This window comes from Oryx dammah, unplaced genomic scaffold (assembly GCF_014754425.2).
Source record: "Oryx dammah isolate SB20612 unplaced genomic scaffold, SCBI_Odam_1.1 HiC_scaffold_2, whole genome shotgun sequence".
In the NCBI taxonomy this organism is placed as follows: Eukaryota; Metazoa; Chordata; class Mammalia; order Artiodactyla; family Bovidae; genus Oryx; species Oryx dammah.
The window spans coordinates 76,789,772-76,861,860 of NW_024070186.1; the positions used below are offsets into that span (position 1 = coordinate 76,789,772).

At 41.6% G+C, this 72,089-nt stretch overlaps 1 protein-coding gene across 1 annotated transcript; it reads left to right on the forward strand.

Moving 5' to 3' along the window:
- Nucleotides 1-15,588: 15,588 nt before the first annotated feature.
- On the forward strand, nucleotides 15,589-20,557 carry RTP4 (receptor transporter protein 4). Its single transcript, XM_040252994.1, has 2 exons — nucleotides 15,589-15,819; nucleotides 18,162-20,557. Exons 1-2 carry the CDS (start codon nucleotides 15,638-15,640, stop codon nucleotides 19,582-19,584), a joined length of 1,605 nt encoding a protein of 534 aa, XP_040108928.1. The 5' UTR covers nucleotides 15,589-15,637; the 3' UTR covers nucleotides 19,585-20,557.
- Nucleotides 20,558-72,089: the final 51,532 nt, after the last annotated feature.

The following is a 72,089-nucleotide window of genomic DNA, read 5'->3' on the forward strand; positions in this document are numbered from 1 at the left end:
TGTCTTTGCCTTCAAACGGTTTCTGTTAGTGAGACTAATGACAGGATAGACAGCAAATAATGTGGTGCTTTGACCAAAGAAATGCTCGGGGCACCAGCGAAACAGTCCTAAAGTTCTGCACTTACCAAGCCCAGCTGTAATTTGAGGGGAGAGGGAAAGAAAGGGGTCAGGATAGAGAGTGTAGATTAGGAAAGTCTTCACTGAGAAGAAGCACAGTTATTAATATAGGATCAGAACAAATGGCTTCCAGAATGGCCTGTTTAAGCCACATCACAACATAACTTCTCTAGAACTTAGGAGTTGAAGTGTGCACAGAGAGAATCATATAATGAAGATAAGGACAGTGTCTGAATGAAAGAGAAAAAAATGCAGGGTATCCATTATATTGGGCTTCTCAGGTGGCGCTGTGGTAAAGAACCCACCTGCCAATGCAGAAGACAGAAGAGATGTGGGTTCAGTCCCTGAACTGGGACGCTCCCCTGGAGGAAGTCATGGCAATCTTCTCCAGTATTCTTGCCTGGAGAATCCCAATGGACAGAGAAGCCTGGTGGGCTACAGTCCACAGGGTGGCAAAGAGTCGTATATGACTGAAGTGACTGAACACACACCCACCCATTATATTAATGAGCAAGCCTCAAAAATACCATCATATAGACTATTATTCAGCAAGAAAAAGGAATGAAGGACTGATACATGCTATAACGTGGATGGATCTTGAAAACATTATGCTGATTTATAAAATACCACAGTATCTCATGACTCCATTTATATGAAATGTCCAGAAAAGACAGCTTTATAGTGACATAAAGTAGACTGGTGTCTGCCTAGAGTGTGGGTGGGGTGGGTGGGGGTTGGAGGAAAATGAGGAGTGGTTCCTTATGGATACGAAGCTTCATTTTGGCTGATGAAAATGTTCTAAAATTGATTGTGATGATGGTTTAACAGCTCTGTGAATATACTTAAAACCTATGAATTGGTGCACTTTGGGTAAGTTGCATGCTATGTGAATTACATATTTAAAAAGCTGTCACAGATATAAAATAAAAAGTGGCTCAGTAGAAGAATAAGGAAAAGCTAGTGTGACTATATAGGGTGACTGTAAGTTCTACATAGGGTGTCAGGTGTAGTGACTGATTAGTCTCAAGAAGTGGTTCTCCACCCGGGCTGATTTTGCCCCTAGGGTACCTTTGGCAATGTCTGGAGACTTGCCTGGGGAGATGGTGTGACTATTATCTAGTGGGTAGAGGCCAGGGATGCTGCTAAATATCCTAGAATGCACAGGAAATTCTCCCACAATAAAGAATTATATAGCCCAAAATGTCAATAGTGCTGAGGTTGAGAACTCTGGTCTGAAAGAGGTAAGCAGAGTTCAGATCATGAAGGGTTATGGGGTCAAGTCATGGAGTTTGGCCCTCCTCTTAGGAGGAGTAAGGAACCACAGTATTTGGTGGGGAATTGGCATAGTGCGATCTGAATTTTAGACAGATCATTTTGGTGCAGTTTAGAAAATGGATTGACAACGGAGGAGGGATAGAGATACTGACTACCCAACTAGGATGACTGGAGAAGAAATGAAGGGCTTTGAAAGATGTTGACTTAGAAGGAACAACTGGTGGAGCATGATGACTCGTTTGACAGAGCTCAGAAACAGATGGAGAAGAGAGGGAGGTCGGCATCTAGATTTCCTACTTGTGCTAACAACTGGATGGCTGTAATGCCATTGACTGGAACAGGAAACCAAGGTAAAGGAGCTGGATTGTGAAATAAAATAATAAGTTATATTCTAGATGCATTGAAAGTCCTGTGCAAATAAAAGTAGAGATGTTCAGATGATAATAGAAGATAAAGTTATAAACGTGGGAGAGACTGGAACTGTAAATGGTCGTCAGGGTATATAAAGAATCCCCAGGATGACCAAATGAGATGAGATGAGAAGGCAGAACTCTGAAGGGGCACCAACAGGCACAGAAAAAAAAATTGCAAAGAAACTCAGAAAGTAGCCAGAAAGTTGAGGATAAAAACAAAACACCACAAAGCAGGAAGGTATGGTATCATAGAGATCAAAGGAAGATTGTTTCAAGGAGGCCAAGAGTATAAAATTTTGCATGGAGATCAAATAATATAAATACTAAGAATTACCCAACAAATTTAGCAATAGTAGTTTGAGGGAGACAAGAGTTAGACTGGTTTCAATGGTGTGTGGGGGACAGAGAAGTCTGGTGTGGTGGATTGAAGAGAAAGTGGGAGGTAAGGAAGCGGAGGCAGTGAGTATAAGTGACTTGGGTATGGTGAAGGGAGAGAGCTCACTGGTAGCTGGAAGAGAATGTGGGGTTCAGACTGAGGGCTTTTTCAGAAAAAAAAAAAAGACTTCAACACTTTAAATGCTGAATGAGGGGGTTGGTAGACAAAAAGTTTAACATATAGAATAGGAAATTAAAATGTCATTGCTTAGTTTAGGTTAAAGGACATCTTGCTATCAAAGCAGTAGAGAAGGACAAAAGATGGATGCAGATAAAATAAAGTTTATACTCTTGGTGGCAGAAAGTTGAGGATATTTTCATTTGAAGATTTCAACTTTCCCCGTGGATGAGGTAAGGCAATCTCCAGAGGGTAAGCCAGTGAAACAGCAGGGTTAGAGTTTTGTGGAGAGTGGACACAGTTTGCAATAGCTATAGTAGAGTGGAAGAGAAGGAAGCAGATTGATAATCTAGAACATGGCAAGGTCAAGTAGCATGGCCATGGGATTGGATGAATTAAATAAATAGAGGTGAAGGTGATTGAAAATGAATGGGGTCAGGAATTTAAGATGGAATTTCCTCATTGAAGCTGATTCGTCTTGGCAGAGTAAAAGTATATCATTCTTCTCAGGATATGTTCAGATTCTAAGTAATGTCTTGTTTTGTTTTTGGTTCTCAATTGGAACCAGATTCAATAGTGCTTGTTACACTCCAAATCTCTCTAGCACTTGTACTTAAGGAAATTGTGCAGAGAAGAATGGAAATATTTCAGAAGGCTAAAATGAATACGGTCCATGATGTGCTCAGTGACTTGCAGGTTGCTTTCTCTTGCCCCCTGTATAATTTTTAGTCATTCCAGGTAACATCTGTCTAGTGTATTTTCCCTTCCTCAAGGTAAATAGTCCCATTTACTTTGCCATTCTTGCCTCTTCTCAGATACTGACTTAACCCTGTATACTAGCTTTTTTCTCTTCCAGCACGTATATTCCAGATTTCCTCCTTAGCTAACTGGGAGTACCCCAGTTTTCTCTAAAGGAAAAAGCCCACCAGGAGATGGCACTTCTGAAGGATGGCACTCAAGGGACTACTCTACTGTACACCTGGGGCAGCAGCACTAACTCGGGACACTGGGGTACTCTTTTACATCCCCTAATGTAGATACAGAGATCTGATCTATCTACAGAATGCCAGATCTGGAACTGAGCTTGGAGACCATCTTGTCCAATGTTCTATTATGCAGAAGGGGAAGCTGAGGCAGGGTGTTGAGGCAATATGCCCAGATCATAGCAATCAGCTAGTGGCGCAGCCTGGATTCAAATCCAGATCCTCTAACTCCTAACTTGATCCAGGTCAGGAAGCAACAGTTAGAACTGGACATGGAACAACAGACTGGTTCCAAATAGAGAAAGGAGAACATCAAGCTGGATATTGTCACTCTGCTTATTTAGCTTATATACAAAGTACATCATGAGAAATGCTGGGCTGGATGAAGCACAAGCTGGAATCAAGATTACCCAGAGAAATATCAATATTTCAATTGAACTGAACTGATGTTTATCAAATTCCCTGGAATAATATCTCTTTTTCTTCTCTCTAAGTATCTATGCCAGAATAATTTTTCAGCTGAGTTCCACATATCAGTACTCTGAATATTCATTTCGCAAACCTCAGGAGCTTAACAAGAATGAAAAAAAATAGATTAAAAAGTTAATTCATTATTGGGTGACATGGATTGTAACAAATACAAAGTGTGAGAAAACACACAAGAAAGTAAAACTTCAGAATGTTTACAGCCTTATGACAACCATCAGGCCGTGACCAAAATTGGACATGACAGAGCATTATAAATCGTGGGACTATAAGGGAAGGGCAAGGAGAGAAAATAGTTCAACAGCGCTGATGCCTCAAGCAGCATTCATCACCTATAATCTCCCAGCCTCTCCATCTCTGGAGCAGGTCATATACAGGGCGGTTTTTGTTCTGAAGTAGCTGCCCTCGCTGCTCTCTCTCTTCAGACCTGACACCTGCAACTGATACCTTGTAATTAAAAGTGATCACAGGGCCAGACAGACTCCTCTTCATTGATTCAGGATTATAATGTATCTGGATTTTAAAAAATGAAATGGAAAAAAAAATGTCTGAAGAGTTGGCAATGAGAGCTATAGCTTTGACCTCTTTTTCTGAAACAACAATGGAAAACCTAATCTTCAATCTTGTAGCTGAGAATGAAGAGTACCCCAAGGACAGATACACAAAACAGCCTGTCACAATGAATTCCAGTGAAATCAATAACTTCAGTGGAAGACCCTAGGTTATATTGTAAAATTACTCCAGCATGAATCTCATGAACTATCCTGTAGGGTGGCAATGCTGAATCTTTGCAAAATACCTACATTGAGGTCACGATCAGGAGTCCTTTCATGAACTCATGAAACCACCCCTGGGTGAGTCTGTGGCTTTGAGTCTGCTTGTTTCCTGCTCCTGGGCTGGGGTCCTGGCTGCTCTTTGCACATGTTGAAAATTCTCACTGACGTCAGGAGAGGCCCTGGGGCTTTCACTGAGGCCCGAGCTACACTTCCATGGGCAGACCAAAGCTGCAGAGGTGAAAAGCCAGTTTGGCTTATTAGTGTGAACAGTAGCAGACTGTGTGGCGCCTTCTGCTTCTTCTTGCCGTGGTCCTAGATGGTCTGCCTTCATTTTTGTAGCTACTCGCCTGGATTCCAGTGTGTGTTGCCGTTAATTAAATTCGTACATTAGGACTGTGGCTGTCTCTTGGCCTCTATCCATCAGAGAGCAAGCAGCTTTCTGGTGCCGAGTCAGTTCAGCCGTAATAACTAATGAAGGCTGACCTTGCTTTCCAGAACAGCACAGTGGAAAAAAAGTACACAAGTGGGATTTAAAGTACCTTGATTCACTTCCTATTTCTGCCACTTGTGTGTTAGATCTTGGCTCAGCAGTAAAGAATCTACCTGCAATACGGGAGATGCGGGTTTGATCCCTGGGTGGGGAAGATCCCCTGGAGGAGAAAATGGCAACACACTAGAGTATTCTTGCCTGGGAAATTCCATGGACAGAGGAGCCTGACGGGCTATAGTTCATGGGGGTCACAAAGGAGTCAGACACGAGTTAGCAACTAAACAAAAGCAGCATGTTAGATCTTAGGATTTGCTCAAGCTTCCTGAGTCTCAGACTTTTAATTTATAGTGATTTTTATTCAGGAGTGTGTTTTGGTATCATTCTTGGAAATTTAAAAAAATATATGACCTCCTTATCCCCAGACATGCAGAATCAGAATTTCCAGAGGTCGGCCCGGACTTCCAGATTTTACAAAGCTCCGTTATATACATCTATTCTGAAACATCCCTTATTAAGAGTCATAAGCCATTGGGCTATTGCAAGAACAACAACAATATGGTGATAAACATATCTAAGATAAAGTGCTCTAAAATTTAGTTGTTCATTTTATCTTCTGCTTTTCTTCTCCACAACATTCAGATATTTTCTAGGTTCTTGGTCTTATATATCTCTCTCCTTTACATATAAAGGTCCTTATCTCTTTTTTACCCTTTATATATCCAGTTCAAAGGTTTTATTCCAACCAAGAGCTTCTTGTTTTTTAAAACACTATCTGATATTTTGTAGTTATGGTTCACATCTAAAACATATTAATACATATACCATTAAACCTAATGAAATGGGCATTATTATTTCCATTTGGTAGATGAAAACATTAAAGTTCAACGATCTTAAGTAACTCAATAAGTATTAGAGGTGGAATCTATACTGTTGTCTTCTAATTTTAAGTCCAGTGCCTTTCTCCCTGAGTCAGTCTAGAAATAGTCTCTGAATTTTCACTCTAATTCAAATGTTAACCAATACAAAGCAAGGAAGTAAAGAGTAGGCCTGAGAGGCCTTTTAAAATCTCTTCTGTGTCTTGGTGGTTTAATGATTCTAGTTGTATGTTTAGAAATCTTGATAGCTGAATTCTTTATTCCTCCCCCAGATATTATGAGATGAGTAGAGAATTAGTTTGACCTGTGTGAGACCTGGCTCCTCTCCTGGAAAACAGCACAGAGGTAGCCTCATCATAAGTGTATGCCAGACTTAGCATCCTCAGCGCTAAAGGTTTGGTGGGCTTTGTACTCATTCTTGAGCAGATAAGGAGAGGAATCATCTCATCCCCCACAGTGAAGGATGGAAGGACTGTTTGGATAGTTCTTGTCCCCCAGGTCAGCTAGGCTTTTGTAAAATCCAAGTGTGTCATGCTCCAGTGAAACAGTTTTCCTTAAAGGCAGACTTAAAGAACAGAGTTCTAGATGTTTTGAAAAATGCCTTTTTTTTCTCCTTCCCTGGCAGAAGCACAGGACACTACTGAGCAACTTCACTTTCTCTTTTCACTTTCATGCATTGGAGAAGGAAATGGCAACCCACTCCAGTGTTCTTGCCTGGAGAATCCCAGGGACAGGGGAGCCTGGTGGGTTGCCGTCTATGGGGTCGCACAGAGTCGGACACGACTGAAGCGACTTAGCAGCAGCATCAGCAGCAGTGAGTTTTTCCTGGAGGGAAAACTCACAAATGGCTGGGAACACTCCCACACCTTAGGCCTGGGCCCCCTGGATATTTTTAATTCCCATTCTTGGCTTCTAAGGCCCCAGTTCCTGCTGCTACTATTTCCTGTGGTGGCTTCTGCTTCTGAGCATTTGACAGCAAAAAGCTGTGATCCTCTGTATCCCCCCAACCTGTTCCTCCAGTTTTCAGAGAAGCGGTTTGCTCTCATGAATCTAAGAAGAGTTGTTGATGTTGTTTGTCCAGCTTTTTTCTTGTTGTAGGGATGGGAGTGGTGACTTCTAAGCTCCTTCGATGTCAGACTGGAAACTGCCTTTTCACACATGGGCAGGAAGTGAAGGAAAATTAAGTTGCTCTTTGTCTTCCCTGGGGTTATTCTGGAAGCACAGCCTGAGGTGAGAACTTGGTGCTGGTGGTTAATGAGGGGGTGATGCCTGGGGCAGGAGTGAGGAACTGTGTAAAGTGAGTCAGCTATGCAAGAAAAGCCCACCAGTGGGTGCAGCTTCCGCCTGCTGGCTTCCTGGCTTGGCCTGTGGTGGCTACGAAGTGGAACCTAGAGACCTTGCTCTACCACAACTTCACCACAGCTTTGGAACAGGGCCCAGATAGTTCTGGCTCTGGTTCTAAAACCACCTGTGCTGAAGAAGAGGCGGTGGTTGTCAAGAAGGGGAGTCCAGGGCTCGGTTTGTAGGTTAAGCAGCCTGGAGTTGGCCACCCTCCTGTCTGGGGCCAGCTCTCTTCAGGCTCATAGTTCTTTCTCCCCTAAAATACCCAAAAGCTTTTTTATCAAGGCAAGCCCCAGCTTCCTAGATGGACTGTGCAAGGCCTGACACCAAACAAGTTTTCACAGAAAACGTGAAACAAACTGCCTCTGAAAATTTGTTTTTGTTTCAGTTCTTTTGATTTTATACATCGCTTCTGGTTCTATCTAAAAACTTTTCTATTATCTTCTGAGTGTGATTTTTGCTGTCTGGAATGGTGTTCTCAGGAGGCTTAGCCCTAGGCCTGAGCAGCAGCAGGCTCTGGGCTTCCTGCTCCTTTCACAACTCGTATTTTACCTTTTACAAAAGAGTTGACAATCCAGACAGGGGCTGGACATGAATCCTGAGGTAGCCCTGGCCTCATCCAGGGAGGTTCACGGTACAGAGCGGGTTTGAGAGAGATAAGAAGATGTGATAGGACTATGTATCTTTGCCCAGACTGGGTTCCTAAGTGACTACCATGCTCTCGGAGTCCTTATACACACACTTTTTGTAGATTTTTTCACCCTGTACCACTACAAATAGATAGGTAGACCAAAGACGTTATGGTAACTTACAAAGAAACATGCAACATAGCAACAATAGAAAGCTAGAAAAGACTTCTATTTGTTTACTAAGTGCAAATAACTTAAAAAAAAATCATTGGAGTATAGTTGCTTTACAATGTTATATTAATTTCTGCTGCATAGCAAAGTGAACCAGCTACATATATACATATATCCCTTCTTTTTGGATTTTCTTCTGATTTAGGTTACTGTAGAGCACTGAGCAGAGTTCCCTGTGCTGTGCAGTAGCTTCTCATTAGTTATCCATTTTATACATTGTAGTGTATACGTGTCAGTTTCCTAATGAGTTTCCTATTTTTTAAACCTCATTCAATCTTCATAACAGTCCTGTTAGGTAGGTAGTGTTACTGTCCCTACTTTTTTGATGAAGAAACTGAGTCACAGAGAAGTTAAAGGGACTGGGCTTCCCAGGGTAAAGAACACCTGCCGAGGAGGCATGGCTTCAGTCCCCGAGTGGGGAATATCCCCTGGAAAAGGGCATGGCAATCCACTCTGGGCTGGCTCCAGATCTATGCTCTTAACTGGAAAGACAAACCGAGAAAAGTGAGACAGTGCAAAGTGAAGCTAGATGCTCTTTCACATACCTGTCTTTCCTGCTGGGCTATGCCCTGCCTGAGGTTAAGAACCAGCAGGTGATAGATATTTGATAAATGTATGATTTGAACTCTTCAAGACAACTGTCTAATTCTGCTGTTTCTTAACCTTGCTGGCTCCCTGTTGTGTTTGTCACCATTCATATGTGCAGTGCAGGGGCCATGATGAAGAGTAAAAACATCCCATCCCATTACATTCAAAGTAATGGGATCACAAAGAGTCAGACATAACTGAAATGACTTAGCACGCAGGCACATCCTAACCAGAGCGGCAGTCTTTCCTAGGACATTCCCAGGAGCCCCAGCTCAGAGGGAGCCAGCCTCAGAGGAGCAGCAGGAAGATCCCCACTCAGAGTCCCCCAGGGGGCTCCCTATACCTTCTGCCTGTCCTTCTACCACGAGCAACTCATTTTTTCTTCAGACAAGCCCCTTTTTTCATGAGACTTTGTGCGCCATCAGAGAAGCTTGAGTCCTGACTCTGCCACTTTATGAACAAGTCATCCTGGGGTCCAAGAGATGAAGATATTTGTCTGGCATCACCAGCACATCAGGGACTCCTAGTCCAGAATTCACCCGTCCATGCTCTGAAACACTGAGGCAGGAGAAATGGACTTAGGTTAGAAATCATTCAGCCTCACTATTCCCCAGATTGATCACCTTAAATGTCTTTCTGTATTTATGTTCCATATACCTATAGTGTTTATGCTAACTAATCAAAGAGACTTTTTTAAGTTACTACAAAATATTGAATATAGTTCCCTATGTGATACAGTAGGTCCTTGTTTATCTTATAGTAGTGTGTATATGTTAATCCCAAACTCCTAATTTATCCCTTCTCTCTCTTTTCCCTTTGGTAACCATAAGTTTGTTATCTATACCTGTGAGTCTGTTTCTGATTTATAAATAAGTTCACTTGTATATATATTTTTTTAGATTTCACAAATAAGTGAAATCATACAATATTTGTCTTTCTCTTTCAGACTTACTTCACTTAATCTCATAATCTCTAGGCCCATCGATGTTGCTACAAATGGCATTATTTCATTCTTTTTATGGCTAATATTCCATTGTGTGTGTGTGTGTATATATATATATATATATATATATACATACATATATCACATCTCCTTTATCCATTCATCTTTCAATGGATATTTAAGTTGCTTCCACGTAAAAAAGTGCTGCTATAAACATTGGGGTGTGTATATATTTTTGAATTAGAGTTTTCTCTGGAAAGAGATATTTAAAATGTAAAATTATCTCTACGTTAAGGAGTACCTTTCTTGTTTCTTGCTTCTCTCCTTTAACCAAGCCAATCCTTCCATCTCCATCTATTCCCAAGCTAGAGTAATTATTGAAATAAAGTATCTACCTCTGTCTTATCGACTACGCTAAAGCCTTTGGCTGTGTGGATCATAAGAAACTGTGGAAAGCTCTTAAAGAGATGGGAATACCAGACCATCTTACCTGCCTCCTGAGAAATCTGTATGCAGGTCAAGAAGCAACAGTTAGAACCCTGTATGGAACAATTGATTGGTTCAGGGTTGAGAAGGGAGTACGACAGGGTAGTCTGTTGTCGCCTTGTTTATTTAACTAATATGCTGAGCACATCATGAGAAATGCTGGGCTGGATGGGTTACAAGCTGGAATCAAGATAGGCGGGAGAAACATCAACAAGCTCAGATATGTGGATGATAAGACTGTAATGGCAGAAAGCTAAGAGGAAATAAAGAACCTCTTAATGAGGGTGAAGGAAGACAGTGAAAAAACCAAGTTAAAACTAAATACTAAAAAAATAAGATCAAGCCACCTGGTGCCATTAATTCATGGCAAATAGAAGGGGAAGATGTGGAAGCAGTGACAATTTTCCTCTTCTAGGGCTCTAAAATCACTATAGATGGTGACTGCAGCCATGAAATCAGAAAATGATTGCTTCTTGGCAGGAAAGTGATGACAAACCTAGACAGTGTGTTGAAAAGCAGAGATATCACTCTGCCAACAAAGGTCCATGTAGTCAAGGCTACGATCTTCCCAGTGGTCATACACAGTTGTGAAAGCTGGGCCATAAAGAAGGCAGAACACCAAAGAACTGATGCCTTCAAACTATGGTGCTGGAGAAGACTCCTGAGAGTCCCTTGGACAGCAAGGAGATAAAACCAGTTGATTAAAGGAACTCAACCCTGAATATTCATTGGAAGGACTGATGCTGAAGCTGAAGTTCCATTAATTTGGTTACCTGATGCAAACAGTCAACTCATTGAAAAAGTCAGTGAGGCTGGGAAAAATTGAGGGCAGAAAGGAGAAGAGGACATCAGAGGATGAGATGGCTGGATGGCATTATTGATGTAGTGGCCATAAACTTGGGCCAGCTTTGGGAGATGGTGAGGCACAGGGAGGCCTGGCATACTGCAGCCCATGGATCATAAAGAGTTGGACACAACTGGATGACTGAACAACAACAACATCAAATGGATTACTGCCATAGATAGGGCCTCCTTCTCCTCTCTGAGCCCCACCCACTCAATCCCTATCAATAATGTTCTTTTTTGCTCCACTTAAAATGTCCCAAAAAGAACACATCTCTTTGGGTCAAACTTTGTGCTAGACTTTGTGATAGATCATGTGATATTCTGAAAATGGGTACATGCCTAAGATTATGAAAACTGTACTTCCAGTTCAGTTCAGTTCAGTCGCCCAGTCGTGTCTGACTCTTTGCGACCCCATGAATTGCAGCACACCAGGCCTCCCTGTCCATCACCAACTCCCGGAGTTCACTCAAACTCACATCCATTGAGTCAGTGATGCCATCCTGCCATCTCATCCTATGTCATCCCCTTCTCCTCCTGCCCTCAATCCCTCCCAGCATCAGGGTCTTTTCCAATGAGTCAACTCTTCGCATGAGGTGACCAAAGTATTGGAGTTTCAGCTTTAACATCAGTCCTTCCAATGAACACCCAGGACTGATCTCCTTTAGGATGGACTGTACTTTAGTCCTAGTTTAATCCAATCTATCTTGGCCTCAACTTCTGCAACTTGTAAAATGAGGAAGCTAGACTATTGCAGAAATGGCAAAAAAAAAAAAAAATGTCATCTATATTCAGTTGGCAATGACTGCCTAAATCACTAATGAAAGAGTTTTTGAAGTTATGCCCAGACACAAGAGAAGGGTGCAGTCATTGATTAGCAATGTCTGTCTTGAATAAGAATAGGACAGTGACATCATGTGCCATCCAAGGATTAGGTGACCCTGAAGATTCATTTCAGCTCCAAACTGTTGAGTATCTAAATTTTCTTTTTCAAAACTGACCTGTGCTTTGTGTTCTTTGGGGATCCTTCCTCTTTTCTGACTGTCTCTCAGAAACTTTTTAGCCAATCTAGGATAAGGCACCAACAGTTGATGAAAACATTCAACTCACTACTATCAAGCCTGCGTGAGATGGGTAAGTTGTTTCAATATCTCGTCTCTCAATGACATGGGTGGGAAGGTCACAAGATGATGTGTGAGGTTTCTTCCAGCTATCAGTTCAGTTCAGTTCAGTTGCTCAGTCATGTCCAACTCTTTGCGACTCCATGGACTGCTGCACGCTAGGCCTCTCTGTCCATCACAAACTCCTGGAGTTTACTCAAAGTCATGTCCATTGAGTCAGTGATGCCATCCAACCATCTCATCCTCTGTCATCCCTTTCTCATCCCACCCTCAATCTTTCCCAGCATCAGGGTCTTTTCAAATAAGTCAGTTCTTCGCATCAGGTGGACAAAGTATCAGAGTTTCACCTTCAACATCAGTCCTTCCAAAGAATATTCAGGACTGATTTCCTTCAGGATGGACTGGTTGGATCTCCTTGTCATCCAAGGGACTCTCAAGAGTCTTCTCCAACATCACAGTTCAAAAGCATCAGTTCTTCAGTGAGCAGCTTTCTTTATAATCCAACTCTCACATCCATACATGACTACTGGAAAAACCACAGCTTTGACTAGATGGAACTTTGTTGGCAAAGTAATGGCTCTGCTTCTGAATATGCTGTCTAGGTTGGTCATAACTTTTCTTCCAAGGAGCAAGCGTCTTAATTTCATGGCTGCAGTCACTATCTGTAGTGACTTTGTAGCCCCACCACTGCCCCCCCCCCGCCCCCAAATAAAATCTGTCACTGTTTTCATTGTTTCTCCATCTATTTGCCATGAAGTGATGGGGCCAGATGCCATGATATTAGTTTTCTGAATGTTGTGTTTTAAGCCGACTGTAAGTTCCATGATTTGATAATACTGAAGTCACGATGTCTTGGCACAAAGAAATAGTGGTTTACAGTGGATCCATGGGGTTTTAAAAAGGTTGTGATTTCTTTCTCTTCTTTCTTTATTTTTCCTTCATGGTGGTGAGGAAGATAATGGGTTTCCTCCAGTTCTCAAGTCTCAGTTCATACCCCACGGCCTCCCCATGCTCTTCCTGTTCTTGGACCAGGCTGGGCTGGAGCAGTTGCGTATATCAAAGGAAACACATCAAACAGAGGCCAAGGGAAATGGCAGGGAGTGCAATGGACCAGTCAAGGCAACATCTGCGGGGAGAGGATCATTTGAGGAGTCAGGAGACAGGGATGCTCTGAAGATACAGGACAAAAAGAGTGGACTTGGGCTCAGAAAGTAGACGAGGAAGGGTGGGGAAAGGGCCTAGGCATGGTTGGACAAGTGAGCAGAGTTCAGAGCTAGAAAATGGGATGTCTGTGTTCTGGCCCTCTATTGGCGATAATTTTGTGCATAGCCTTGGGCAGGAGGATTCTTTCCTTTGTGTCTCTGTTTTTGGTTTTTATTTATCTACTTATTCATTTATTTTTGGCTGTGCTGGGTCTTTTTTTGCTGCGTGCAGGCTTTCTCTAGTTGTGATGAGCAGAAGCTTCTCTATAGTCATGCTGCACAGGCTTCTCATGTTGCAGAGCACCAGCTCTAGGGTGCATGGGCTCAGTAGCTGCAGCCCATGGGCTCAGTAGTTGTGATCACCGGCTCTAGAGTGTGGGCTTAGCTGTCCTGTAGCATGTGGAGTCTTCCTGGACCAGTGATTGAAGTCAAGTCCTTTGCACTGGCAGGTGGATTCCTAACCACTGACTACTAGGGAAGTCCTATGTCTCTGGTCTCTGTTTTTTTTTTTTTTTTAATGTATAATAATCAGAAGGAAAAGAGGACAAGCTGATTCCTAAGAGATTTCCAATTCTAATACTCCATGGGTTTAACCTGAAGTTCCTACAACTATCTGTGCAGACAAGAGTATCCTATATTGTTTCTGCAGACATAAGCACCCTCAATGTACAAAGTTATGAAAGTGGAAGAGTTTGTATAGAACAGAATATCCTGGGAGGGTAGGATAGGGGAAGAGGTTTCTGCCTTCCAAATAGAGCATGTTAAAATCTAGAAAGCTGAGAAGACTTAGGGTGATCCTGTCTGGGACTTCCAAGGGTTATAGTGGGATTTCCAAGGCCACAAGCATCCTGCTTATCTTATCTCCCGCATTTGAATTGCAATCAGAGGGACAGAGCTTACTTTCTGGGATCTCAGACTATTTTGAGTTAGAAGTGACTTTGTTGTTGTTGTTTAGTTGCTAACTCGTGTCTGACTCTTTGTGGCTGCATAGACTGTAGACTGCCAGGCTCCTTTGTCCAAGGGATTTCCCAGAATACTGAAGTGGGTTGCCATTTCCTTCTCCAGGGCATCTTCCCAACCCAGGGATCAAACCCATGTCTCCTGCATTAGCAGGCAGATTCTTTACCACAGAGCCACCAGGGAAACCCAGAAGTGACTTTGACTTTACAGGTCATCTATTCCCAATACTTCACCCCAGGAATGGGAACTCTATCATGACATCCAAAGATGGCTCCCACTCCTGCTTGTATATTGCTTGCATGATAATTTACACAATGAAAGGAGGAGTTAAGAAATCCTTTCATTTGTCCTACAGTCATGCTTCATGACCCAGGAAATCTCACTAGACCAAATCACTAAGTCAGGGTCTCAAGATGGTTCTTCCCACTGGTTCCAGGATGCCAACCTGGAATCCAAAACACCATCCTGAGCTCTCCTTGGGGAAGGAGGTGGCTGGAGACATCGCAGGTTAAGAGTCACACAAGAATGAGTTCAAGTCTCACTTATACTGTTTACTAGCTGGGTGGCTTTGAACAAGGTAACCCCCTAAACCCAGCTCTCTGTGCCACTCACCTGAAAGATACCAGGAATAATCCATCCCCCATTAAGGGACTATGGTGAGGACTCGTCAGGTACGTGAGAGACACCTTGGACACGTGCTCCCCTACATCGACCCCTACGCTCCAGTGCAGAGCACGAGGGCGTGAGCACCTGTTGGGTTAGGAACTGCTTCTTAGTTGACATTGCTTGTCCCCGTGCTGAGCATATTGCTCTGTGTGTGTGTGTGTGTGTGTGTGTGTGTGTGTGTGTGTGTGCTTAGTCACTCAGTTGTGCCTGCCTTTTTGTGACCCCATGAAATGTAGCACACCAGATTCCTTTGTCCATAGGGATTCTCCAGGCAAGAATACTGAAGTGGATTGCCATGGGATATTCCTAATCCAGGAATCGAGCTAGGGTCTCCTGCACTGCAGGTGAATTATTTCCCAGCTGAGCTACTAGAGAAGCCCGAGCATAGTGCTTTGCCTAGTGTAAAAACAAGAGAAAAAACCCACAAAACTAACTAATAGGTACCTCCAGAATCCAGACCAGAGTTTTGTACTCAGACATCCCTTAGCAAGACCTGTTCACAAACTAGCTAATCCCTGCTGCCCCCTGTCATCAGAACAAAAACTTGCTCTGTGTACTCAGACTGCCTGAAATGAAAGTCAGAAAAAAAATGCTGACGTGTGTTCAGAGAAACTGAAACTGTTTTTCCTTCTTGCTAGAAACTGAAAGTTACTGTCAACATGGACGCCAAGCCTCAGAGCAAGAGAATAGCTTTGGATATCAGGGAATGGGAGCAGACATTTCAAGAACTGATCTGTCAGGAAAAACCCCGGGCCAGATGGACCCTGAAGATGGATGGAAACCTTCGGCCAAACTGTGTGGGCCAGGGGTGGAGGCAATACCAGCAGAGAGGATTTGGCAGGTATGTGAGTCTGTCTAGCTATGGGCCTTTCTGGGCCAAGAGGGTCAGCTTGGCACTGATGAATTCTTTTACGAGCTTGTTAAAAAGAATATGTGTCACCAGGCTGTTAATCCTTTTGCAGTTACAGAGTTTTTTCGTATGGAAATGACATGGTTCTAAGCCTCTATTTTGGCTTAATGGTAGGAAATTTCCTCTAGTAAGGTTTCTTCCCTAAATATTTTTGGAAATCCCCAGGGGATGAAATAAATCTGCCCCCCACCCTCTCACCACCATTTATTCCAGACTGCCACTGTATAGAGACTTCTGCTATCTTTCTTCCCGCCTCAGTCCGGACTGGCTTCCACAGGCTGCAGCAGCTCTGCAAGCCTCGTCCTGGTCAGTACCAGCTTAGGACTGGGGCTTTCCTTTATAGCCCCAAGAACTGACTAAGGCCAGACTTTGAATATTGCTATTAATGGCTTTGAATATTACTTTACTGAAGACCTGAAGAGGGATTGGTGCTGCAAGAAATTAAAACCTGGTTCTTAATGTCCCTAAACACTGCCCCTCCCTTATTGACTGTCTCCCTCTTTTCCTTCCAGTGAGACTTCAAGTTTCAGGAATCAGCCTCCTTGCCCATGCAGGAGGGTGAGAAATGCTGATTTGGACAGTCAAGTCTATTTTTTTATATGGCATACAGGGACCTTCACTTCAACTGTTATATTTCTTCCTGGCCTGCTCCTAGCTCACCTCAGATGTCCTCTCTTCCCTTCCTTATGGGTTATTAGCCATGACACACATTTCAAGACTTCTATACCCTTGTCCATGATGTTCTGCCTATTCAGCAGGCCCTTTCCTTCCTGCCTCCCTATTTACTCCTCAAGGAATAACTCAAGTGCCCTGAAATTCCTAGACAGAGTAAGTGTTCCTTCTTCTCCATTCTCATAAGACAATGAATAGTTCTCTCTATATATATAATGTATATATACAATGTATATATGTATATATAATATAAACTATTGACTTGAGTCTATATATATATATGTTGGTAACATATTTATAAATAACTTGTTCATATTTTACATATTACAGAACACGTATATACTTATATATAAATTATTTTTAGCTGCAGACCCTATTGTTATATAAAGCCTCCTGGGGCTCTACAGAACACAGTTTCAAGCCATTGGCTAGAGCCCATGTGGCAGCTATTCTGCTCTGCTTGGAACCCAGTGTCCTAGGTAAAAGTCTCTCTTTGCACCAGCCAGAGCTCTTGGAGGGACTCATGATGTCTTTAATCACTGTGGCACTCTCCCAAATGAACAGGTGCTTCTCTTGTTCAGATGAATTGACCTGATAGTCATTCCAAGATGAGAAAAGCAACCTACCAACACAGTTTTAGAAAAATATTAACCAGTTTTTGAAAAATACTTTGTAGTTTACAAAATGCTTTCACATATTCTCATTTAGTCTCATGACAATCTAACTGTTGAATAGTTTTCCCTTTATGAATATAAAAAATGAGGCTTAGAGAAGTGCTTTTTAAATATAAACCATGGGCTTCCCAGATGGCTCAGTGGTAAAGAAGCTCCTGCCAAGCAGGAGGCACAGATTTGACCCTTGGGTTGTGAAGATCCCCTGGAGAAGGAAATGGCAACCCACTCCAGTATTCTTGCCTGGGAAATCCCATGGACAGAGCAGCCTGGTGGGTTACAGTCCATGGGCTTGCAAAGTAAGACACGGCCTAGCAACTAAATAACAACAACAGTGTAAATTACTGACTTGAGTCTCCAACTCAAGTATTGTGGTTTCAAGTCCTAAGTGAGGTAGAAAACAAACTCCATTGCTCAATAGAGGCGATGTGGTATAGTAGATAGAAAACAGCTTGGGATTGGAAGCATGGCTCTACCATTTAACTTTGCGAGTTCCTTAGGCAAGTCACGTATCATTTTATGATTCAGTTTCCTTATCTGGATATTGGGATCAATAATGCCTACCTAAGAGGGATGCTTTAAAGATCAAATGGGATAATACTGTAAGCATTGCTTCAGAATAGGTACTCTGTGAGTTCTCTGTGACCTTGTGAAGACCACATTTCACTGGCAAATGGCGGAAATGTTTTTCCCTCTGAGACATTCAGAAATGTTTTACTGGCAAAGAGGCAGACTTGGGACCACATCTGGTGGGAGTTCAGTGGGCCACAGGAAGAAGCTTTATTAGAAACACAGTCCCTCTCATTCTTGTCAAATTGTCAATATCACATGCACTTTTCCAAGTTGAAAGGGTTCTCAGAGACCAGGCCAGGCCCGTTTCCCTCAGGTCATCAGCAGCCGATGGTACAACGATCTTCTGTCTGTCTGCAGGTTCCAATGTTCCTCATGCCGGCGAAGCTGGGCTTCCGCCCAAGTGCAGATACTATGTCACATGTACCTGGAGAACCAGAAATCCACGGGCAAGGTGCTCATGCGGATCTTTGGACAGAGGTGCAAGAAGTGCTTCCAGTCTCAGTTTGAGAAGCCTGATTTCTCCCCGGAAAGCAGCGAGAGGATTCTGAAAAACCTGGTGCAGCGTGTTCTGGAGAAATTCTACAGAAATGGTATCAGGAAGGTTTCAGAAATACCTGTGAAGCTGGAAGTACCTTTGGATGGGTCCCATGACATGGCCAACTGTGAAGCATGCATTCTGGGCTACTGTGGACTGAACTTAGAAAACTGCATGACAGGGCCAGGAAAATCCTCTCTCTCCTACATGAAGACTGGGAGTTCCTCTCCTCACAATGGTGACGAGTGTGGCCAAAACCGATCTAGGAACCACTCAGCAGTGGGGAATGGGTATTCTGAAACCCGTATAGGCTCAGGGCCCAGCCATGTCACTGCTGGGATCCAAGTGCCTGGGACAGGCCCTCAGCCTAAACGGGAGATGGGCCAGCTGTTCACACCAGGGGCAGATCGACAGGTGGTACGGGCAACCGGCCCACAGCCCGTCCAAGTAGCAAGATCACTTCCCCCAGGGTGGACCGATCCACGGCCCATTCAAGCAGTAGGCCCACTACCTGCAGGGTGTGCATATTCACAGTCTACACTGGAAAGAGGACCACAGGCCCCCCGGATGACATACTCTCAGGCTATAAGGAGGTCAGGCCAGCAGTCAACACAGGAGGCACAAGCCACACAAGGGGCACAGCTTCAGGCCACAAAGATGACAGAACCACAACCCACCAGAGGGACAATCCCAAGGGCCACATCAAGGTCAGACAGTCAGGCTAAAGCGAGGGCAGGCCCCCCACCACAGGGGTCAAGCTCACAGCCCACACGAGAGGCAATCCCAAAGGCCACAGCAGGGTCAGACACTGAGGCTACAGGGAAGGCAGGCTCCCTACCACAGGGGTCAAGCTCACAGCCTGCACAGGAGGCAATCCCAAAGGCCACAGTAGGGTCAGACACTGAGGCTACAGGGAAGGCAGGCTCCCCACCACAGGGGTCAAGCTCACAGCCTGCACAGGAGGCAATCCCAAAGGCCACAGCAGGGTCAGACACTGAGGCTACAAGGAGGGCAGGTCCCCCAGTGGGGTCAAGTGCACAGCCCACACGGCCACATGTAGGACCTTGGTGTGGAAGTCAAGCTGCCTGGGGCAGGGAGGAGAGGTGGTCATCTGGAGGGTCTGCTTCAGACCGCTTTTTCAGATTACCTCCCTCAAATGATTTCCGTAACCAGGAGCAGCTCTTCCAGTGGGGCTATGTCTGTATTTTTGCTCTGTTTACCTTTCTGGTGTCTAAATACTTATGAATAGAATGATGGAAAAAAAAAAAAAAGAGCTGTCTTCTCTTGTCTTACTTCCATGGTAGTCAGTGAACTGGCTGCCATTTTAATATGACAAAATTTGCTCTGGGACCAATGCAGGGTCAAGTTTAGAGAATAACCAATGGTTCCTGGACCTCTTCTGCAGGTAGTTCAAAACATGACCCAGGGAATACAAATTGATTTAGGTACTGTAAAGAACACTATGGAGATTCCTTTTAGAAAACTAAGAATAAAGCTATCATATGACCCAGTAATCCCACTACTAGGCATATACCCTTAGGAAACCATAATTGAAAAACACACTTGTACCCCAATGTTCCTTGCAGCATTATTTACAATAGCTGGGACATGGAAGCAACCTAGATGTCCATCGGCAGATGAATGGATAAAGAAATTGTGGTACATATACACAATGGACTATTAGCTACAGAAAAGAATGCATTTGAATCAATTCTAATGAGGTGGATGAAAATAGAGCCTATTATACAGAGTGAAGTACGTCAGAAAGACAAATACTGTATATTAACACATACATACAGTATATATGGAATCTAGAAAGGTGGTACTGATGATCCTGTTTGCAGGGTAGCAAAAGAGACGCAGAAATAAAGGACAGACTTGGGTCACAGTTGGGGAGGGAGAGGGTGGGATGACTTAAGAGAGTAGTGCTGAAACACATACATTACCATATGCAAAACAGACAGTCAGTGGGAATTTGCTGGATGATGCAAGGAACCCAAACCAAGTGCTCTGTGACAACCTAGAGGGGTGGGATGGGGAGGGAGGTGAGAGGGGGTTTTAAGAGGGAGGGGACATATGTATACCTATGGCTGACTCATGTTTATGTATGGCAGAAATTATCACAATATTGTAATTATCCTCCAAATTAAAAAAATGACCTCACAGATAATGGAACCAATAATATTTGTTAAATCATTAAAAGATTTTTGCTGGTGCATTCACTCATTCATTGATATCAATATATATAGACCATATCTTGACTAGAACTGAGGGTCCTGAGTTTCATCAGAAAATTATTGTAGTACATTGAATAATGGTTCCCCCAAATGTCTATGTCCTAATCTCCAGAACCTGTAATATGTTACTTTACATGGCTAAAGGGACTTTTCAGATGTGATTAATTTTAAGGATCTTGAGATAAGGAGATTATTCTATATTATCCAGATGGGCCAAGTGTAATCGCATGGGTCCTAATAGGAGGGAGGCAGGAGGGTCAAGGGGCTTCCCAAGTGGTGCTAGTGGTAAAGAACCCACCTGCCAATGCAGGAGACATAAGAGATGCAGGTTCAATTCCTCTTGTCAGGAAGATCCCCTGAAGGAGGGCATGGCAACCCACTCCAATATTCTAGCCTGGAGAATACCATGGACAGAGAAGTCTGGTGGGATGTGGTCCACAGTGTCACAAAGGGTTGGACACAACTGAAGTGACTTAGCAGGTAGTACGCACGCACAAGTTGGTCAAAGTCAGAAAAAGGAAATGTAACTGTAGAACTAGAAGTTGAAGTGATGTGTTCTGAAGGTAGAGAAAGACATCACGAGCCAAGAAATGCATGCAGCCTTTAAAAGCTTATACAGGCAAAGAAATACATTTTCCTCTGGAGCATCCAGAAGGAGCCAGCTCAGCTGACATGTGACTTTAGTTAAGTGAGACTGATTTTAGACTTTTAACCTCCAAACCATAAGATAGTAAATTTGTGCTGTTTTTGAGACACTAAATTCATGGCAATTTGTTATTGCAGTAACAAGAAGTTGACATCACTGCAGGGATCAGGCAATTATGGTTTAGATATGATTTAGCTTTAACAACAACATCGAAGATCATAGATTAGAAATATTGTCATACTTATATCCTCTTGTTCTTTTTTCTCCTACTTAAACTAACTCGCATATTCCCATCCCATCCCATAGAGATTTTCTCAAGAGTCATCAAATCAAAAGGTATTGTTCAGAATGGAGATATTTGGGTGGGCTTAAGTAGTCTGGTGACCCTCAAGGAGGCTACCTTATCCTTCTCACCTTGGATGGGAAGCATGTAAGAACTTGCCAATCCTGAGATCTTGTGATGCATAGCTACATCTTTCTTTCTCTATTTCCATCTGCGTGTTAGGCATTTTTACATGGCTCTCACACTGCCATCTCTACATTCCCACTTTCAAAATCAAGCTCATCAGCATCTCTGTTTTCTTGTTCCAATTTGCCTCAGTCACTCAAGCTTACCACCTGAGAGTCATCTTTACCTTCTCCTCCCTGTCACCAATGCTTATTATCCCTTCTTTTATTAAGTTGCTCCCAGTTCTTCCACCATGTTTCCCTATCAACCCCTCTCCTCAACCAGGTCAGGGACTTGGATGAGTTACTGAGGGGATTTGGATTTTACCTCATAGGCAGTGGGGAGTCATTGCAAACATTTGAGAATATGGGCAATTAGAATAGAATAATATTTTAGAAATATTATATCTTTCTGGAAAATAATGGGATATAGGATAGAAACAGTGAGGAGTCTGGCTTGAAATACGAGAGTAATAACCCAGGACAGGTGGGTCATGGTGGAGAGGTCTGACAGAATGTGGTCCACTGGAGAAGGGAATGGCAAACCACTTCAGTATTCTTGCCTCGAGAACCCCATGAACAGTATGATAAGGCAAAATGATAGGATACTGAAAGAGGAACTCCCCAGGAAAGTAGGTGCTCAATATGCTACTGGAGATCAGTGGCGAACTAACTCCAGAAAGAATGAAAGGATGGAGCCAAAGCAAAAACAATACTCAGTTGTGGATGTAACTGGTGATAGAAGCAAGGTCTGATGTCTAAAGAGCAATATTGCATAGGAACCTGGATTGTCAGCTGCATGAATCAAGGCAAATTGGAAGTGGTCAAACAGGAGTGACTGTCGACATTCTAAGAATCCATGAACTAAAACGGACTGGAATGGGTGAATTTAATTCAGATGACCATTATATGTACTACTGTGGGCAGGAATCCCTTAGAAGAAATGGAGTAGCCATCATGGTCAACAAAAGAGTCCGAAATGCAGTTCAGTTCAGTTCAGTCACTCAGTCGTGTCCGACTGTTTGTGACCCCATGAATTGCAGCACGCCAGGCCTCCCTGTCCATCACCATTTTCCAGAGTTCACTCAAACTCATGTCCGTCGAGTCGGGGATGCCATCCAGCCATCTCATCCTCGGTCGTCCCCTTCTCCTCCTGCCCCCAATCCCTCCCAGCATCAGTGTCTTTTCCAACGAGTCAACTCTTGCATGGGGTGGCCAAAGTATTGGAGTTTCAGCTTTAGCATCAGTCCTTCCAAAGAACACCCAGGACTGGTCTCCTTTAGAATGGACTGGTGGGATCTCCTTGCAGTCCAAGGGACTCTCAAGAGTCTTCTCCAACACCACAGTTCAAAAGCATCAGTTCTTCAGCGTTCAGCTTTCTTCACAGTCCAACTCTCACATCCATATATGACCACTGGAAAAACCATAGCTTTGACTAGAAGGACCTTTTTATATAAAACTAAAACTTGATTTTTTTTTTCATCTACTTAAAGGACAAAGTTTTACTGGTCTGTTTCACTTACCTCTGAAGAGGTTGTGAAAGATTTTTCTTTACCTGTTAAATAATCTGCCTATAAAACGGAAGTTCTATGCTTTGTCAAAATAATTTCCTGTGCTTTGTCATTTTAATCAAGATTTTGATAACTTAAGAAAACTGAATCTTCTCAATATTAAAAGAGTGAAGTTTTGTTAACAACTATGTAACCACCTGTATTAGCCTTTGAAAAACTTTATTGTCACTTTATCAAATAGAAAATTAAGTATTGTTTATTAACAATTTGTGATCTTATTTAGTCAAGTGTCTGAACCTTTTGATATTTTTGACAAACTTCACCAAATTAAATTCTAAATTAAGTCTTTTTGATCTTGAACTAATTTTAGGACTTCTCACAGGGCCCCTGGAACATCTCAAAAGAGTTGTTCTCTCTCCGGTTTTTTTGATAAATTGAAGTATTATTGTTTTACAATGTTATGTTATTTTCTGGTGTATATCAAGTTGATTTAGTTGTATATACTTTTTCATATTCTTTTTCATTATAGTTTATTATAAGCTGTTGAATATAATTCCCTGTGCTAAACAGTAGGACCTTGTTCTTTATTTTGGATATAGTACTTTGTATCTGCTAATCCCAAATTTCTAATTTATCCCTCCCCTACCCCATCTCCCCTTTAGTAACCATAAATTTTCTTTCTACATCTATGAGTCTGTTTCTGTTTTGTATACAAATTCATTTATGTTATTTTTTAGATTCCACATACAAGTGCTATCATATGATATTTGTTCTCTCTCTTTACAGAGAGATGCTGAATTAATTAAATTGTTTGTTTGATATGTTGGATTATATGAGAAGCATTAGCAATTAAATGATACTAAATCTTCTTATATTATATTCATGTGGCTACACATTATTTATGTTTGTTCCAGAAATTATATAAAATCTGATATATCTTGATATGTTATTATTTTTAATTCTAATTATTATCTTGAAGTGTTGTGTGTCACAGAAATAAGCAAATTTCCTTATCAATTGCATTATAATGAACTCTCATGAGATCTTCAAACATGGCCGTTTTAAAATCTTTGTCATTTACAGATAGTTATTTTTTTACTTTCATGCTTTTGCAAATATGTTTCATCTTCAGAGCCGTTCATGGAAAGGACACAAATAAGTACTCTAGAATACAGTTTTCCAATAACTTTGATATCATAAAACTGAACTGAGTAGGAGTTTCCAGAATTAATAGAAAAGCTAGATTTAAGCAGAACAAGAATTAATAATGTGGGACTGAATGAACTGATGGGGATGACTATAATTTTTATGACTTTTTATTTGATTGTTGATTTTTAAAACTTTTACTTTTTCCAGATTTGAGGAAAACCTTCCCTATTTTCTCTTAAGCCATCAGCAAAGATGACATATTCATCTTTTTCTCCCTTCTTGATACCTCCAAAATTCAGAAATTCTCATTTTTTATTTTTATGCCAGTATATTCATTTGCATAAATTCAATAAGAATTTGTTTTTCTAACAGGACACAATTAGAAACCCTGGTTATATTATCAAGGCTTTGACTAGGATCTGAGAATGTGCATAGAATCAGATATAACCAGACAGCTTAAAGGGACTAAGGTTGACGTTATGAAGCCAATAAAACCCCTTGGAAATATTGGTCTGCCCTTGCTTACAACATTCCCAGCAACCGAATCAGGTGACTAAGGAAGGTCACTTCCTGAGAGGTGTGAGTGCCTCAGGATACTCTATGTACCCTGAAAAGAGAACTCACCCAAATCTGTAAGTGTTGCAGGAAATGTCTGATGGCAAGTTCTTGGTTTGGCTTTCTGGCCTCAAGAGGATTTTAAAAGTTCAGTCTATATAATATCATATAAGAAACGAATTGCCAGTCTAGGTTCGATGTAGGATACAGTACTTGGGGCTGGTGCACTGGGATGACCCAGAGAGATGGTATGGGGAGGGAGGTGGGAGGGGGGTTCAGGATGGGGAATACATGTACACGTGTGGCGGATTCATGTTGATGCATGGCAAAACCAATACAGTATTGTAAAGTAAAATAAAATTAAATTAAATTTAAAAAAGAAAGAAAAAAAAGAAAAAAGTTCAGTCTGAGATTTAAGAAAAGTTCCTCTAAGAAAAGAGTGTCTATGATCAAACACTATGCTTGCTGCTGCTGCTGCTAAGTCACTTCAGTCATGTCCGACTCTGTGCAAAGCCAGAGATGGCAGCCCACCAGGCTCACCTGTCCCTGGAATTCTCCAGGCAAGAACACTGGAGTGGGTTGCCATTTCCTTCTCCAATGCATGAAAGTGAAAAGTGAAAGTGAAGTCGCTTAGTCGTGTCCAACTCCCAGCGACCTCATAGACTGCAGCCCACCAGGCTCCTCCGTCCATGGGAATTGCCAGGCAAGAGTACTGGAGTGGGTTGCCATTGCCTTCTCCAACTATTCTTGCTATATTTACATAAATAATCAGGTCAATTTTTTGGAAGTAGATGTATTTTACAACTTGGACTTAATTTGGCTATCTTTTGTAGAAATGGGGGTGATTTTTGAGAGAAAAATTTTATTTCAGTAACACATCTTTGTGGATTTTAGATTCTAGTGCTGTTAATTGTCTTTGAGGTTTCTTATTTGCCTGTAAACTGGACTGAATCCTGAATTCTTCTAGTTTCCTCTAATGAAGTGAAGTGAAGTCACTCAGTCATGTCCGACTCTTTGCAACCCATGGACTGTAGCCCACCAAGCTCCTCTGTCCATGGGATTCTCCGGGCAAGAATACTGGAGTGGGTTGCCATTTCCTTCTTCAGGGGATCTTCCCCACCCAGGGATTGAACCCAGGTCTCCCACATTGCAGGTAGATGCTTTAACTTCTGCACCACTAGGGAAGTTTCCTCTAATATCTGGCTATAAATCTCCAAGCTAATGTCTCCAATCTCTTACCATTTTAACTTGGAATCATTAAAATCAGAAGCTACCCCATTCCTTGAAACCCTGCAAACTGAACATGAATGACTTTATATAAACTTTAGAGAGATCACCACAACAGTTTGTGTGTAAGAGATCTTTGTGTCTGTTGCTTTGTTGGCTACTCAGAAAGTTGACCTAAACATGTGACGACATCATTGTGAGACATTCAAGCTAAAAAAGATGCTTTGACCCCAACATCTGGAAACATTCTCTAGAAATCTTCTGGACTGACTGCTCTCAGAACCCAGACTGGGTTTTCAGTCTGCTGCAATCTTTAAACTTTGTTTTTCTTCTGTTTTTATAGAAATGCTGTATTAAATACCTGATTTCTCACACAATAAAGGCCTAATTTGGGTATCCCAAATACAAGACAGCCTCCTGAAGTAAGATACAACCATTTAACTGAATTGATCTATTCTCAAGACTGAGATTGGTTTAATGAGATATAAAGCAATGCATCAGTTTGGCTTCTGGATTGTGAAATTTCTTACTTGAAGTTTAAAAGGCTGGACTGAAGCAGAATTTGTCATCCTAAAACATGTCTCTTTAACATAAAGATTATTTTAAGCTTATTGTTGTTTAGTCGCTAAGTGATGTCCAACTCTTTGTAACCCCATGAACTGCAGCATGCCAGGCTCCTCTGTCCTCCACTATCTCCTAGAGTTTGCTCAAATTCATGTTCATTGAGTCTGTGATGCTATTTAACCATCTCATCCTCTGCTGCCCTCTTTGCCTTTTGCCTTCGGTCTTTCCTAGCATCAGGGTCTTTTCCAATGTGTCAGTTCTTCGCACCAGGTGGCCAGAATGTTGGAGCTTCAGCTTTCACATCAGTCCTTCCAATGAATATTCAGGGTTGATTTCCTTTAGGATTGACTGGTTTGATCTCCTTGCTGTCCAAGAGACTCTCAAGAGTCTTCACCAACACCACAGTTCAAAAGTGTCTATTCTTCATGGTTCAACCATCATTATTTTAGGCTGATAATTAAAAAAAAAAAAAAAACAGCAGACAGAGGTAAAACTCTGAGAACTGAGTAGAAGTATCTATTTTGTAAGGGATATTTCTATTTTTAAGGAAAATATCTCCATGTGTGAGAGTGTTTCCCTCTCTGTATCAGAAAGAGACGATGATTCTAAATCTCTGGAAACACTTTGCAATGACGAAGGAAAGAATGTGAATCTGCTGAACAACCTTGCTCTTGTTTACTATGCTTTTCCCAGTCACCTGCTATAGCTGACTCCCTACTCTCAACATCTTTAGTGTTTAGCTGAAGATAATATTTAACATGATGATTCTGACCATCTTAGGGGGTTACTCAGTTTCCCTGGGTCTTTCCCATGTATACATGGAGATACAGGTGGGTTATACATTTATTTGACATCCTCCTGCTAATCTGTCTTATAACAGTTTAATTATTAGGCCAACCAAGGAAACTAGGAGGAAAGAAGGGGAAATCTTTTCACTCCCATAATAGCCCAGAAAGCGTTAGTCCATCTCCATATTGGGTAATTACCTTGAATTATGAAATAATGGATTGAGATGTTATTGGAGGGATGAAAGAAATGGAGAGAAATTCAGCAGCACCTAACCAAGCCATGAGGAAGTATTAATCAGTCAGGCCTGGCAGCCAAGCAGGGAACAGAAACAGCAAAGTATTATATGAACACTGTGAGCACTGAGGTAATTCTCAGACAAACAGAGATCTGATTTGAGAAGGCTCAGCAAAAGGGAAAAGGGAAAAGAAAAAAAAAAAAACCCTCCTATTAACAAAATCAGTCATTCTCTCAAAAGGGAAAGTTTTTCTATGTATTGGTCATTAATGGTAGTCCAGGGCCAAAAGCTATGGATTTCAAGGAATGATAAATGCATCCATTGACCTTTCTTGACCTGCCTTTCTTGTTCTATGCTCTCATCTATCTTTTACGTCTCCGCCTCAGGTTAATTCAAGGCAATTTCAGCTTTTGTATAATGTCTAAACATCTTCAGGCCAAGAAGTCAGAGGAAGAGAAGTCTCTGGAGGTTTGGAAGGACAGACTCATCAGATGTTAGAGCCAGAAGCAGGTTTAGAGAGAAATCCTGACCCATCCCTTTGCAGCACTTGGAGGGAAGAGTGTAGCTGTTTGACCCCTGGTGTCTCAACAGAGGCCAAATGTCATCCATTTCCTCTTAGGGATGTCAAAGAGGTGAACACTCTGGGGTGATGCCTTATCCTCAGGATTATACTAAAAGCCTGGGGTGTAGAATTAGGAAGTCCTGAGATTTACAGTGGGAAATATGGAATGGTTGGAGGAGATAAAGGCAGGGGAATGAGAGTAAATTGGGTGAAACAGTACAGTCTGGCTCCTGGGAACTTTGAAATCTCAGAGTTGCTGCAGGCAAGTGCTCTGTATGATCTGACCACGTGTCGGGACTGGATGACTGGGAACAGTGCTGGCAGGAGCTGATTCTCAGTTCTAGAGTTAGTGTGGCCCTTGCTCCAGAGAACCTGGAAAGCTGGGAAAGAGGGGGCGGGGATTCCAGGTGGCTTAGTGGCTCAGAAACCTTAAAGTGGGCTCTTTGAGAACTTCTAGTCCTAATGTATTTTTTAACAGATATGAAAACCTAAGCTTTAGAGGCAGAAGTTTGCCTGTTAAAGTATAATTTTAAAAAAGCTAAAATCATGTTTCTCACACATACATACAGATTTTTTAAAATATAAATTTGTTTATTTTAATTGGAGGCTAACATATAGATGTTAAAAGAATAGGTTTCAAAGATTTTATTGAGCTCAAGATCAGTCCTGGCTGTTCTTTGGAAGGAATGATGCTAAAGCTGAAACTCCAGTACTTTGGCCACCTCATGCTAAGAGTTTACTCATTGGAAAAGACCCTGGTGCTGGGAGGGATTGGGGGCAGGAGGAGAAGGGGACAACAGAGGATGAGATGGCTGGATGGCATCCCCGACTTGATGGACATGAGTTTGTGTGAACTCCGGGAGTTGGTGATGGACAGGGAGGCCTGGCGTGCTGCAATTCATGGGGTCACAAAGAGTCGGACATGACTGAGTGACTGAACTGAACGGAACTGAACTGATTAATTAACGAGGGAAGCAGTAAGATTTAAAACTGGCCTCAAAAGCATCTGAGAAGCTAGGTATGTATATGCAATTTAATGGCTTGCTGAGTTACAAGCTATCCAAAAACTGGCTTACGTTTAACAGGATCATAAACTGTAAACATTCAGACTATTAGTTCCACTGGGAAGAAATTATTTGCATCTTTACTGAACAAAATTTTCCAAATGAGATTTTGCCTTATAGTGATATAAAGTCATCCAGTAAATTGAAAGTTAAGTATAAACTGAAAGAATACCCAACAATTCCTTTTACCTATTTCCAAGTTTCAGATAATTTTAAAAACTTGTCCAAGACAACACTAGTATGCTGTAAGATAATATCTGATGTCAGATAATATTTGAAGTCTCATTATGCTCAACCCAATATTTTGTCCTTGCCACAGGTGGACTACAGTCCATGGGGTCACAGTTGGCCATGACTGAACGGCTAAGCACACCCCTTGCAGAAAGACCCAGATGCATAAGCACCAAACCGTGAAAGGAAGAAAGGACTGCTTAGGAAATGGTATATTCCCTACTCTGGTCTGCCTGGCCCATCCACTCACTTAGGGTGCTGTTTATGAAACACTGACCCACGAGGACTTCCCAGATGGTGCTAGTGGTAAAGAACCTGTCTGCCAATGCGGGAGATGTAAGAGACTTGGGTTCGATCCCTGGGTCGGGAAGATCCCCGGAGAAATGACAACTCCCTCCAGTATTCTTGCCTGGAGAATTGCACGGAAAGAGGAGCCCGGTGGGCTACAGTCCGTGGGGTCACGGGGAGTCGGATATGACAGAATCCACTTACCACTGACCTATGAAGAAGCCCAGACTGATTCCTTGTCCCCATATTTCCCAAACTCAAGGTGTGATCTCAATCCTCTCTTTCCCTCCAGTGCCCTATAGGAGTCCTTAATCACCATGCCTCACCCACCACACACACTCAGTCCTCAAGGACAGTCAAGACAGTCCTTGACTGTCTCTAGGCTCCTTTTCTGCATATTCTTTATTGGAGCCTTCATTATATGTGTTTCAGTGAGGCTCAATGACATCTTAGTGGAGATATCAACTAAAGAGATTTAAGACTGAAGGTACTTGCTTGCCATAGATATCCATTAATGTCCTTCTGCATCTTAAATTCAAGTATTCTGTAATAGTCTATTTCCCAAAATGGGAAAGAGAACTTGCATATAGAACCAGGCCTCAGGCGGATTTGCAAAGCTTGCATTGATTTTTTGGCTTTAAGAAAACTCTAATTTATTGTCTCTTCATTAGAGTGAATGCTCATGTCTTTCATTTTGGGAAGGCTCTGGGGATAAGTGAGTTACTATTTACCAAAAGATTTGGGAGCCTGAGACAAGTAACACCAAGCTGCTTACCAGCAATGACAAGGCATCTGCGTAAACATCCATCCTTTTGTTCCTGCAAGATCTTTGTGGGTGGCAGAGCTTGGAACAATTTCTTTACGAGAGTTCATCAGACTTCTCAGTGTCTCTTTAAGATTGTCTTTTTGAAAATTACTTTGTTTGTCTAAAATGGGATTCAGGTAGATAAGGAATGAAAATTGTGCAGGGGTAGCTATTAACCATTCAAAGGATAACACGATGGGAATGAATCATCTACCCGCAGGCCCTGATTTTGAGGCTTGCTTTTGCATTCTTTTTATCTTCTATATAAAAAGAAGGGAAAATTTCTAAGAAGGATGAATTTCTTATGGTTAGAGTTTTTTTGTTTTTGTTGTTTAAAAAAGAGAGACCACAAACCCAGTATGGAGTCACTTGTGCTAAGCTCCAGATCATGAAACCTAAACCAAATGCCTAGTTTGAGTACAGCTTCAGCCTTTCCCAGGAAAAGAACCTCAAACCAGTCAATCTAGAATCACCTGGTCAGTACCAGTGAAGTAATCTGTTTGATAGACCCCTGCTGGCCCCTAAAGGATGGTGATCTTTCCACAACTAATCCATTTTTTGCTGGTATAACTTCCATGTCTTACTCCCTCTGTCTTTAAATCTTTGATTTTGTACAGGTCTTCAGAGTTCCTTACTGTCTGCTAGATGGGTTCTGTTCAATTCACAAATCACTGAATAAAGTAATAAGATCTTTAAAATTTACTGAGTTCAATTTTATTTCTAACACTAGCATCATAATATACTGTGGACACCACAAGCCTGAAATGGAGATAGAAGCCTTCTGAAAGTGCTGCGCCAAAATTCTACTTTTGTTGTTTGACTTGCAGCATGTTAAGGGCCTTGGGAATACGAGAAATCATTGTTTTATAGGTTGAGAGATGAAGACCCAGAGAAGGAACACAATTTACCCAAGTTCACACAGCTATGTTGAGGTGCATGTTTTGTGATTTATAGGGGATGAGGTAGAATGAACCAAATTCTAAGATATGGGAGCTAGTACCCTGTCTACTAAATTATCCCACTGGAGAGACTTATTTCTCTTAGGCTTGAGCTACAAAACAGAATGGAGACAAGAAGGGATAATTTCAGCCCCTTTACCCTCTTCTCAGTGTAAAACCCTTCCTTCTTCACTCCCAATATTTTGCGTTTAAGGCCTGCACATCCTGCCAGTCTCTCCAGCCAACCATGCTCCCCAGCATGTTCCTTGTGGACTGTCTTCTCACGTCTCCTCAGAAATATTAATAAAAAGGTCATTTTTTTGAATGTCCATTAGAAATGCCAAACTTAGAAATGTCAAACTAAGAAATGCCAAACTAATATCTCAATTAATCTCCATAACAACACCAAGTCCAGTGCTGTTAGTCTCATTGAATAAGTCGGGGAAATTGAGGCTCTTTGATACTGAGATCATATACCCATTATCCCACAGCTGATAACAACAGATCAGAAAGTCGGACTCCTGGACTCTGCTCTTAAGTACTCTGTTTTGTAACCTTTCCTGATTAATTCATCTTCTCAAAATCATGCCTCTCTTATTCTGCTTCCCTCTCTGGTGACAACTTTCACTTCTACACAAGTAGGAGTCATCTTCATTGGATCCAAGCTGGGAACAGAAAATCGAAGACAGGCAAGTGAAAGGAACCATTCAGTTCAGAGCCAAGAGGGATCTAAATATCTGATTTCCCGGATATTGGGTGGCCTGTCCAGCAGTCATCTTTCATGTTCTCCTTAAAGAGCGTGATTTTTTTTTTTTGAGGTATTTACCTTTCTCTTGCAAAGCTCACATGCTTCACCCACAACCCCAATTAAAGTTCTAATTTAACCAGAGAAAATCACATACCCTGGACAGTGCTTGATTTATAAATGAACATCTGTAAAAAGGAGGTCAATAAGATGAATGGAGAGGTTTGCAGAGAGTCTCTGGGAAATCCTTCCTTACTTTTCAAATAGAATTTCCAAAAAGTGACCCGCATATATTCTCTGGACAACCCATACCCACATTTGAAGTCTGGAATCTCCACAGCTGTCTAATAGGCTGAGGATGAAACCTCAGAGGAAGAGAGAGCCAGAGTTACAGGCTTATATGCACCCTAAGGTTTGCCTTACTGCTGGACTTTTGTTATAGAAGCCAATAAATTACCCATTTCTTTAAACTACACAAAGTCCAGGGATGAAAACTGAATTATGAGTTAGGCAGGTAATCCAATGGAAACATTCTCTGAGAGAGCTCAGTAGGGTAGCAAAATATACAGTGAAGCAACAGGAGAAGGAACAAAGATATCAATACAAAGGAGGATGCTGGGAATCAAGAGTCTGAGGCAAAACTTTAAGAGATTCCTGAGAATCTGGGGCATTATTTCTGGGGCTATGTGTAAGGCAACTGATTTGTTGGTTATTGGCTTATCTTGACTCCTAGAATTTTCTTGTCTCAGTCCAAGTGCCACCCATCCTCAAGCCCTGGCTCAAAGCTTACCTCCTGTGGGGAGTCTTTCCGTTTGCACTGGGTCTTGTTTACTGGTCCCCTGCTGAGACTTTCTTGTGTTTTCTCTTCTCTACAGAAAGTCTCTCCTAAGAACCACAATGCATCCTTGGCTGGAGTCTTATCCCTTAAGGCCAAAGGAACTAATATGTCTTTGTTTTTTCTCCCACAGAGCTGACTCCAGAGTTATTCCCAGAAATTACAAAAGAGTAAATCCACCCCTACTCCCACCCATAGCTGAGTTCAGCGGGCGGACCTCTCTTGCATTTTCAGGCTGTGCTGAGAAATACCACAGCCCTGTCTCTCAGAGAGGCTCCCAGTAATAGTGCGAGAGGTGAAGGAACCACTTTGACTTTGTTTAATACTTGGAACTGTGGAATACATGAGCTGAACTGAAGCTTTAGGGTCATCGAGGCACTGGTTTTTTTTGAAAGCAAGAAAAACTGAGGCAGAAAGTAGAAGGAACCTGCATAAGTTTCTACTATTAAAATGACCGTTAAACAATCAGCATGCCATAGATGGGGAAGGCTGAAGAGTCCATCATTTTCTTAAAGACAACTCCTTGTTTAATTTTTAGGTCTCCTTTTCACTAAATAGCTGGGCCATTTGATAGTAACTAAGAAAGTTATCTAAAGAAATGGCTATTTTAGAAGCAATAATTACTCACATTGCTATATAGCTCTAATAGTTTAAAAAATTCTGTAGCTTGGTCTTTCTTACAGTTGTTCTCTGGAGGTAGAAACTGTTGTTTTTACTTTAGAAAGGTAGCAAGCAGTCTCACTCACCCAGGCCCTACTCCTGTGCATATTCTTTTCTGTTCACAGGGGATTGGTAAGTCGCTTCAGTCGTGTCCGACTCTGTGCGACCCCATAGATGGCAGCCCACCAGGCTCCCCCGTCCCTGGGATTCTCCAGGCAAGAACACTGGAGTGGGTTGCCATTTCCTTCTCCAATGCAGGAAAGTGAAAAGTGGAAGTGAAGTCGCTCAGTCGTGTCCGACTCTTTGCGACTGACTGCAGCCTACTAGGCTCCTCCATACCTGGGATTTTCCAGGCAAGAGTACTGGAGTGGGGTGCCATTGCCTTCTCCATCACATGGGATTGAGAAACACCAATTTCGAAAATCAGTTTGATGCCTCCGGTGTTTCCAAACTCCATTTTCCCTTTAGAATGGCAAAACCCTGGATTTTTATCAGCCCAGCCCTAATGCCAGAATTTGTGTCTAGACCCCCACTTCCTTCTTTGGTTGACAGTGGAGCCTTTTAATGAAGTGGCCTAGAAAATACTGCCCAGTGTCTTCAAATATTAATAAATTCATTTGTTTCCAAAACTTAGGGAAGGTGTCATAAAAATTAATCAATGTGCTGGTGGAAATCAATTGTCTTCTGCAAATAGTTCTCTGGCTGGTATAGTAAATTATGTGAATTTTTTTTTAAGCTTCTGGGATAGTATATTTCTAGCTAAAGGATATATTTTGATTATATGTATGATCCAGAAAATGGAGACTTTATAAAGATCTTCTGGTATTTGGCTTTAAAGAAAGATGAAGTCTGGAGAAAAATAATACCAAAGAATGAAAACCCAAGGGAACCACTTCAACCAAATGTTTCTCATGATTTTGGCTTGGGTATTTGTATTCCTCTTCAATCTGTATATTTACACTCAGAATTGGGCTAAGGTGAATTCTTACTGAGTTGGAGACACAGAGCCAGACTCAGAGAGGAAGAAATTTAGAGTATCATAGTCCAGTTAGTAGGAGAGATCACTGATACCCAGCCCATGATTTTTGCTGTATTACATTACCTGTCTTTCCTATTCTCTCTTAAAAAAGAAAGAAAAAACAAAGAAAAAAACCTGGGCATTGGTATAGAAATTTGCAATGTATTCATTTGTTCTTAAAATTAAAAGCTTTTTAATTACATTAAGATCACAATCTTTTCCCATGCTAAATCTGGCTTCATCTCAAATTTACTAATGTCTGATGGCATCAGATAGGCTGTAGGCTTTTTGGAGATCCAGCTATGAAGGAGTTGAATTGGAGATACATTTAGCCTGGGTTGAATGGACCACACTGATGTATTTCACATCTCTGAACATGGATAAAATGCACAATTTTATGTAGAGAGTTGGTAACATTTGAATATATCATATTAGTTATAATTTGAAACGCATATTGAAACATTTCAGTAAATCAAGTGAGAGTTTACTGAGTATTGATTTGGACATACATGAAGGGTACTTTGTTTTCCTTTGAAAATTATTTATTGAAGAACTGAAGGAAAATTCAGGTAAAATTTGGTGAATATTTACTGTACCATTTTTCAACTGTTTTTGATTGTTTGAGAATTTTCATAAAAAAGTTTCAAGGACTTTAAAAAAATTAAGGGAACACAGGACAATAGTGATCAAGACAAAGAAATTGATAGAAATTGTCTGATATTGAGACGCAAATTCTAACAAAAACAAAAATTACCAAAGAAGTAATTCATTAAGAAGAGAGAAACGTCCAATCACATTAGTGAATAGGTTCTGGCATTGTTTGCTAATGCAATTAACAAAATGAAGTGAATGGTATAAACACACTGGAAAATTTTAAAATATTCTGTAGACTTGACCTGGAATGATAATATCAGTGAAAGATAATATAAAACTGGTAATATACACCACAGCAAGGACAGCAACAACAAACTCATTAATGAGTGACTTGATTCAGAACATTAAAGATGAGTCATCGTATAGAGAAACCTGAAATGCCCTGAAAACTTCCTGCTCGCATATGAAAGGAACTTGATAAAACTTTTCCTTTATTTGCCAACAAGTCTAAAATTTTGCATGGCATTATTAATAAAGAATTGTAAAGCAGAAAGGAACCTACCTAAACTATCATAACTTTTCAAGAAATCGATTAACCATGTTAGGACAAAACTATATTATCTTTTTATTCTCTCTATAATAAATGATGTCACAAAATCAAATAAAAACCTGATCCAATTTTAGGAAAAAGTATTCTAGAGACATGAGGCTATGTCATTTTTCTGAATTTTGTGATATCTGTTTACATTTTACAATTTGTTGTGATTTCTTTTTTCATTCTAAAGAAATATTTACTTTTGCTCCTAATTTTGTAATCTTTTTCTTAAAGAGGACCTGACCTTATTTTATGGACTTCAGGCCCTACCAAACCTGAGGTTCTCTGGCAGTGAGAGTGGGAGAGGCTGATGGATGTTTCTTACTGAGGCATAGGTGCAAGTCAAGGAGGAAAGTGAGAAGAGGGAGCATCTAGGTAGGCAGTTGTACAGTGGCAAAGAATCTGTCTGCTGGTGCAGGAGACACTAGAAATGCGAATTCGATCCCTGGGTCTAGAAGATCCCTTAGAAAGGAAACGGCAACCTGCTCCAATATTCTTGCCTGGAAAATTTGATGGACAGAGGAGCTGGATGGGTTATGGTGTATGGGGTCTCAAAGAGTCGGATAGCCAGCAGCAGCAAACAGTGAATGTTGGCTAAGTCAGTTTATACTTATAAATAGGAGAGGTGAGAAGAAAATTGAGTGATTTCCAAAGCTTCTTAATAACAATGACAATAGTAGTTTCTCTTATTACCAAGCACTTTATTGAATATCATGCATTATATTGGAGGTCACAAATGATAACACAGAGACCAATCAGACCTGCCTCCTGGTTTATAAATAAAGTTTTATTGAGAAACAGCTACAACTATTCACTTAGGTGCTGTCTATGACTACCTTTATACACATGGTTGCACAGCAGAGTTGAGTAATCATGACAGAGACCACATGGTTTGCAAAGTCTATGCCCAAGAGCAGGGGGAGATATATGCATGTGTGTGTGTGTGTGTGTGTGTGTGTGTGTGTGTGTGTGTGTGTGTATATATATATATATATATATGACTAATTTGAGTTGTTGTATTGCAGAAACCAACATAACATTGTAAAGCAGTTATCCTCCAATTGAAATAAAGTAAAATATTTGCTATCTGGCCCTTAGAGTAAAAGTTTGCTGACTTTTGTACAATGTTGTCATTGGCTCTGTGGTACACTGTATATTGCAAATATTAATAGGTCCACAAATATGTGGGTATCTCCCAACCCATATGCTGAAGTAAAAATGTGGTCTTCTTACCTCACCTCCACCAAGAGATGGGGTCTACTTGTATCTAGGTGAGTGGACCAAGTGGCTGCTTTGACCAGTAACACAGAGTGGAATTGATGTGGTGCTGTTCCAGATAGTAACCACGTAAGAAGGGCAACTATCCGAAACTGCTGTGTTGTGAGAAGCTCAGATCTCACAGAGAGACCCTTATACATGAGATGCCATATGGAGAGAGACAACAAAATCTTGGAGGTAATAGGCATGAGAGTAATAAAACCATCTTCACAGTATATCTTCCAGCTCTAGTTGCTGTGCTGACGTCATGTGGATTAGACGCAGACCACCTGAACAAGCATTTCCAGAATTTCTGACCCACAGAATCAATCAGTTCAGTTCAGTCGCTCAGTGGTATCCAATTCTTTGCAACCCCATGGACTGCAGCACACCAGGCCTCCCTGTCCATCACCAGCTCCCAGAGTTTACTCAAACTCATGTCCATTGAGTCAGTGATGCCATCCAACTGTCTCATCCTCTGTCTTCCCCTTCTCTTCCCACCTTGAATTTTTCCCAGCATCAGGGTCTTTTCATATGAGTCAGTTCTTCACATCAGGTGGCCAAAGTATTGAGGTTTCAGCTTCAATATCAGTCCTTCCAATGAATATTCAGGACCAATTTCCTTTAGGATGCACTGACTGGATCTCTTTGCAGTCCAAGGGACTCTCAAGAGTCTTCTCCAACACCACAGTTCAAAAGCATCAATTCTTTGGCACTCAGCTTTCTTTATAGTCCAACTCTGACATCCATCCATGAGTACTGGAAAAACCATAGCCTTGACTAGACGGATTTTGTTGGCAAAGTAATGCCTCTGCTTTTGAATATGCTGTCTAGGTTGGTCATAACTTTTCTTTCAAGGAGGAAGTGTCTTTTAATTTTATGGCTGCAGTTACCATCTGCAGTGATTTTGGAGCCCCCCAAAATAAAGTCTGCCACTGTTTCCACTGTTTTTCCGTCCTTTTGCTGTGAAGTGATGGGATCAGATGCCATGATCTTAGTTTTCTGAACGTCCAGCTTTTGAACTAACTTTTCCATTCTTCTCTTTCACTTTCATCAAGAGGCTCTTTAGTTCTTCTTTGCTTTCAGCCATAAGGGTGGTGTCATCTGCATATCTGAGGTGATTGATATTTCTCCCGGCAATCTTGATTCCAGCTTGTGCTTCCTCTAGACCAGTGTTTCTCATGATGTACTCTGCATATAAGTTAAATAAGCAGGGTGACAATATACAGGCTTGATGTACTTCTTTTCCTATTTGGAACCAGTCTGTTGTTCCATGTCCAGTTCTAACTGTTGCTTCTTGACCTGCATACAGATTTCTCGAGAGGCAGGTCAGGCGGCGTGGTATTCCCATCTCTTTCAGAATTTTCCATAGTTTGTGGTGATCCACACAGTCAAAGGCTTTGGCACAGTCAATAAAGCAGAAATAGACGTTTTTCTGGAACTCTCTTGGCTTTTCTATGATCCAGAGGATGTTGGCAATTTGATCTCTGGTTCCTCTGCCTTTTCTCAAACCAGCTTGAACATCTGGAAGTTTATGGTTCATGTATTGTTGAAGCCTGGCTTGGAGAATTTTGAGCATTACTTTGCTAGCCTGTGAGATGAGTGCAATTGTGTAGTGGTTTCAGCATTCTTTGGCATTGCCTTTCTTTGGGATTGGAATGAAAACTGACTTTTACCAGTCCCATGGCAACTGCTGATTTTTCCAAATTTGCTGGTATATTGAGTGCAACACTTTCACAGCATCATCTTTTAGGATTTGAAATAGCTCAACTGGAATTCTATCACCTCCACTAACTTTGTTCATAGTGATGTTTCCTAAGGCCCACTTGACTTCACATTCCAGAATTTCTGGCTCTACATGAGTGATCACACTATCGTGGTTATCTGGGTCATGAAGATATTTTTTGTACAGTTCTTGTGTATTCTTGCCACCTTTTCTTAATATCTTCTGCTTCTGTTAGGTCCATACCATTTCTGTCCTTTATTGAGCCTGTCTTGGCATGAATTGTTCCCTTGATATCTCTAATCTTCTTGAAGAGACCTCTAGTCTTTCCCATTCTATTGTTTCCCTCTATTTCTTTGCACTGATTACTGAGGAAGGCTTTCTTATCTCTCCTTGCTATTCTTTGGAACTCTGCATTCAAATGGGTATATTTTCCTTTTCCCGTTCGCTTTTCGCTTCTCTTCTTTTCCACAGAATCATTAGATGTAGTAAAATTTAGTTGTTTTCATCCATTAAGTTTGGGATAGTTTGTTATACAGCCATAGATAATTGGAAGAGTCTCATATAATCCTCATCACTGCCCAGTAAGATAAGAATTATTAATCCCAGTTTATGTGTAGAGAACCAAAGTTTGAAGAAGCCAAATTACATGCCCATGTTATATGGCTTATAAACGGTAGAGCTACAGTTCAGACTTGAGTCTAACGGACTGTAAAACCCATGTACCTGACATGCCTATTGCACTGACATTCTACGTGCTGAAAGCTGGCAAATCTGGGAGACAATTTGGCAAGCAGGAGGCGCCTGAGAAAGTCATTCTCCCCGGCTGAGTGGAGTTATATTCAGTACCCAGCTTCCACAACACAGAGCAACTAATGTTGTGCCAAACATTGGTTCCTGGGCAATTTGCCTGACAGCATTTCTCTTTCATCCATGATATGTTTTTATTCTCTTCCAAGACATTTTGCTTTCTCTTTAAACAGCTTTATTGAAGTATACAACACATACTATAAAATTCACTCATTATAAGTGCACAGTTAAGTGATTTCTAGTAAATTCACACAGTTGAACAACCATCATTACAATCCATCTTAGAACATTTCCAAATGTTCTAAATGTTCCAAATGAACAATTCCCGAAAAGGTCCCTCATACCAGATTGTGGTCAGTCCCTACTCCAACAGCTAGCCCCCAGCAACCACTGATCAGCTTCTGCCTAGAAGTTTGCCTTTTCTAAGGATGTCATATAAATAGAAGCATGTGTTATGTGGTGGGTGGCATCTGGCTTCTTTTTACTTAGCATTCATCAGTAAGTAGTTTGTTCCTTTTAATTGCCAACAAGTATGCCTTCATATGTATAGCTAGTTTTAGTCACAGAGCTGCGCTGTGCTCAGTCATGTCTGACTCTTTGTGACCCTGTGGACTGTAGCCCACCAGGCTTCTCTGTCCACAGGACCTTCCTGGTGAGAATACTGGAGTGGGGTTGCCGTTTCCTCCTCCAGGGGATCTTCCTGACCCAGGGATTGAACCTGCATCTCCTTCAACTCCCACATTGCAGGAGTCTTTCTGATCTCAAGGGGTGTATATGTCCGTCTCATCCAGTAGCCTCCATTCTCCTGAAGATCAGGAATTGTCTCTTTTCTATCTGTATTTGCTCTATGGCTAGGACAGTGCCTGGTACACAGTGAGAACTCAGAAAATATGTTTGCTGTCCTGGAGTGTTTGTTATCTCCAGCGTCTTTTACTTAGGCAATTAATTTACCCCTTGGAATAGTTTTGCAATTACCACCTTCGTTTCCACAGAGGAAAGAACTAAGCCTAAGAGACTGTAAGTGAGTCATCCAAGATGGTACCGTTAGTAAACAGTAAGACCAGGACTCAAATCGTGATCTGCTTTCTATGGAGTCCCTCTTTTGAGACAGAGATACAGGACATCAGAATGATCAAACACAAGGCTTTCATCTCTATCCTGCTGTTGTGGATTTCATTTTTTTCTTTCCTTTTCACTCCATTGACATCATATAATGCTCTTCAATTACAGCTGTCAACTCCATCCCACAATTGCTCTGTATTCTGGGCTGTAATTGCTCCTCACAGAACCTGAGCCCACATGCCTACAATTTCTCTATCAGTTAAGCAGCCCCCAACTCTCTCCAAGGGACCATGGCTAATGCAGCCCACAGAGGTACGTGCACCTGTGATGACTGCCATTTTCCACTTTAGTTATCCCAGGAGAAGTGCTGTGCTAGAGTGACTTTTAAGTAATGTGCAGTGACAACATTCTGATGTGGGTAGGTGGCCAAGAGTCATTATCCCCCATAATAGTATTTGAGAAATGGAACCTTCAAGGTGGGCGCTGACACGTTTACTTGGACGGTTGAGGGTGGATGCAAAGGTGAGTCCCCCTGGTATTGAGATCCATTTCCTTCCTTAATGCTAAGGGCACGAGGCTCTTTCCCAGATAACAGACTAAGCCTCCACTTAAGGCAAAAACTTCAGCTAAACAACTCTCAACTTTTATTGTAAAAGAAAAAAGTAGTTCAGAAATAAAGAATTTCTCTAATTTATTCTATATAGGAATTCCTGAAATTCATTTCAAAAGAACTCAAGCAGGTCATAGAACCTGAGAACTAAAATGGCCTTGTATAGATGGGAGAATGGGATGTAAGGAGGGAATAGGACTTGGTGAAGTCACCCAGCAAGTGGATGGCAAGAACCAAATTTTAAGACTTCTAGACAAGGACCTTCTTCACCTTGGTTAAACTGAGGGTTGAAGGAAAGAAGTGATGCCACTTCTACTCTCTGTCTCTGGGTAGCCTCTGACAGGGACAGTTGCAAAAACACCAGGTCCATTGGATTGCTAACATCTTATTTCTAGGAGACCCTAGTCTAGAGTGCAGTTCAGAAACTCTGACCAAGAAAGCCAAATGTTGCTGAAGAGATAAACAAACATAATAAAACTCTAATAGGGCTATTGAATGTGCCTGAAATGAGTCTCCTTTCTCCACCTCAGCACTGAAAGAAGCTGGTCAAGGTCAGGAAGCTGATTCTAGGAATCTGAGAAGATTTTGGGAGAGCGGAATGGATCAAGTGTAAAGAATTTCCCAATCAATCCAAAGTCTGGGGTGCCTAATCATCGTCACAAAGCAAGTGACTCTTCCTGGAGGTTAAGTGTCAATCTATGAAACTTCTCTGGAGAATTCTTTCAAACATCTAAGGAAGAAAAAATAACAATTCTATACATTCAGAGAATAAAGAAGGCAATAATACATTGCTCTGCAGCTAGACAAAGACATTAAAAGGAAACACTGGCAGCATCATTTAAATCCTGTCTGCCTAACAGAGCCTTATGGTATCTGGAATTCCAAGAACAATGAAAACATATACCCATGACAGTCTGTAAAATGTATACAAATAGTTATTTACATTAAATAAAAGCTGGTAACAATCTAGATAAACATTAGCAAGAAAAGGGAATAAACAAATTGCAGTACATACACATGGTGGGAAAATATTTAGAAATAAAAAGAAATAAGGCTTCCCTGGTGGATCAGTAGTAAAGAACTTACCTGCCAATTCAGGAGACACAGGTTCAATCCCTGGTCTGGGATGATCCCACATGCCGTAGAGCAAATAAGCCTATGCTAAGTCGCTTCAGTTGTGTCCGACTCTGTGTGACCCCATAGACCGCAGCCCACCAGGCTCCCCCGTCCCTGGGATTCTCCAGGCAAGAACACTGGAGTGGGTTGCCATTTCCTTGTGCAGTGCATGAAAGTGAAAAGTGGAAGTGAAGTCGCTCAGTTGTGTCCGACTCTTCGCGACCCCATGGACTGCAGCCCACCAGGCTCCTCCATCCATGGGATTTTCCAGGCAAGAGTACTGGAGTGGGGTGCTATTGCCTTCTCTGAAATAAGCCCATGGGCCACAAATATTGAGCCTGTGTTCTAGAGCCCGGGAGCCGCAGCTACTGAGCCCACACACACACTGCAACTGCTGGAACCCACGAGCTCCAGAGCCTGTGCTCCACAACGAGAGAAGCTGCCTCATTGAGAAGCCCATGGACCACCTTAGAGAGCAGCCCCTGATCACTGAGACCAGAGAAAAGCCTAGGCAGCAACAAAGACCCAGTGCAGCTAAAAGTAAATAAACAAAATTAAAAATAAACAAATTACAGATGAATGCAACACATAGAAAATTTACACCTATCAAAAGGAGCCATATACAAAAGAGTGTATTTGCATATTCTATTTTTATAAAAATTTAGAATATGTAAAACTAATCTATAATTGTAGAAAGCAGATCAATGGTTACCTGAAGCCAATTGTGAAGGTGGATGAATTCAAAACTTACTTTTTTGGTGGTGAAATACTCTATTTCTTAAAAGGGGTAGTGTTTAGTGTTTTAAACATATATATCACTATCAAAAACTCATCAAACTATATGATTAAAATGGTTACATTTTATCACATGAAAATTCTATCTTAACAGAATAGAATTGAAAGAATTAATCAGAGAAATAAGTAGAAATGAAGAAGTTAGAGAGAATGTTATCAAGGTTGTCTCTAATGTTTCAATCAGGGCACCTTGATGGATGGTGATTCCCCTCAGTATTGTGGAAATGCTGGAACAGAACCAGGTTTGAGGGAAGGGATGTTAATATAACAGTAAAAATGTTGAGTTAAAGATGCCTATGGGAGTAGTGCTCTGTAAGTCATATCTCAGGGGGAGAAACAATAGATGGGGAGCCCTGACTTGTAGCATTTTCTGATTTTCATAGTGTAGATACTTCCATCACACCTGATTTCAAGTTACTAATCCTTTAATAACGAGCTTAAAAAATCTTCAAAATGTAACAATAGGTTCTCATGACCCGGAAGGAATCAATGCCTTTGACTGATCAAAACAAACACAGTATGTAAAGCAAGAAACTATATAAACAGAGGAGTTCTCTGAGGAAATATAGGGGAAAAATATAGTCATTCGTGAATAGGTGTTAATACAATACAGGTATGTGGATGCAGTTAAGGAAAAATGTAGAGAGGGGAAAGAAGAGATGCTTAGTATTTTACCTTGGGCATGGTTTTAAAGGTCACCTAGAAGAGAATGGGCAAGTAGAAAAAGATGAGAAGTAAGAAACCAGAGAGGTAGGAGGAAAAACAGAATAGTATGGTGTCAAAGGGGTCAAGGCAATGAGCTGAGAAGCAGTGCAGTGTTACATTCAGCTAAGTAAAATGAAGACTAACATTTGGGTGTATGGGGCTTATGGCAACATTTGAGGATGCAGTTTCAGTGAAGTTTTCAAAGCTGAACAGGTTGCAGGCAGCTGCTTCCATCTAGAAGTGCAGAGTGGGGAGTAGGTCATAAAGAAGTCTACTCAGAGGAACATATACTGGCTGCAGAAGCTGCAGACTGCCACTTCGGTGTGTCGCCACCCTGATTGTCTTCCGTGACCCACATTAAATACTCTAATCAGGGGCAGAGGTGTCTTGACACCTGAGTTGGCATTCCCAGGCCTAAACTTGTACCACACACACACTATATACCTATATACACCACATACAGCACATACCTATATTCATAGGTATGTATAGATGCACAATATGTATAAAAAACGAACACTATGATGTGCTGTGGTGTATAAAAGTAATATATTTTTTAATGTAAAATATGAGATTTCAAAGAGATTTTATGTGTGCAGCATGTTACTTTAATCTAGATGTCTATTTTTCCTTCAGTTCCTGCCCCCCACTCCACATTTATTCCCACCTCCATGTGGGGTATCCAGATTCATTCTCCTCAGCCATCAGGGACATTTGGTTGAATAAGTCTGACAGACTAAGAGAAGGCCTGTGCTGACAGGTGCCGAGAATAAGGAGGTGATTCCCAGTGTCAGAAGCTCTTTGACTTCTGGGCACCAGCTATCCCTGAGGAACCCGGAGGACTGTTGTTTCTCAGGGCCCCTCCAGGAACAAGCTGTCAACCTTGTGGTTTAACACTTTCATTTACCATCCTTCACATGATCCTATCTACCACTACTTCAGTTCACACCAGGCCCACAAGCCGCCCACAGTCCTGTATACCCTAGAACTTGGACCGAGGGATCACAGAGAGGGTCAAAACATCCACAGACATGTAGACAAGGGACTTCCTGGTTATTACTGATGCCAGCACTAGCTTCAGAGACTAAGTCACCAGGAGAGAATGGATATGGGATAAGCCTTCCCATACTTCTAGGTAACTAGGAGCTTATTGAAGCCTGAGGGCTTCTCAGAACAGCTCATGGAGCATCAGCCCCGTTTCATAGACAAAGCTTCTATATAGAGACTCTAGGCTGCACACTCTTCTTTGCACACTTATCACATGTTCTCTCTATGAAAAAGATACCTCTGGAATTGAGTGTGTCTGTGTATGACAGCCCTGGCTCCAGCTTTCTGAAAACTTCACCAGTCAGGCTAGCTTCTAGGTCTCCTACCAGATGAAAGAAATTTGGACTGAAGGGACCATTGAAGCTTTGGGAAAAGGGTCTGCCCCACATTCTAGGAAGCTGACTCTGGTGGCTGTATGGAGGGCAGATGGGAGAGAATAAGGATTAGAGGTTGGGGAACAACCGAGATTTCTCTTTAATGAGTCAGTGGTTCTTAACTGGACTTCTGAGGCATGTTTTGCAATTTTGTGGGATCTTATGATTTGCTACTAATGTTTAGTGAATATGACAAGAATGATATACATCTAGGCATTTTATGCCAAACGACTAAAAATTATTCTGAATTCCAATTAATTCCACTGAAAAACTGAATGTTCCTTTCTATAACAGTCTGGATCTGACATTTAACTCTGTTGAGGAACTAAAAAGCCTCTTGATGAAAGTGAAAGAGGAGAGTGAAAAAGTTGGCTTAAAGCTCAACATTCAGAAAACGAAGATCATGGCATCCGGTCCCATCACTTCATGGGAAATAGATGGGGAAACAGTGGAAACAGTGTCAGACTTTATTTTTGGGGCTCCAAAATCACTGCAGATGGTGATTGCAGCCATGAAATTAAAAGACGCTTACTCCTTGGAAGGAAAGTTATGACCAACCTAGATAGCATATTCAAAAGCAGAGACTACTTTGCTGACTAAGGTCTATCTAGTCAAGGCTATGGTTTTTCCAGTGGTCATGTAAAGGTGTGAGAGTTGGACTGTGAAGAAGGCTGAGCGTCGAAGAACTGATGCTTTTGAACTGTGGTGTTGGAGAAGATTCTTGAGAGTCCCTTGGACTACAAGGAGAGCCAACCAGTCCATTCTGAAGGAGATCAACCCTGGGATTTCTTTGGAAGGAATGATGCTAAAGCTGAAGCTCCAGTACTTTGGCCACCTCATGCGAAGAGTTGACTCATTGGAAAAGACTCTGATGCTGGGAGAGATTGGGGGCAGGAGGAGAAGGGGACGACGGAGGATGAGATGGCTGGATGGTATCACTGACTCGATGGACGTGAGTCTGAGTGAACTGCGGGAGTTGGTGATGGACAGGGAGGCCTGGCGTGCTGCGATTCATGGGGTCGCAAAGAGTCGGACACGACTGAGTGACTAAACTGAACTGAATCTACATATACACCACTAACGATAGTTGAGTCCTAATACAACACAACTCTGAGTGTGTGCTTGTTAAGTTGATTCAGTCGTGTCCAACTCTTTGCGATCCCATGGACTGTAGCCCACCAGGCTCTTCTGTCCATGGGATTATCCAGGCAAGAATACTGGAGTGGGGTGCCATTTCCTTCTCCATGAGATCTTCCAATTCCAGGGATCAAACCCGTGTCTCTTACGTATCCTGAATTGACAGCTGTATTCTTTACCACTAGTACCATCTGGGAACTGGTCTGCATTTATAACTATGACACTCAAATTATGAAGAGACACAAGCATTTGACTGCTAGATCACATACACTAGTTTACTGAAATATGATATTATTTTGCTATAAACTACCTTTCTTTTTTTCTCTGTGTTTTAAATTCAGGGTATTATTTTTATGTTTGTGGAATGATATATTTTGATAGATTATATTATCTATAATTTTCATTTCCAGATACTAAAAAGTCTATACACAAATATTTTTATTTTATTTATTTTTTAGGAAAGAAAGCATTAGATCTAATAATGCTGAAAATGACTGGTTTAGGTGATAAATATTGAGAGGCTAGGTAAAGCCCTGTGGGAAAAAGAAAGTTGGATGTAGAATTAACAGAATTTGGAAAATGATTTGATTCAGAGGATTAAGATTAAGCTCCGTTTCAACCTTCTCTTCTGCAGGGTAAACAAACTAAATAAACCCAGAGCCATCATCCAACTTGGTCTGCTTCACAAACCTTTCATTTTGTGGTTGCTGTCTCCAGAAACACTTCCCCAAGTCTAAAAATGGTATTCAGCTCTAGAAACTAAAAACGTAACTATATTGACGTGAGGAGCCAAGACCCCCAACCCCCAAACAGATAAGCCATGTACTAGCTCCCAGATCTGACCATGGACATGATACACACATGTCGCGGACATTGTCAGGAGCCTGAAAATATTCTCTTGTCTTCTGTATCTGCTGCTGTTCAGTTGCTAAGTCATGTCTGATTCTTTGTAACCCCATGAACTGCAGCACACCAAGCTTCCCTGCCCTTCACTATCTTCTGGAGTTTGCTCAAACTCATGAGTTAGTGATGCCATCCAAACATCTCATCCTCTGTTGCCCCCTTCTCCTCTTGCCCTCAGTCTTTCCCAGCATCAGGGTCTTTTACAAAAAGTTGGCTCTTCGCGTCAGGTGGCCAAAGTATCGGAGCTTGAGCTTCAACATCAGTCCTTCCAATGAAAATTCAGGGTTGATCTCTTTTAGGATCAACTGGTTTGATCTCCTTGCTGACTCTGTATCAGCTGAGAGTCTTGCAACTATCAGCACTTGGATTTCTTTGATTAAGAAACTTCTTTGGCCACTGAAGCCTGCTTTGCCCAATGAAGGCAGCTGGCAGTGCTAGAATAAATGCATCTCCCCATCCCCTAAACAGCCCTCAAACAATAACTGGGTGGAGTTGGTGTATAAAGAACCCAGCTACCTGGTTCTTTTTGTGTGATAACTCTAAAATGTGTGTCCTATGTTGAATCCCAGCATTTTCCCAACAGCATAAAGCTCTGATCACCCACAATAATAACTGACTTGATAGCATCCTACATTAACTGCCTTTTTTTTGGCTTATTTCCTTTTTCCTCTCCTGGGTATTTCTTACCTCACCCCATCAAAGTACTTTGCTATCATATTCTTTGTCTGACGGTCAGCTTCTTGGGAAACCCAAACCAAGACAACTTGTTATCTATGGCTCTGGAGACCTCTTATAATAGGTGGATGTAGTCAAAGAGGACAGGCCTGAGTCTAACCCTCACCATCAGACCGTCCATTGGATTAATGTGTCCTGGAAAACAAGCGTTTATTGTATCTGTCTGTGATTTCTCAATAATTCCCCTGGTCCATCCCCATTTGTAAGGTCTTAGCAAGGGCTGCCCAGGCTGTTGGGAGATTTACTGTCATCTCGAACCATCTCAAAGCCTCTAGGGTGGCTCTAGCTGTAAAGAAGGCACCTGCCAACGCAGGACACATCAGAGACACAGTTCAATTCCTGGGTTGGGAAGATCTCTTGTAGTAGAAAAGGGCACATCTCTTTAGTATTCTTGCCTGGACAATCCCATGGACAGAGGAGCCTGGTAGGTTACAGTCCACAGACTCGCAAAAAGTCTGACAGGACTGAGCATGCAGGCATGCACGCAAACCCTGAGCAGTGTGCTCTTTCCAAGATAAGTCAGCTGCAGGGAGAATGGAACCAACTTCTAGAGGTGTTCTGAGCTTCAATTTTCTGAATGTTTGTCTCCCTGCAAAGCTTAATCTTTGGTTGTTATTGACAACTCTTGTGACCACATTTGAGAATGTGTGCAAGGAGCTGTGTAGAGAAGTGTGGAGAAGTGGAAAGGAGAGGAGAAAAATTGGCAGAAATGATTTTTAAAAGATGCCTGTTTTCCTAATTACTTAAGCTTACCTGGTTTTGTCGACATCAAGAGAGGCATAATTTTCTAGTTTTTAAAATACAAATTATACCTCAGTAGATAGTAAATGTGTTATCACAGGTAAAAGGAAAATATGTTGTCAAAATAATTGCTGTGGGAGCTAGAATCTGATTTCAGAAAATCTTTTCAGTTTTTTGTAGGCAGGGAATAGTCTTAGAACAAACTAACCAAAGTCATTGGTACAATAGCTTCTGCTTGACTTTCTCCTTATCAGTTAACATTTCTAGTTCTGTGCATCTTCACATTTTTTTGTGAAGATGAGGATCCTGTTAAATAATTGTTTTTTTTTTTTTAATTGAGAATCTTGAAATGCTAAAAGTTGTACTATTAGTAACTGTTAAAGGGAGAAAAGACACAATAGTATTCCAAAGTATGCAATACACTGTTAAAGGGACAAAATATGCTATCATTACTTAACAAACCACCTCAAATCTAGTGGTTTAAAACAACATTGGTTTGTTTGGCTCATAGGTCAGCATTGAAGCAGGGCCTGGAAGGGACAGCTCACATCTGCTCCTCATAGGAAGCTGAGTCAGCTTATGGACTGGGGATCAGAATCCCTGCAGGCCTGAGGCACTTGCCTGGTGAGAGGTCAACGGTGACTATGGCATGACAGCTGCAGTTGCCATCCACAAAGCCTATACGTGTCCTCCCCCTGAGGTCTGTTTGCTTCCTCATGGCATGGTGATTGAGTTACAAATGAACATGTCCCAAGAGGACCAGATGTCACCCATATTGCCTTTTAAGGCCTCAGCTCAAAAGTCCCAAACTCATCTCCACTCTAGTATAAGCCCACTCAGACTTAATGGGTACAACGTCAACACTGTAGGAAGAACGTGTGGGTCATATATATTGTTGCAGTCATTTGGAAAAATGTGACCCTTCACAAATAGCAGAATGCTCACAATTTCAGCAATGATTTTAAATGAACGCATGAGCCTATCACTTCTGGCAATGATGCCTCAGAGTCTCAGGATTTCTTACTATCATTGGGCCCCTCTGCTCCAGAACAGATGCAGGTAAAACACACTCTAACAGGATCTAAGCAATTGCCCACAGCTTCAGACCCTGACTATGCCATGTTTTCATCTATGGAAGAGGAACCTCCTTGGCCTCTACTGAGCATACCTTCCAGCCTGCTCCGTATTCTGTTCATTCTCTTCTTTACCCAATCATTCTCCTATGCTGTACTTAGTCATTCAGTCATGTCCGACTCTTGCGACCCCATTGACTGTAGCCTGCCAGGCTCCCCCGTCCATGGGATTCTCCAGGCAAGAATACTGGAGTGGGTTGCCATTTCCTCCTCCAGTCCAACTCTTTAGGACCCCATAGACTGTAGCCCTACAGGCTGCTCTGTCCATGGAATTTTCTAGGCAAGAATACTGGAGTGGGTTGCCATTCCACTCTCTTATGTGTAGTTTATTCCTCATTCAGCCAACAGCATTAATTTTTCTAAAAATACATACCTATTCACAAAGTAACCCACCACAAACTAACTCTTGTTCAATTTGCCTACAAAATAACAACAAAAACATAAGTAGCTCTCATTTTGAACACATAAATGCCAGTCACTGAGCTGAGTGCTTTACAAACATTAACTAAATTAATCATCATTGATATAATAAGGCAGGTTCTGACATTATCATATTTTTTTAATTAAAAGAAAAAAACCTCTGAAGTTTACAATAAACTTACCCCAAATTTTCAGTAAACTATGGACAAGTCCCACAAACACCTTGCTTTCTGTCATTATGATGCTGTGGTTTCCTGTACAGGATAGGCTGATCTACTCAGTGAAATGTTCATGGGCTTTTAAGAACTGGACATTATTTTTCTAGTTCCACATAATAACAGTTTTCCTTCATATCCATACAACTTATACAACAGCAATCTAGTATTTTCTAATTAAATACACACTCTTTTTTTCTTTGTTCATTTGCTTAATGTGTTTTTCTACTCTCCAACCAGAAAAACAGAAATTCCTTGCTTAAATGCCATCTCCTCTGGGAAGTCTTTCCTGACTTCTTCAGTTAAATGTCCCCTCCATTGAATTTCTATGGCAGTACATTTCTCTACTAAAACTCCCTAGTGTCATTCAATTTATTTGTCTATCTTTTCCATAAGACAGTGAGGGCCTAGGATATGTGTTTATCTGTGAAGTCTCAAAGACTAACACAGCACTTTGGACCAAGTAGTCACATCATCTGTATGTTGGAATTTCAGCTTCCTGTACTGATGGAGGAACAGACACCACACCAGCTCTCTTTTAGTAAATTAGTATAAACCTAGACTAATTATCTCACACGCTAGTCAAGTAATGCTTAACATTCTCCAAGCCAGGCTTCAGCAATACGTGAACCATGAACTTCCTGTTGTTCAAGCTGGTTTTAGAAAAGGCAGAGGAACCAGAGATCAAATTGCCAACATCCTCTGGATCATTGAAAAAGCAAGAGAGTTCCAGAAAAACATCTATTTCTGCCTTATTGACTATGTCAAAGCCTTTTACTGTGTGGATCACAATAAACTGTGGAAAATTCTGAAAGAGATGGGAATACCAGACCACCTGACCTGCCTCTTGAGAAACCTATATGCAGGTCAGGAAGCAATAGTTAGAACTGGACATGGAACAACAGATTGGTTCCAAATAGGAAAAGGAGTACGTCAAGGCTGTATATTGTCATCCTGCTTATTTAACTTCTCTGCAGAGTACATCATGAGAAACGCTGGTCTGGAGGAAGCACAAGCTGGAATCAAGATGCCAGGAGAGATATCAATAACCTCAGATATGCAGATGACACCACCCTTATGGCAGAAAGTGAAGAGGAACTAAAAAGCCTCTTGATGAAAGTGAAAGAGGAGAGTGAAAAAGTTGGCTTAAAGCTCAACATTCAGAAAACGAAGATCATGGCATCTGGTCCCATCACTTCATTGGAAATAGATGGGGAAACATTGTCCGACTTTATTTATTTATTTATTTATTTGGTTACAAAATAACTGCAGATGGTGATTGCAGCCATGAAATTAAAAGACACTTACTCCTTGGAAGGAAAATTATGACAACCTAGATAGCATATTCAAAAGCAGAGACATTGCTTTGCCAACAAAGGTCCGTCTAGTCAAGGCTATAGTTTTTCCAGCAGTCATGTATGGATGTGAGTGTTGGACTGTGAAGAAAGCTTAGTGCCGAAGAATTGATGCTTTTGAACTGTGGTGTTGGAGAAGACTCTTGAGAGTCCCTTGGACTGCAAGGAAGTCCAACCAGTCCATTGTAAAGGAGATCAGTCCTGAGTGTTCATTGGAAGGACTGATGCTAAAGCTGAAACTCGAATACTTTGGCCACCTCGTGCGAAGAGTTGACTCATTGGATAAGACCTTGATGCTAGTAGGGATTGGGGGCAGGAGGAGAAGAGGATGACAGAGGATGACATGGCTGGATGGCATCACCGACTCAATGGACGTGAGTTTGAGTGAACTCCGGGAGTTGGTGATGGACAGGGAGGCCTGGCATGCTGCGATTCATGGGGTCGCAAAGAGTTGGACATGAGTGAGCAACTGAACTGAACTGTACTGAATTACAGAAAATAACTGTTTTCTGATGTAGAACCAAAGGCAGTGCAGGACTGTGATCTCTGAGAAATAGGAAACGAACAAGATAATCCCAGATCCTAGAATGGCTTTTTGTTTTAAGGCACTTTCCAGACTGTAGTACAGAGAAGGGAGGGCAAAACAGAGCACAACTGCTTAGCAGAGCTAAAATGATGGAGATTAGAATTTGGGGTTACTGAGGCAGGTAGAATTTCTGGGACAGGGTAAGAGGGAGAAGGAAGCTATGTACAGAAGGAGCTCCAAAAGTGTGCTTAAGGACGCCCTTGAGTCTTAGCTGAACATTGACCTGTGTATGTGCAGAGAAAAATTGCATAAAGCTAGAATGAAAATATCTCTCAGAGGAAAAAAAAACTGCTGGGAACAGTGAGTTAAACAATATTAGGGTTTCCCTGTGGCTCAGATGGTAAAGAATCTGCCAGCAATGCAGGAGACCTGGGTTTGATACCTAGGTTGGGAAGAACCCTGGAGGAGGCCATGGCAATCCACTCTAGTATTCTTGCCTGGAGAATCTCCATGGACAGAGGAGCCTGGTGGGTTACAGTCTATGGGGTCTCAAAGAGTCAGACATGACTGAGCAACTAAGCACATACATATAGAGTTTGCATAAGGCTTAAAGGTGTTTGCATTCCCACAAGCCACAGAACAGAGACTTTGCTGAAAATCTCAGAAATTCAACAAAACCCATATAAAGGCAACACCTTACGAATAGGAATAGAACCAGCCCACCACAAAGTAATAGTCACTCTAGAGCAACTTTTTAGAAGTTTCTAAAGAAATCTTGAAAGGACTATGTTGGTCCATGAGCAGATTCAATGCCTGCTGTATCAAAGCAATAAACTCTATTATGAATAAAGACAAATTCCTTCAAAAATATAGTACCTATAATGTCAGCCATAGAATACAGTTTAGTAAATGTGTAAATGAGCATAAATACCTGATATGCAATCAAAATAAAAATCAGAAAAATAGAAGACAACCAAGAAATGAGAAAGATGATGAAATTTGCAAACAAGAACTTTAAAACAGCTATTATAATTATATTCAAGAATGTAAAGGAAAATATATTAACATAATAGGCAAAAAATAGGAAATCTTAAGAAAGAGATGCTTGAGACAGAACAAAATAGAAGTTCTAGAATTAAAAGTTACATAATTTGGAAGATGGCGGAGGAATAGGAAGAGAAGACCACTTTCTCCCTCACAAATTCCTCAAAAGATCATTTCAACGTGGAGCAAACTCCACAAAACAACCTCTGAATGCAGGCAGAGGACATCAGGCAACCAGAAAAGCAGACCATTGTCTTCAAAAAACAGGTAGGAAAAAATATAAAAGACGAGAAAAGAGACAAAGGAGGTGGGGAGGGAGCTCCGTCCCGGGAAGGGAAGCCCGTCCCGGGAAGGGAATTCTAAGGAGAGAGGTTTCCAAACACAAGGAAACACTCTCCCTGCCGAGTCTGTGGCGAGCTTTGGAAACACAGAAGGCAACATAACAGGAAGGAAAAACAAATAAATAATTAAAACCAACAGATTACAAGCCCAACAGTAACTCCCCCAGCGGAAAAGCCGCGCAGACGCCTGCATCCGCCACTAGCAAGTGGGGGCAGGGCAGGGAAGCGCGGGAAGCGCGGGCTGCCGCGCTCGGTAAGAAGCGGGCAGAAACACCCCAAGGGTAACCAGAGCGATCGAACTTGGGCTAGCAAACCAGACTGGGGAATAGCTACCACGTGAAAAGCTGGAACATAAGACCCCACCAGGACCGCGCACAGAACAAAGGACGGAATGGAAATAGCCGGCTGCAGACCATCCCCCGCCGGGGACAGGCAGCCAGAGCCGTAAGGGCTGGAAAGGGGCAATCGCAGCCCCGGAGAGACTTTACCTAACAAACTGCAGGCAGGCTTCTTTGCTGAGACTTCAGGGGGTGCTGGACAGTCACCATATGCCTCACAAGGAGCGCCAGAAGTACACCCAGAAAACTGAGCAGTAGAGACAGAGAAGGGGACAAGTCGCGGCGACTGTGCTCGCCAAGCTCCTGAGCTGCTCAGACCTGGGAGGGGGGCAGAGTGCAGTCCCAAACAAGTCTGTGCCTCTGAGGGCTACCTGGGCGCCAAACCTGAGCGGCTTGGACCGGGGAGGTGCGCGCAGCCTGGGGCCGGCCTCGGATGGTTCCCGGCTGAGCACCGTGGAGCCGGAGCGGTTTGTGCGCCGTGGGAAGGGGCAGGTCCAGCGGGGCTGAGACGCTGTGTGCCCACAACAGTGCTATTTGTTTGCAGCATCCCTCCCTCCCCACAGCGCGACTGAACTAGTGAGCCTGAAAAAAAAAAAAAAGTGTCCACCACCGCCCCCCTGTGTCAGGACGGAATTCAGACACTGAAGGGACCAGCAAACAGAAGAAGTTAAACAGAGGGAACCGCCCTGAAGTGACCCCACACGGCCCATAACATCAGAGAAGGGCCAGATATATCTTCACTATTTTTACAATCATTTTTTTTTTCTTTTTTTTTTCTAACTTTTTTTTTAATTGCTAAGTCTTCTATTTCTCTTTTTATTTCTATAACTTACTATTACTTTTCAAAAAAAAAGACTCCACTTTTTTAAGGCAAACACCATATATAGTCTTCACGTGGTTGTTGTTGGTATTTCTTTTTTAATCTTGTGGTTTTTTTTGTTTTTGTTTTTTCTTATTTTTTTTCTTATTATTTTTTTCTTTTTTCTTTTTTTTTCTTTCTTCCTTCTGCTTCTTCTCTTTAATATTGTATTTTTGAAAATCCAATCTCTACTCTAGGTTTTTAATCTTTGCTTTTCAGTTTTTGTTGTCAATCTGGTACATTTCAGAACCCAGTTTTACCTGACAGCGAGATTACTGGCTTGACCACTCTCTCCTCCTTTTGGACTCTCCTTTTTCTCCACCAGGTGGCCTCTGTCTCCCCCCCCCCCCCCGCCATCTCTTCTATATCCAACTCTGTGATTCTCTGTGTGTTCTAGATGGTGGAGAACACCTAAGGAACTGATTATTGGCTGGACTTGTCTCTCTCCTTTTCATTCCTCTCTTACCCTCCTGGCCACCTCTGTCTACTTCCTCTCTCTCCTCTTCCCTGTATAACTCTGTGAATACCTCTGAGCAGTCCAGACTATGGAGCGCACATAAGGAAGTGACTATTGACTAGCTTGCTCTCTCCTCTTTTGATCTCACCGCATCTCATTCCAGTCACCTCTAACTACCCCCTCCCTCTTCTCTTCTCCATGTAACCCAGTGAACCTCTCTGGGTGTCCCTTAATGTGGAGAAACCTTTCATCTTTAACCTAGATGTTTTATCATTGGTGCTGTATAGATGGAGAAGTCTAGAGACCACTGTAAAAATAAAACCAAAAACCAGAAGCAGGAGGCTTAAGTCCAAAGCTTGAGAACATCAGAGAACTCCTGAATTCAGGGAACATTAAGCAATAGGAGCTCATCAAATGCCTCCATACCTACACTGAAACAAAGCTCCACCCAAGGGCCAACAAGTTCCAGAACAAGACATATCACACAAATTCTCCAGCAATACAGGAACACACCCCAGAGCTTCAATATACAGGCAGCTCAAAGTTACTCCAAAACTTTAGACGTCTCATAACCCATTACTGGTCACTCCACTGCACTCCAGAGAGAAGAAACCCAGCTCCACCCACCAGACCTCCAACACAAGCCTCCCTAACCAGGAAACCTTGACAAGCCACTGATACAACCCCACCCACAGTGAGGAAGCTCCACAATAAAGAGAACTCCACAAATTACCAGAATATATAAAGGCCATCCCAAACGCAGCAATATAACCAAGATGAAGAGACAGAGGAATACTCAACAGGTAAAGGAACAGGAGGAATGCCCACCAAACCAAACAAAAGAGGAAGAGATAGGGAATCTACCTGAGAAAGAATTCCAAATATTGATAGTGAAAATGATCCAAAATCTTGAAATCAAAATGGAATCACAGATAAATACCCTAGAGACAAGGATTGAGACGATGCAAGAAAGGTTTAACAAGGACCTAGAAGAAATAAAAGAGTCAATATACAATGAATAATGCAATAAATGAGATCAGAAACACTCTGGAGGCAACAAATAGTAGAATAACGGAGGCAGAAGATAGGATTAGTGAAATAGAAGATAGAATGGTACAAATAAATGAATCAGTGAGGAAAAAAGAAAAACGAATTAAAAGAAATGAGGACAATCTCAGAGACCTCCAGGACAATATGAAACGCTCCAACATTCGAATTATAGGAGTCCCAGAAGAAGAAGACAAAAAGAAAGACCATGAGAAAATCCTTGAGGAGATAATAGTTGAAAACTTCCCTAAAATGGGGAAGGAAATAATCACCCAAGTCCAAGAAACCCAGAGAGTTCCAAATAGGATAAACCCAAGGCAAAACACCCCAAGACACATATTAATCAAATTAACAAAGATCAAACACAAAGAACAACTATTAAAAGCAGCAAGGGAAAAACAACAAATAACACACAAGGGGATTCCCATAAGGATAACAGCTGATCTCTCAATAGAAACTCTTCAGGCCAGGAGGGAATGGCAAGACATACTTAAAGTGATGAAAGAAAATAACCTACAGCCCAGATTACTATACCCAGCAAGGATCTCATTCAAATACGAAGGAGAAATCAAAAGTTTTACAGACAAGCAAAAGCTGAGAGAATTCAGCACCAACAAACCAGCTCTCCAACAAATTCTAAAGGATTGGGAACACATGTACACCTGTGGTGGATTCATGTCAATCTATGCCAAAACCAATACAGAATTGTAAAGTAAAAATTAAAAATAAATAAATAAATTAAAAAAAAATAAAATTTTTGCTGGAAAAAAAAAAAAAGGATATTCTCTAGACAGGAAACACAAAAAGGGAGTATAAACCCGAACCCAAAATAATAAAGTAAATGGCAACGGGATCATATGTATCAATAATTACCTTAAACGTAAATGGATTGAATGCCCCAACCAAAAGGCAAAGACTGGCCGAATGGATACAAAAACAAGAACCCTCTATATGCTGCTTACAAGAGACCCACCTCAAAACAAGGGACACATACAGACTGAAAGTGAAGGGTTGGAAAAAGATATTCCATGCAAATAGAGACCAAAAGAAAGCAGGAGTGGCAATACTCATATCCGATAAAATAGACTTTAAAACAAAGGCAGTGAAAAGAGACAAAGAAGGCCACTACATAATGATCAAAGGATCAATCCAAGAAGAAGATATAACAATTATAAATATATATGCACCCAATATAGGAGCACTGCAATATGTAGGACAAATGCTAACAAGTATGAAAGGGGAAATTAACAACAACACAATAATAGTGGGAGACTTTAATACCCCACTCACACCTATGGACAGATCAACTAAACAGAAAATTAACAAAGAAACGCAAACTTTAAATGATACATTAGACCAGTTAGACCTAATTGATATCTATAGGACATTTCACCCCAAAACAATGAATTTCACCTTCTTCTCAAGTGCTCATGGGACCTTCTCCAGGATAGATCACATCCTGGGCCATAAATATAACCTTGATAAATTCAAAAAAATCGAAATCATTCCAAGCATCTTTTCTGACCATAATGCATTAAGATTAGATCTCAATTACAGGAGGAAAACTATTAAAAATTCCAACATATGGAGGCTGAACAACACGCTTCTGAATAACCAACAAATCACAGAAGAAATGATAAAAGAAATCAAAATATGCATAGAAACTAATGAAAATGAAAACACCCAAAACCTGTGGGACACTATAAAAGCAGTGCTAAGAGGAAAGTTCATAGCAATACAGGCATACCTCAAGAAACAAGAAAAAAGTCAAATAAATAACCTAACTCTACACCTAAAGCAACTAGAAAAGGAAGAATTGGAGAACCCCAGAGTTAGCAGAAGGAAAGAAATCTTAAAAATTAGGGCAGAAATAAATGCAAAAGAAACAAAAGAGACCATAGCAAAAATCAACAAAGCCAAAAGCTGGTTCTTTGAAAGGATAAATAAAATTGACAGACCATTAGCCAGACTCATCAAGAAGCAAAGAGAGAAAAATCAAATCAATAAAATTAGAAATGAAACTGGAGAGATCACAACAGACAACACAGAAATACAAAGGATCATAAGAGACTACTATCAGCAATTACATGCCAATAAAATGGACAATCTGGAAGAAATGGACAAATTCTTAGAAAAGTACAATTTTCCAAAACTGAACCAGGAAGAAATAGATAATCTTAACAGACCCATCACAAGCACAGAAATTGAAACTGTAATCAGAAATCTTCCAGCAAACAAAAGCCCAGGTCCAGACAGCTTCACAGCTGAATTCTACCAACAATTTAGAGAAGAGTTAACACCTATCCTACTCAAACTCTTCCAGAAAATTGCAGAGGAAGGGAAACTTCCAAACTCATTCTATGAGGCCACCATCACCCTAATACCAAAACCTGACAAAGATACTCCAAAAAAGAAAACTACAGGCCAATATCACTGATGAACATAGATGCAAAAATCCTCAACAAAATTCTAGCAATCAGAATCCAACAACACATTAAAAAGATCGTACACCATGACCAAGTGGGCTTTATCCCAGGGATGCAAGGATTCTTCAATATCCACAAATCAATCAATGTAATTCACCACATTAACAAATTGAAAAATAAAAGCCATATGATTATCTCAATAGATGCAGAGAAGGCCTTTGACAAAATTCAACATCCATTTATGATAAAAACTCTCCAGAAAGCAGGAATAGAAGGAACATACCTCAGCATAATACAAGCTATATATGACAAACCCACCGCAAACATTATCCTCAATGGTGAAAAATTGAAAGCATTTCCCCTAAAGTCAGGAACAAGACAAGGGTGCCCACTTTCACCACTACTATTCAACATAGTTCTGGAAGTTTTAGCCACAGCAATCAGAGCAGAAAAAGAAATAAAAGGAATCCAAATTGGAAAAGAAGAAGTAAAACTCTCACTGTTTGCAGATGACATGATCCTCTACATAGAAAACCCTAAAGACTCTACCAGAAAATTACTAGAGCTAATTAATGAATATAGTAAAGTTGCAGGATATAAAATCAACACTCAGAAATCCCTTGCATTCCTATACACTAATAATGAGAAAGTAGAAAAAGAAATTAAGGAAACAATTCCCTTCACCATTGCAACAAAAAGAATAAAATACTTAGGAATATATCTACCTAAAGAAACTAAAGACCTAGATACAGAAAACTATAAAACACTGATGAAAGAAATCAAAGAGGACACTAATAGATGGAGAAATATACCATGCTCATGGATCGGAAGAATCAATATAGTGAAAATGAGTATACTACCCAAAGCAATTTACAAATTCAATGCAATCCCTATCAAGATACCGGCGATATTTTTCACAGAACTAGAACAAATAATTTCAAGATTTGTATGGAAATACAAAAAATCACAAATAGCCAAAGCAATGTTGAGAAAGAAGAATGGAACTGGAGGAATCAACTTGCCTGACTTCAGGCTATACTACAAAGCCACAGTCATCAAGACAGTATGGTATTGGCACAAAGACAGAAATATAGATCAATGGAACAAAATAGAAAGCCCAGAGATAAATCCACACACATATGGACACCTTATCTTTGACAAAGGAGGCAAGAATATACAATGGAGTAAAGACAATCTCTTTAACAAGTGGTGCTGGGAAAACTGGTCAACCACCTGTAAAAGAATGAAACTAGATCACTTTCTAACACCGCACACAAAGATAAACTCAAAATGGATTAAAGATCTAAATGTAAGACCAGAAACTAAAATTCCTAGAGGAGAACATAGGCAAAACACTCTCCGACATAAATCACAGCAGGATCCTCTATGATCCACCTCCCAGAATTCTGGAAATAAAAGCAAAAATAAACAAATGGGACCTAATTAAAATTAAAAGCTTCTGCACAACAAAGGAAAATATAAGCAAAGTGAAAAGACAGCCTTCCGAATGGGGGAAAATAATAGCAAATGAAGCAATGGACAAACAACTAATCTCAAAAATATACAAGCAACTCCTGCAGCTCAATTCCAGAAAAATAAACGACCCAATCAAAAAATGGGCCAAAGAACTAAATAGACATTTCTCCAAAGAAGACATACAGATGGCTAACGAACACATGAAAAGATGCTCAACATCACCCATTATTAGAGAAATGCAAATCAAAACCACAATGAGGTACCACTTCACACCAGTCAGAATGGCTGCGACCCAAAAATCTGCAAGCAATAAATGCTGGAGAGGGTGTGGAGAGAAGGGAACCCTCCTACACTGTTGGTGGGAATGCAAACTAGTACAGCCACTATGGAGAACAGTGTGGAGATTCCTTAAAAAATTGCAAATAGAACTGCCTTATGACCCAGCAATCCCACTGCTGGGCATACACACCGAGGAAACCAGAATTGAAAGAGACACATGTACCCCAATGTGCATCGCAGCACTGTTTATAATAGCCAGGACATGGAAACAACCTAGATGTCCATCAGCAGATGAATGGATAAGAAAGCTGTAGTACATATACACAATGGAGTATTACTCAGCCATTAAAAAGAATACATTTGAATCAGTTCTGATGAGATGGATGAAACTGGAGCCGATTATACAGAGTGAAGTAAGCCAGAAAGAAAAACACCAATACAGTATACTAACACATATATGTGGAATTTAGAAAGATGGCAATGATGACCCTGTATGCAGGATAGCAAAAAAGACACAGATGGGTATAATGGACTTTTGGACTCAGTGGGAGAGGGAGAGGGTGAGATGATTTGGGAGAATGACATTGAAACATGTATAATATCATGTAAGAATCGAATTGCCAGTCTATGTCCGATGCAGGATATGGCACGCTTGGGGCTGGTACACGGGGATAACCCAGAGAGATGTTGTGGAGAGGGGGGTGGGAGAGGGGTTCATGTTTGGGAACGCATGTACACCCGTGGTGGATTCATGTCAATGTATGCCAAAACCAATACAGAATTGTAAAGTAAAAAAAAAAAAATTATTTAAAAAAAAGTTACATAATTTGAAATTTTAAAATTATGAGGTTAACATCAATTAGTGCAAAAGAATGGCTAATAGGAAATTCCCTGGTTGTCCAGTGGTTAGAACTCTGCTTTCATTGCCAAGGGTATGGGTTCAGACTCCATTTGGGGAGCAACTGTGTGATGCAGCAAAAAAAAGAAAAAAGGCCAATAAACTTGAAGACAGAACAACAGAGATTATATAAATGGAAGCACATAGAGATGAAATGCTTGGGAAAAAAAAACAGTCTCAGGGACAATTGTCCTATGATCTAATATCAAGGGATCTACTTTTAATTTAAGTGATATGAAAAATATAAACCCACAGACATAAAAAGCTCAGGGTACTTCAAGCAGGATAAACACACACCCCACACCACAGTCAGAGTGTACTGTAATCAAATCATTATAAACTAATGTTGTGCTAAGCAAGCAATAAAAAAAAAATCTTAAAAGCAGTTGGTTGGAGTTGAGGTGGGGATGTTACAAACAAACAAAGGAACAATTATAAGAATTACCACTGGTTTCTCATCAGAAATACTTCAAATCAGAGAAACTTGGAGCAACAGTCATGTCTTATAATTATTATTTCATAACATTTTTTAGTTGACAAAGTACTTTCCCACTCACGTATTCATGTAAACTTTACAACATGATCCCAAGAGAAAAACGGGATTAGGATTATTATTCTAAATTTATAAATGTAGAAAGTAAGCTCAGAGATGTGGATTTGCCCAACAGAACTAGAACTAAATCCTGATCTTCAGGGTACCTAGACCACCATCATTGCCTTCACACTGACTGGTACACCTCCCTTGGGTTGATCTCTGATATGCCTCTCCTTCCAGGCTGACTTTCTGGGACTGTTTTCTAATTAAAAGAGCCACGACACAACAATAATCCCCATTTCTTGCCAAATTCCAACTCCCAGTTTCCTGCCTTCCTGATTCTGTGTTACAATTCAGGACTCTGAGGAGCCTGAATGCTCCCTTTAGCCCTTCCCAGGTAAGAAACACAAATATGAAACCATGCTTTCTTAATCATAGCTCAGCTGCACCCCTTGAGTGGTTCATATGATTCTGACATACCTCAAATTATATGTCATATCCCAAGCTTGGACCATTGTAACCCAACAGTTCTCCCTGTTAAAGCCTGGCCATCCTCTCACTGGCTCCTCCAAGTCCCCGCTTCCAGCTCGAAACAGAAAAATTCCTTTCAGAGTGACAGTAAATGTAGTAACAGCAGATAACAGTTAACCCCCTCACATGTTTTCTTTGGGGAGAGGGCAGCATGCTTTGTCTAGTCTCATCTCTAAATGGCCCATCACCAAACACAAAGTTGGATTCACTCAGCATGTGTCTCCTAGAATGCTTTGCAAGATAGAATGAAGTTGAAAGGATGTGATGCACAGATCTCACCAATTCATAAATCTGGAAGGAAACATTTCACTTTAGACACACAGTCCAAGATTCTGAAAGAGAAGTGGTTGGCAGATGGTCACCCAGAGACCTGGTAGCTGGACTAGGACAATGACTTTCAATCGCTCCTGAAGTATCTCTCCTTTCTCAGGTCAATTGCAAGGTAAGGATGTAATGATTCTGGTTGAGAGATTTTCTCTTAGATGAGGTTCAGATTGAAAGAGGAGACACCTAACTGCCCTCTGGGTGAACAGGCTCTATTTCTCAAGAAAAGGCCTTGCATTTTTGTTCTCCTGAGGTTTCGTTCCTTTGAAGAGGTCTCATTGCATGCTTCTTGTATTTGTGTGTTTGTCACTCAGTCGTATCTCTTTGCCACCCCACGGACTGCAGCCATCCAGGCTTCTCTGCCCATGGGATTTTCCAGGCAAGAATACTGGAGTGGGTTGCTATTTCCTTCTCCAGGGCATCTTCCTGACCCAGGGATCTAACCCTGGTCTCCTGCATTGCAGGCAGATTCTTTACTATCTAAGCCACCAGGCATGCTTCTTACCAGCCACTTATTGTTTCCCCTTGGCAATATTTTCACTGCATTCCTTTATATTTGCTTGAAATGTGGTTCTCATATATGCAGTTAAAACCTCAAGAATTTGCTGATTCAATTTTTGATTGTTCTTTTCCAAGTGTTTGCTACTTCAAAGCCCTCTTCACCCCAGTGGGGGTGGTGATAGGAAATTTAGGAGTAAACTTAGTCTGAGTAGTCTCACTATATTTCTTTAAAAAGGCAAATCAGCACAGCCTTTGATAAGCATGTCCCAAGGTTTAATTTCCCCTCAGAATGTCAGAGAAAGTCGGTGTAATGAGCATACATCAAGCCTGCAACCTTTCTTACAAGGAAATTTCAAGAGGGTCTACTGCCCCTGAAAGCAAGCAACTCTGCTCTGTAGCCAGACATATCCCTAGGCATTTCAAGAACCCTTTCTGAAGGGAGAGGAGACAGCTCATCTCAGCAACAGATTTGTTGCAAGCAGTTAAGAGGCCAGCAGAGAGTTAGAATGGTGCTTATTACCGTTATTGGTATTGGCTGTTGCCATTGTTATGATCATGTTGCAAATTCACTTAATGGTAACAACAGGGGCTGGCCCCAAAAAGAGATTCAAAAAAGATGCAATCTCTGCCCAGAGGCCTCATTTTTGAGCTGAATGTTTTTCCAGTAACCCGTTCTCACAGTCCTCTTGTAAGGCTCGGAGAACCGCACTCTGAAAAGGACACTCAGGGACAGCCTCTAGTGGACTGACAAAGTTTATTATCTAACTGCGCAGTTTTATAATTCTCAGGGAATAGAGCATAAGGCAGACTTGCACGTAGCCATTCCAGATAAACATTAAAGGATTCAAGCATAAAATACAGTTCCCATCGCCCAAGACATAACATAGCTTTGGCGAAACTCTAAAGGGAGTCTTATCATGAAACAACAGTCCTTGCTCTCAGAAACAGGTGGTCAGAAGGAAGCCTTCGAACGCCTCAAGGCCAGGCGTATAACCCTTCGTTATCCATTCCCAGCCTCAGGCACTCGGTGAACGCTCATAACCCTTTGTTATGCTCGTCCCAGCTTCCAACCTTCGTCATGAGTGGAGCAAATACATTTTCAGTATTTGCTCAAAGACTTCCAGCTCCTCCACACCTCTGGTGCCTGTTGTGGATATGTCTGTGTACTTTTACCAGCCTGGTTAGATTCATGTCAATAAACTCTGCTCACAGAAAAACTGTCTAGCTCATATACATTTTACTGCTCCTTTTGATAAACCAGAGCCTCTTTAAAATTATGAGATGTATTGACATAATTATGCACATACTGTGTCTTCTCAAATAGGATTTAAAGAAACTGATAAGATGCTTGGTGTTGTAAGTGACCTCAGAGAGCCAACTACATAGTGCTAAAGTTCTGCCTTTCAATCTCTTGCCCATTCTTGAATACTCTTAATGTTGTAGAATTCAGCACCTCTTAAAGTAGTCCATGCCATTCTTAAACAGCTTTGATAGAAGGTTGCGTCTTATATTAGGCATCTGCTGAGTCACTGTCCCTCTCCTTTCAGAGAGCAGCATTCTCTGTATGGGAAAGCAAAGGTCTCTCCCTCTCTATGCTCATGGCTCTGCCCTCTCTAGAGGGATCCCTGGAACTGGGGAGTTCTCTGGTTTCTTCTGGCTTCTCTGTGGTTGCCCTTCAGCCCCTCTGGACATCACCTGGAGTTCATCTCCAGTAAATGGGCTGATGCTTAATAAGTATCCCCAAAGCTTAGTGGCTTGAAACAAGATAGAATCATTGCTTGTTATGATTCTGAGTATTGGTTGGGGAGTTGCTCTGCTGGTCCCTCCTGGGGTCCCTTGACTGGGCTGGAAGAGGCAAGTTGGCATCACTCTTGTGTCTGGCAGTCAGTGCTGTCAGTGGCCTGGGGCTCCCCAGTTCTCTTCCATGTGGCCACTCTTTATTCACTAGGATAAGCTGGGGTTCTTAAGTGGTGGTCTCCCGACAGTCTTCCAAGGGGGTGAAAGGCCTAATCTTGAAAACAGCACATCATTTCTGCCACATTGTTATTGGTCAAAGCAAATCACAAAGGTATCCCAGATTCAAGATTGCCTAGCAGACTCCGTCTCTTGGTAGGCTGTGGCATGTTCTTCAGTCTACCAGCCTACTTTCTGCTGGAATGCACAGGAGGCACATGTGCAGAAGGGAGAAAGGAGACGTGGAGCACAATGGCTTTCCTTGTCTCTCTTTACACCTTGTTCCTTCATCTTTTCAAGACCAGTATCTCCGGGTCTATGATTACACACAATTTTTTAAATAGAATGTTTCAATGATTTGGGAAGATAATTATTATATAGAAGGAAGAAAGTATAATTGCAGCAAACTTGAATATTGCCTTAAATCTCAAAAACGAAAGATCCTAAAAGCTCGTGAAGAGATCCTCTGAGGCCACTCTTCAGACTTTCATTCTGAATCCTTTATCTTCAGGTTCAAGAGTTTCCTCTTCCTTCATGTCAAATGCCTCATGGTTCAAGGGTCGATATCCAAAAATTTCCACTTTCACTCCACTTCCTTTTAGGAAATCTTATCTCTTATTGAAGGAAGGGCGTCCCCAACCTCAGATTCTTTGCCCTTTCCTGATATAAAATGACTGAAGTTTTAAGCCTGTGGTCGTAGCACCTCAAACCCTTGCTAACATTGGTCATCAGCCAAATTTCATAGACAGGCAGGCACATGATAGGTGTTGATCCCTGGGCGAAGTTGGGTGTGGTAGCCTTTTGGAGTTTCTCTTTTTACATCTCCTTGTGAAGGCTGAGGCTGGCAGTTCCTCTTATAAGAGATATATTAAAATAAGATCTGATCCCAAGAATACATATCAGTTGTGTGGTGTGTATATGTGTGTGTGTGCGAGCATGTGTGAATATGTTTGTGGGAAGACTGGAGATGGTTCAAGGAGAGTGGGTTTTTCTCAGTTAAAAATGGAGTCATGTATAGCACAGGGAACTATACTCAATATTCTGTAATAACTCATAATGGAAAAGAATATATGTATATATTCAGTTTTATATATATATTCAGTTATATATGTATACATATGTCTATGTATATTTTATATATATTGTTCTTTAGTTGCTCAGTTGTGTCTCTTTTGAGACCCCATGGACTGTGGCTCACCAGTTTCCTCTGTACATGGAATTTCCCTGCTGGTGCTAGTAGTAAAGAATCCACTTGCCAGTGTAAAGTAGGTGAGTTCAATCCTTAGATTGGGAAGATCCCCTGGAGTAGGATATATGTGTGTGTGTGTGTGTGTGTGTGTGTGTATATATATATATGTGTGTGTGTGTGTATACATACACACTTGTGTATATCTATACACACACACACACACACACATATATATATATGTTGTTTATTAGTTGCTCATAGTCATGTCCAAGTCTTTTGCAACCCCATGAACTGTAGCCTGCCAGGCTCCTTTGTCCAATGGGATTTCCTAGGCAAGAATAGAGGAGTGCGTTGCCATTTCCTTCTTCAGAGGATCTTCCTGACCCAGGGATCAAACCCATGTCTCCTGTATTGCAGGCAGACTCTTTATCACTGAGCCACCTAGGAAGCCCATATGTATATAATGTATGTATAACTGTATGTATGTATATGTATGTATAATCACTGCTATACACCAGAAACTAGCACAACACTATAAATCAGCTCTACTGCAATTTAAAGTATATATATATATACATATATACATATATATATATGTATATATAAAACACCATTGAAAGTGAAAGAAAGTGAAGTCGATCAGTCATGTCCACGTCTTTGTGACCCCATGGACAGTAGCCTACCAGGCTCTGCAGTCCATGGGATTTTCCAGGCAAGAGTACTGGAGTGGGCTGCCATTTACTTCTCCAGGGGATCTTCCCAACCCAGGGACCGAACCCGGGTCTCCTGCATTGCAGACAGACGCTTTATCGCCTGAACCACTAGAGAAGCCACCGCTGCTGCTAAGTCACTTCAGTCGTGTCCGACTCTGTGCGACCCCATAGATGGCAGCCCACCAGGCTCCCCCGTCCCTGGGATTCTTCAGGCAAGAACACTGGAATGGGTTGCCATTTCCTTCTCCAATGCATGAAAGGGAAAACTGAAAGTGAAGTCGCTCAGCTGTGTCCGACTCTTAGCGACCCCATGGACTGCAGCCCACCAGGCTCCTCCATCCATGGGATTTTCCAGGCAAGAGTACTGGAGAGGGTGCCATCGCCTTCTCCAAGGGAAGCCACTAGGGAAGCCCAAAACACCATTAAACATACTGAAAAAAAATTCTACGACATTGGTAAACCAAAAACATCATCATTAACAAAAAAACAACCGAAACAATAACAGAAAAATGCAGTCAATGAAACCTCATGTCCATGGGGTCACACCTGAATGAGAAGTATAGGGGTTTTCTGCTACTCAGTCTTGATTTCTGCCAGAATCACAATAGTCTGGGCCCCAGACTGTTACTTCAGTGGTCCCTACCAGCAACCACACGTGCACACACAAACATACCTCTGAAGGAATGTGCTGACTCCCCTTACTCTATCCTGGAAGAAATCCATCTCCTTTCCCTCTGAGGACACACAGACAATTAATTTTTTATGAGAGACTTTTGTGTATTTCAAGAAAATTACCATGTCCTTCACAAGTCTCATTTTAAATATTGCTGCCGCTGCTAAGTAGCTTCAGTCGTGTCCAACTCTATGCAACCCCATAGACGGCAGCCCACCAGGTTCCTCTGTCCCTGGGATTCTCCAGGCAAGAATACTGGAGTGGGTTGCCATTTCCTTCTCCAATGCATGCATGCATGCTAAGTCACTTCAGTTATGTCCGACTCTATGTGACCCCATGGACAGCAGCCCACTAGGCTCCTCTGTCCACAGGATTCTCCAGGCAAGAATACTGGAGTGGGTTGCCACTTCCTTCTCCACTTAAATATTGAGACTGGTTTAATAAAATTTTATCTGGCAAATGTCACGTTAGTGATGCAAAAGCTATAAGAAAATATATTTACTTGAAAAACTCATGCCTTTTGTTTTTATTCTAAATATTTGTTGTGCACTGAGCAGAAATCCTAAAGGTTAGACATGGATATGGATAGTGGATGAGGTACTGAACATAAAATGTTAAATCAAAATCTGTTTCTATTTCTCTTCTTTTGTGTCCAGCACCTACTCAAAAAAAAAAAAAAAAAAAGAAGTAAAGAAGACTGTAGAAAAGATTCTATATTTAATCTGATAATTCTTTTTTCTAACTAGAAAAGTCCTACAAATTCATTTAATAAGTATTTAACAATATTTAGTAACATCTATTAATCACCTACTATATATCAGTCACTGTGCCTCTGGAACCTAGAAAACCTTTGGTAAATGCCTGTCAGGTAAAGTAAGGGAATCACTTAATTGATCAAACTCTGCAAAGTAAAAGTTACTCCCATTTTCTGGAGGAAGAAACTGGAATTTGGGGAGGTAAGTGAGTGTGCCAAACTGTTACAAGAAAGAAGGGTCGACCCCGGGTCCTTCTCTCTGGACCTCCTGCGTCTCTCCCGGGCGCTGGGGTATGGGGTAGAAACAGCACAAGGCACTCCCGCTGTTCCTCACTGTCTGTGTGGGGAGGAGAGGCCGGGGCTCAACGAGCAGGGGTGCACTGAGCTGGTCGTGGACAAACAGTGGCAAAGGGGCCGCTGCAAAGCAAGGGACACCGACAGGGAGGGACTCAGGAACTAAGAAGCGGAAACAGGAATGTGCTGGTGCTCAGAAAGGTACTGAGAGGACCATTCCGGCCAGATGTGGGAGCACTCGTTTTAGGCATGTGTGGAGGGAGACTTGGAATTCTGCGTTTGTTTGACTCCAGTCTTTGATATAGTTGGGCCATGGAGAGCCTGGAATGACAAATTATGGAAGCTTATTACTCTGTATAGGTCAAGGTCAAAACCTGGACCATGTTTCCAGAGATGTAGATAGGCCTGTTTGGGGAAAATTCTTTCTTCCTCTTGATGTTAGGCAAGTTCTGGCTGGCCTTTCCTCACCACTGTGGTAGTTAACTGGAGATTTAGATTTGGGGTTGGGGAGATAGAGGAGACTAGCTCTTTTGATATGCTTACCTACCACCAGAACTGGGAAAAATGTCTCCACACAGTACCAGGTATATACTTTCCTTACAAGTCTCTAGAATGTTTTGCAACAGAATTCAAAGATGCAAGATCCTATAGCCATGACAGTTAATTCTTAATCTTCCTTTCATCCAAAGTCCAACAAGAAGGAGCCAGAGAATATTTTAGCAGAATTGTCACTTGAAGAAAAGTGTTGTGTGGGAACATTGACCTTGACCTCACAGCTCAGCATGGCTCAAAGAAGAGACCCAGAGGCAGGGAGACCAGGTGGGGGACACGACATTAATTCTTACAGGTGGTGGGCAGGTTGTCCAGGAAATGTGAAGAATCCATTCATCCATTTACTCATTCAGTTGCTTGTTTATTTATTCACTCAGTATGTAGAGAAAACCCACCCATATGCTAGGTGGTGGGTGGGTTATAAAGCTCTGAAAACTAGGGTGAACAAAACAGATATAATTCCTGTCCTCAAATAATTTACAGTGACTTTTCTAAACTAACCATCCAGTGTTACAGTGTTTTAGGGTGATGGGATACCCACCATAGAGTTAAAAAATCCAGCCAAGGGAGAGGATGCCTGACTACATGGTGACCTGCCTGAACCTAGAGGCAATTTTTGTACCTAGTAGGAATCTGACATAAAATTCTACCAAAACAGAAGAATCTAGAATTCGTGTTTATAGGTATGTGCATCTGACCTGAGACTTTTACTGGGATTGGTCTTGAAAGGAATTATAAAAGGAAGTAGGAAGATATTTTTCTTCCTTCTTCTGGAGCAAAAACAATGGGGGATAGAGAAACCACAAGTCAAGTCTTCCCAGGAATGCTGAGGAAATCAAAGCTCTGTGAAAGCCAAAATAAAGAAAGAAAAAGTCACCCTTTAGGTTTAAAGTGATTGCAAAGTCAAGTATGCATGAGTCTTTTCTTTTTGCTCTATGCATGGTGATATAACTGACTCAAAGAGAAATGATCTTAAGAAATTCACCACCAGGAGGATGGTAGAAGGTGTACTTGCAGTAATCAGCTTATTTCTTTAGTTTATGCCTCCATCCTCATCATGTAATTGTACCAGTCCCTTCTCCAAGTCTCATGACATTCTTTGTGAGGTAGTTTAACATTCTGCTGTGTAAACTTTCTCAGTGTCAGTCTTCCCTTTTGTAAAATGATGATACTTTGAGAGGGCCCTGTTAAGACTGAGATGATTCCACATAAACAACTTGCCAAACAGAGCACCTAGAACTTAACAATTGCCTCATACCATCACATCCAGGAAAAGTAAAATACTTTTTTAAAAAGATCAATTTTTTTGCTCATATCTTGTGAGAGAAGTTTGGCAAAAAATAAAGGAAATTATTATTACTGGTTTCCTCAGTCAGGTTTGAAGTTCCCTTGAATTATTCATCCCAGTATTAGTGGGAAGCTCAAATGAGGTGGTGTACAGACAAGCCCCTTGCCCTCCACACCTGAGGGGCCAGATTAGGCCGAGGGGCCTGGTCCCTGCTTTAGCACAGGAATGTGCTTGTCCCCAGGCATCCCTGCATAAAGGAGGTCCTTGTTATCAGACCTGCCTGCCTGCTAATGAAGGCCACAAGCAGCTGTGAAGAGGTTTTCCACCATCCGGCCTTCTTCTGACTCCAATTTGTGCAGCCTATAGCTTCTCTGCTTCCCGGAGCCCAGGCTCCAGAAGCCGTTTATAGTCACGGACACCGGAGTGAACCTCCACCCACCGTCAGCCAGCACCGCTGACTTCCTAATAGAAGATAAACGCCGATGATCCCCTTGCCAGCGGGGAGAGACTTCTGATTAACAGCTTGCGGTGGGTGGCCCTGGGCTGAGCGGCAAAACTGGGTGCAGATGGCACTTGGCGCTGCCGACTGTGTGGCCGCTGTGGCTCTCGCCGCTTCCTGGCCCCATCACCAGCAGCTGATGACCGTCCAGTTCATGGACGGCCTCTCTGAAGCTGTCTCCAGGGGTGCTTCTGGAAGGAGCATAGATAGACCTGAGGCTACAGTACAGCCTCCACTTAAATGTAGACCCAGAGGAGAAGCTACTTTGAATGGATTCATTTCCACTTCTTTCTCAAAAAACTCCAAAACCAAAACCCCATAAATATTCATTGGGCTTCCTTTGTGGCTCAGCTGGTAAAGAAACTGCCTGCAATGCAGTAGGCCTGGGTTTAACCCCTGGGTTGGGAAGATCCCCTGGAG

What these genes read in the sequence shown, in the direction of transcription:
- RTP4 (XM_040252994.1), top strand. Translation starts at nt 15,638, where the DNA reads ATGGACGCCAAGCCTCAGAGCAAGAGAATAGCTTTGGATATCAGGGAA. An exon ending in CAGCAGAGAGGATTTGGCAG is followed by an intron (nt 15,820 to 18,161) that starts GTATGTGAGTCT and finishes GTCTGTCTGCAG; the next exon opens with GTTCCAATGTTCCTCATGCC.